This window comes from Macaca nemestrina, chromosome 1 (genome assembly GCF_043159975.1).
Source record: "Macaca nemestrina isolate mMacNem1 chromosome 1, mMacNem.hap1, whole genome shotgun sequence".
In the NCBI taxonomy this organism is placed as follows: domain Eukaryota; kingdom Metazoa; phylum Chordata; class Mammalia; order Primates; family Cercopithecidae; genus Macaca; species Macaca nemestrina.
Genome location: NC_092125.1, coordinates 209,839,448 through 209,900,395, shown reverse-complemented (window position 1 = coordinate 209,900,395; position 60,948 = coordinate 209,839,448). Strand labels below are relative to the sequence as shown.

General features: G+C 48.0%; 1 protein-coding gene and 1 long non-coding RNA gene across 4 annotated transcripts; one reads left to right on the top strand and one right to left on the bottom strand.

Moving 5' to 3' along the window:
• Positions 1–813: 813 nt before the first annotated feature.
• On the top strand, positions 814–8,299 carry LOC139363803 (uncharacterized). The gene is made up of 4 exons (XR_011624803.1): positions 814–1,290; positions 1,402–1,503; positions 5,922–6,085; positions 8,163–8,299. It is a non-coding gene; the product is annotated as an uncharacterized lncRNA (long non-coding RNA).
• On the bottom strand, positions 4,799–38,223 carry LOC105494444 (interferon lambda receptor 1). Of its 3 annotated transcripts, XM_011762856.3 has the most exons (7): positions 38,125–38,223; positions 31,784–31,907; positions 20,392–20,576; positions 12,475–12,617; positions 10,400–10,559; positions 9,978–10,108; positions 4,799–8,813 (listed from the first exon to the last, which is right to left on the bottom strand). In XM_011762856.3, exons 1-7 carry the CDS (start codon positions 38,180–38,182, stop codon positions 8,028–8,030), a joined length of 1,587 nt encoding a protein of 528 aa, XP_011761158.2. In that variant the 5' UTR covers positions 38,183–38,223; the 3' UTR covers positions 4,799–8,027. The 3 variants fall into 3 exon arrangements, with proteins under 3 accessions (XP_011761158.2, XP_070954719.1, XP_070954721.1); XM_071098618.1 differs by lacking the exons at positions 31,784–31,907; positions 38,125–38,223 and adding an exon at positions 21,021–31,317 and having other exon boundaries at positions 4,800–8,813; XM_071098620.1 differs by lacking the exon at positions 9,978–10,108 and having other exon boundaries at positions 8,556–8,813.
• Positions 38,224–60,948: the final 22,725 nt, after the last annotated feature.

Sequence of the window (60,948 nt, the reverse complement as noted above, 5' to 3'; positions counted from 1 at the left end):
GCCTGGCGACAGAGGGAGACTGTGCCAAAAAAAAAGAAAAAAAAAAAGGAAGAAAGAAAGAAAGAAAGAAGGAAAAAAAGAAAAAAAACTTTTGCAGAAACCTAGACTGCTGGTGTGCAGGTGTGGCGATGGAGGGCGGTGGGCATGAGGGGAATGATAACATTCCCTTAGAAGTTTGAGGCTGGGTGTAGTGGCTCACGCCTGTAATCCCAGCACTTTGGGAGGCCAAGATGGGCGGATCACCTGAGGTCAGGAGTTCGAGACCAGTCTGGCCAACATGGCAAAAACTCATCGTACTAAAAATACAAAAATTAGCCGGGCGTGGTGGCAGGCACCTGTAATCCCAGCTACTCAGGCAGCTGAAGCAGGAGAATCATTTGAACCAGGAGGCAGAGGTTGCAGAGAGCCAAGATTGCACCACTGCACTCCAGCCTGGATGACAGAGCAAGACTCCATCTCGGGGAATAAAAAGAAGTTTGAGTTGGCTATCATTTCTGAGGCCCAATTCCAGGGCTGGAGAAAGTAATGGCATTGCATCCTGCAGGTTGCCCCTTAGAAGAAGGGGCCTAGAGCTCAGAGATGGGTGTGTGGAGGCTCCAGGCTCCTACTGGACTCTGGCTTCCCAGATGGTCCGCTGAGCACCTGGAGAAACAGACTCAGAATGGGGCGGGATATGTCTCACCCTGGAGTCACCACTCTCCTAGAGAGGGGCCTCCCGCCACATGCTGATGGTTTTGTCCACCAGGGCAGGGCACTCCTCGCGACCTTCTCCTCTTCATCCACTTAAAGAAGCAGTTAGGGGGAAATAAAAAGACTCAGCCTATATAAAGCCATCACACCTCCGTGTCACGTAGCGTCACACGCCAAGGGTGGGGCTCCCGGGGCTGGAACCGGTTCTGGTGTCAATCAGTATCTCTTGAGGAACTGACTCGTGGAGCTGACTCACGCATTTAGATATAACTTCTAGTCTGTTTTTCTAGAAAAAAAAAACAAAACCCCAACCCTCATTACTTCAGCCCCGCTTTAGGCACGCAGGAATGAGCTCAGCAGCCGTTGATCAAACCCTAAATAACATGGGAAACAATCAATTACAGAATAATGAATTCCAGCCCAAGTGTTAAGGTCCTGTTCTGTCTCCCACGTGCTCCCTCCAACATCGCTATGCTCGCTGAGCAGCACCAGTGCCCTCTCACAGCAGATGCTGGGTGAGGGAGGACGGACACCCACGGGCAACAGGAATTTGGGATCAGGATGGTATCATCGCATGCGAGAGCTCCTGAAACCTTATACGTAAGTCAGCCACAGCCGTCCACTTACTGACTCCAATTCATATGCCAATTCACTCTCTTATTCTTATTCTTTCATTCACCTACTCAATCCCAAGCTTCCACTCTGTGCCAGGTGCTGGTGCCAAGAGGAAAAGTAACCCCTTTCCTAAAGGAAGTTTTCAGGACGTCTATTACCCCAGCCCTCCCCTCTCCAGGCTCCCTGAGCCCGGTTCAGGTAAGACCGCGCCCTGACATACCACTAATGTCCAGGAGGTGGCAGCAGACAGGCCCGGAGAAGCTCAAGGGTGGCGACCGTGCTGGGTGGAGGGGAGAGAGGAGGAGGAGGAGGAGGAGGCGGAGAAGGAGGCGGAGGCGGAGGCGCAGGCGGAGGGGGAGGAGGAGGGCGGGTCACCTGGAGAGGACGTCCTTTCCTGTTTCCTGGAAAGGACCAGATACCCGAAGCTGGCCAGAGCGGGCGTGGTGGCAGGTGCCTGTGATCCCAGCTACTTGGGAGGCTGAGGCAGGAGAATCGTTTGAACCCGGGAGGTGGATTCACTGTCTCCTTGTCTTTGTGAATTAGCAAGGACATTTGGTTACACGTAATAGAAAGCCCTGGCTTAAATACTGGGGCAGGAGAGGAAATATAATTTCAAAACCTCAAGTGTTCATAGTAGGGACAGATCCCCCTGTAACAAAAGACAGATTAACAAGAGGAAAACAAGTCTGTAATATGTGCGGCACACATCACGAGGGAGTAACCTCAAACAAAGGTGATGGTGCAGTGGCTTGTGACTCTGGCTTAGAGAGCATCTTCAGTAAAGAACAATAAATTTCATCCTGACAAAACAGCGCCGGGAATAACGCTCAAAATCCCGAGGAAATTGAACACTCGAACAAAGGATTCTTAGCAAAGTAATTTTACTTCTGCGCAGAGGGGTGCCTCCTTGGCCAGTCACCACGAGAGCACACCTGAACAAAGGGCACGAGAGCCTTTATTTCTGACGCAAGTCCTGTACTCTTTCCCCATTGGTCGGGGTCGGGTTGTACAATCTAAACGAATCCCGGTTGGCTAAACATTTGAACTTTTTTACATAAGGTGGGCACGTAAAAGAAAGTGGAGAGGAAGGGGAAGGGTGCCTGTAATGAGCTAGAAAGTTAGTCTTCTTTCCAAATAAGGAAAGGAATGTGAGCTGGTACTGACAACGCCTGGTGCTGTGGTGTGCCTGGGCATCGAACAAAGGCAAAAAAGAAAAAAAGGAGAAAAAGGAAAGTGGAGTGGGGGTACTATGAATTAAAGAATAAAAGATGGATCAGATTATTTGAAGAGAAACCTCAACATATCCCACAAGGGGAACCGGGGGGGGAAAAAAAAACACAATACATTTTAGAGAAGTGGCAAGACAAACGAAAGTAGATTTAGGCTCCTGGAACCTCTGAGAAGGTAAGTGAATGGGAGTAAACTGATGGCATAAGGTTTGTAAAAGTTGTCTCCAGTAAAGAATTTTATAACCTGGCTTTAGGTGGAAAGAGGGGAGCTCTTCCACTGTTTGCTGCTTCTTAACTACCTTAGCTAAAAAATACTCAAAAATACCGTGTCAAAGAGGCATATTTGGGGGTAACATATTCTGGTTTCTTTCATGGACTTGTACATAGGATGCGGGGGGCCAGGCGTGGTGGCGCATGTTTGTAATCCCAGCACTTTGGGAGGGGAGTGACCAGCCTGGCCAACATGGCGAAACCCCGTCTCTACTAAAAATACAAAAACTAGCTGGGCACAGTGGCTCACTCCTGTAATCCTAGCACTTTCAGAGGCCGAGGTAGGCAGATCACTTGAGACCAGGAGTTCAGGACCAGCCTGGGCAACATGGCAAAACCCTGTCTCTACTAAAAAAAAAAAATACATATATATATATACATACACCAACATGGCAAAACTCCGTCTCTACTAAAAATACAAAAATTAGCTGGGCATGGTGGCGAGCGCCTGTAATCCCAGCTACTTGGGAGGCTGAGGCAGGAGAATTGCTTGAACCTGGGAGGAGGAGGTTGCAGTGAGCCAACAGAGTGAGACTCCATCTCAAACAAAACAAAACAAAAAACAACAACAAAAAAACACAACAAAACAAAACAAAACACCCAAAATTGGCAGAACGTGGTGGCGCACACCGGTAATCCCAGCTTCTTGGGTGGCTGAGGCACAAGAATCACTTGAACCTGGTGGGTGGAGGTTGCAGTGAGCTGAGATGCTGAGATCATGTACTCTAACCCGGGTAAGAGAGAGAGACCCTGTCTCGAAAAAAAGATTTTTAAAGGTGGGATGAAGCCGAGGCTGGGGGTGCAGCTGCACCTGGGGAAGGGACCAGAAGCAGGGGTTACTGTTTCTTGTCTTGGCAGCCCACATGGTAGTGGCTGCTTTCTTGTCTTGTCTGCAGACTGTTCCTTAGACTGGGAAATGCAGCCGTGGCAGGTTGGAAGGTACCTGCTCCAGGCCCAGCCAGCCAGGGAGACTATTGAATTCCAGGGAGACGGACTTGTAGGATCAGCTAGGCTTGGGTCTAGCACATACCCTGGCACCAATAAGTGGTGACAACTGTGGGCACAGTGCTAGACAGTCACCAGGTGGTCTTATGAGAGTCGCTGGAAACTGGGAGACCCTCGCTAATGGAGAGCCGCTGGAATGAGTTTGGGAGTGCAAGGTTAGTCACACAGGTGCTGTTCCATATCCTTTCATGGACCATAGTTGCAGTTGGGTGAGCCGTCAGCTCCAGCCTCACTGCAACAAGGGATACTGGCTGGGGACCCTGCCCTCAGCCCCATGGCACTCCCCTCTCTTGTGCACTCAGCTTGGTGGATTCCAAATGCAAGTACCTGCAACTCTGCCTCAGGGAACGGCCTCCACACTGGACTGATGGGAGGGAGTAGCTAGATTCCCTGGCTCCTGCCCCTGGCAGGAGGACCAAATCTGAAGTGCATCCCACATTGACTTCCAGAGCTTTCCAGGGGCATTGAGGTTCAGCTGCCCACAGCAGGGACCTGTTGATGACACACTTTGCCTGGCCGCCCTCCTCCCCCACCACCCCATCTTGCCTCCACACTCCCCTCCTGGCGTTACCTGGATCACTGCACTGCTTTCTACCTTTCTACCTTTTCTCTGGGTTTGCTTCTGGGGACCCAACTCAAGACCTTGTAGTGTTTTTTGTTTTTTTGTTTTTTTGTTTTTGAGATGGAGTCTCGCTCTGTCACCCAGGCTGGAGTGCAGTGGTGTGATCTTGGCTCACTGCAAGCTCCGCCTCCCGGGTTCACGCCATTCTCCTGCCTCAGCCTCCTGAGTAGCTGGGACTACAGGCGCCGACCACCAGGCTCGGCTAATTGTTTGCATTTTTAGTAGAGATGGGGTTTCACCGTGTTAACCAGGACAGTCGTGATCTCCTGACCTTGTGATCCGCCTGCCTCGGCCTCCCAAAGTGCTGGCATTACAGGTATGAGCCACCCTGCTTGGCCGGCCCTTGTAGTCTTAACAGCTAGGTTTCCCAGAGGAGAGGTGAGGAGCCTTTGAAAAGTAAGAGAATAGGCCAGGCACAGTCACTCACACCAGTAATCCCAACCAACACTTTGGGAGGCCAAGGAGGGAAGGATTGCTTGAGCCCAGGAGTTTGAGACCAGCCTGGGCAACACAGGGAGATTCCATCTCTACAAAAACAAAAAAATCAATCAGGCCTGGTGGTGCATGCATACGCGACAGAGTGAGATCCTGTCTCACAAAAGGATAAGAGCATACACTTTTCCATTCAATTGTACGTTTTTTTCCTTAAAAATAGAGCTCTTTATTTAAACAGTTTAGGGTATACCAACAAGCAGTTGGATATCATTTAAATATGACATAAACATAGCAAAAATAGAAATAAATACCAATACGTAAGAACAACATATACTGTTAGTACTCTAAAGTGATACATGTTGCTTCACCTAAGGCACGAACACTTTTCACAGGATGTGCTTCCAGTGCAGGCCCAGCCCACACCACACAGTTCCCACCCGCTGTGCATGTGAAAGGGCTTTGTAAACAGTTAAGTGCTGACCACACAAGGCAAATTATCATACTGATTATCATGCACTTTCCTAAGCTTCTCCTGGCTTTTTGTCAATGACTTAATGACGATAAAGGAGATGGAGTTTAGAGTTACTAGAAAACTCAAGCTATGTCAGAAATTAAACTCTGGAAAAATTCTTTAAAAAAAATAGTAAGGTTTGGCTGGGCGCGGTGGCTCATGCCTGTAATCCCAGCACTTTGGGAGGCCAAAGCAGGCGGTTCACCTGAGGTCAGGAGTTTGAGACCAGCCTGGCCAGCATGATGAAACCCCGTCTCTACTAAAAATACAAAAAAATTAGCCAGGTGTGGTGGTGGGCACCTGTAATCCCAGCTACTTGGGAGGCTGAGGCAGGAGAATCACTTGAACCCGGGAGGCGGAGGATGCAGTGAGCCGAGATCGCACCACTGCACTCCAGCCGAGGCAACAAGAACAAAACTCCGACTCAAAAAAACAAAACAAAAATAGTAAGGTTTAAGAATAGAAACGGAGTGGTTATTTCATACAAGCCTAAGATGATGCTGATGATAGCTTTTACTTTTTTGAAATTACCTCCACGAAGCAGCTCGGCTGGTTCCAGAGAGAACATTGGTCCAGGTCTGGGAATTTCCCTGGGAGCTGGCCCCGAGCCACAGCCCTCCCCAGCTCTGTGGTTTGTTTGTTCTTCCTCTTCTGAGCTCAATCTTGTGGACAAGCCTCACTGCAGGGAAAATCCCTGGGGAGACACAGGTGTGTGTTGTATGTGTGTGTGTATACGTGTGTGTGTGTGTGTGCCCCAGCAGTGGTGAAGGCCTCCTGACCCTTAGAAATCCTGGCTGTGACCTTCATCTTTTACTGACATGGACAAGGGGTCAGAGGTTGGCCCGGCTGTGCAGAGATCGAAGCTCTAACCCTTGGGGATGTGCACAATAAGTCTTCAGAGCAGCACTGCTGGGTGACCTGGGGCAAGTGCCTTTACCACCCTGGACATCAGCTCCTTTGCAACAAAAGGAGTGGTTTGCTAACTTTTTCTTGAGTAGTGGAAGCCCTCTAAACAAAACCTTACGTGGAAAGCCACAGTATGTAAATCAGGACACAGTGAGGCTGCTCTGGTGAAAATGGGAGGCTCCCATAGCCCCATGGCACTCCCTGCAATGCGATCCAAGGCCTTTGGGGGACATGGTTTGAGAAGCCCTGGATGAGATGCCCTAAGAAGCTTTTCCAGTTCTGTCATTTAATGTTGTACCCTTGTGGCGGCTTTAAAACAACACAGCTCTCTGGGTTCAATGGCTTTGAACATCCCTTCTTCACAAATCCAGAAACGTTAGTCCTGGCAGGTTGAATGGCCACAGAGCCAAGGTTGTTCAGATCCTCCACCACAAAACACTTTGGTCCTCCGGGTGAAAACTCAGCTGTGCTCATCTATATTCTGCTGGGTGTAGGTTAGCTGAGGATACATGAGCAGCCCCACGTAAGGATGGTCACCTGAATCTAGAAGGCACTGGTTTCTTATAACCAGAAGGGAGAATGGGACTTCTCTGGAACACAGTAGTCAACCAAGGGCCTAACGTGCTGTCCAAACAGGGATCACGGGCCCAGAAGTCCGATTCCTGTCACGTTACTGTCCTACTCCAACAAACTGGGTCCCTAGAAGATGGAGCACTTGGTTCCTCCCCTGGGAAGCAGGGTTCCCATTGCTGGGTGAAGGCGGAGAGACCAGGGTCCCCTTGGGTGGGACTCTGGTTTCTGAGAGCTCACTCACCTGACTGGGAGGCAGTGAGGGTAGAAGGAAGGAGGTAGACTGGGGATGAGACAAGCTGAATGGTAAGTGCTCTCAGTCACTCGGGGTTTAGGGGCCACAGGTGGGAGATGCCCAGGGGTCTCCTGGAGCCTGGATAGATGGAGAATTCTACCAGCCACCATGTAGAGAGCACCAAGAACACAGCGGGCTCCATGCTACACACGTCTGAGATCCCCTAGAACCCTCACCACACCCAGGCGAAGCTGCAGATGAGGAAGTGAGGCAGAGAAGGAAGGTGTCTTCCCCAAGATCACGAAACCAGTGACCAGCAGAGGTGGGATTTGAACCCCGGTCTGTCTGACACTAAAACTATACAATGCCATGACTCCAAAGACCAGGATTTGAGGACAGCCACCCTTCCCTTCCCATCCAAAACCCTCAGCCAACTGGAGTTTTATCTGGGCCTCACCTAGAGGACCCATGAATCAGGAGGCTGAGCCCTGGGATGGGGGAGCTCAGTGGCTGCTGGGAAAGGCATGAGGTATAGCAGGTGTGCCTCCAGTGGTCTCAAGTTCCAGAGGGCCCCTTGGTGGTGTCCACCTTTGATGTCCGCAGTGACCTGAGCTCACCTGTTTTATGTTGTCCAGGGATAATGTTTCCCCCTGGCCTGTCACCCCAGGGACAATGGGGGTGATGACACCCCACAAACCTACGACCTCAGCCACCCTGTGTCCACTCCTCTTGTAGCTCAGCCTAAAGCGGGTGGGTCACAGGAGGGAGCGGCATCTTATTGCTCAGCCCAACGGGCAAACAGCCGCTAGGCGGGGTTCCCGGAAGTGCAATGCCCCTTCGCCACCTAGGAAAGGTACGGAGGCTTTTGAGTTTCTTGGGAAGCCCAGTAGTCCTCGCAAAGGCAGCAGCATCAGATTCGGTGGGAAGCCATGGGACAGCTCACCTGGCCATGTAATACCCCCGTGTCCGGCCCCTCTCCTCGGTCCTCTGGGTGCTTTCAGCCCCCCAGCTGCCCGCATCGCTGTCCTCAGTTTCTGATTCCCTCGCCTCCTCTTCCTCCTCTTCCTCCTCAAGGCTGCTTTCCCAGCAGAAGGTCAGTGTCCGAAGAGAAACTGGGGGCCCCCCAGGGACCAGATTTGACTCTGGTGGTAAGGTGCCCCAGGTGGCCCAGGAGGAGAGGTCATCTTTTGGGAGCTCTTCCAGGAAACCCGAGTCCGTGGAGAATTCAGGTGGTGGGAGAGGTTCTTGGTGCCCGTCCCCACCCGGCCCTTGGCCTGGCCCCTTCTCAGCCAAATAGCCAGAGGATCCAGCCCTGTCCCAGGAGGAGTCCACAGTGCTGGCCCAGCTTCTGTCTGAAGAATCCCAAGCAGAGGAGCCTTCGCCCGGGAGCAGAGGAGCCCTGGGCCTCCCTGAGTCCACCCCACCAACCTCCGAGTGCCCTGGAACCTGGTGCTCTTGCCCCAGGAAAGAAGGTGGCTCAATGTAGGGCTGGAAGCTGACGCCATCTTCTGTGTCCTCCTCCTCCTCCTCCTCCTCCTCCTCCTCGTCCTCGTCCTCTGCAAGGTCCTTCTTCCATCCTGCCTGTTGAGTGGCTGGGGCCCTGACTCTAGGCGTCGGCCTGACCCCTCTGGTCAGTTCCTTTTGGGGACAGAGGAGTAAGTCGTTCAGGGACTCTGGTCTGCTGGGCTGAAAGGTTGCCACAGGGTATGTGTGTCCAGAAAAGTCCTGATTTGGGTAGGGGAGAGAAGAGCAGAAAATTTAGGCTTTCCTGAAGCACAATTATCTTCATCTGAATTCCCCTAGAAACAGACCTGAGACAAGGCTTCAAGTGTAAGCAGTTTCTTTGGGAGGTGATCCCAGGACACACCAGATGGGACTGGGGGAGCAGCCAGGAAGTGGGGTGTTATCAAGCAACTGACCACTAAGGCTACTGGCACTTAATCCTGCTGGGAACTCAGGGAGCCACTGGGGCACACGCACCTCGGAGCGATCCCAGGAGGGGGATGCTCCTGGGCTCTTTACCCACAGTCATGGTTGAGGAATGGAATTGCTGGTGGCTCTGACACTTGCAGGCTGCCACATGCAGGGGCAGTGTGGGCTCCAGAGGCCAGAGAAAGCCCACTGGGTGCAGGCACTGGGAGTTGCAAGACCAGCTGGTGTGCTCTTAACAGGAAGGCTGAGGGCACGGGGCAGCACACAGACATGTCTACCCGAGGTTGTCACTCTGACAGTTAGTGGGATTCTCCTATAGATCCTGGAGCCAGGAAATTTGGAAATGCTCCCTTTGCCACCCTGCCATGATGCAGGGACACTCAGAACCCATCCTCAAAGCCCCCATGCCCATCAGAGCCTTGCCTATGCCCAAGCTGCCCCTGCCAGCCCTCATCTGAACGGGGCCAACCCATATCACCTCCTGGGCTTCCCCTGCCCAAGCTGTCCCCTAGATTCTAAGGGAGAGACCCAGCAGACCAGGGAAGAAACTCCAAGGTCAGCCAGGGCACAGCTCATCCTGGGTTAAAGTGTGAACTAAAAATTGGGACTCTTTTAAGATATCCCCTTTGGTGGCTCCTCTCCTCCTCCCCTTCTGGGTATCTCTCCTGAGGTCCAAGGCCAGGGGCTCTGCTCCCAGCAGCTGACACATCCTTAGCAGAGGTGAAGTTATTTATCTCACAGGAACTTAAGGCACTCCTCCCTCCCCGGCCTATTTGCCATTTTATTCAGGACTAAGTGAATGCATTACTAATGGTGGAAATTCAGACACAAAGATAGATGTTTTGGTCCAGGAGTCTGGACCATCTTGATATTCTATCTGAACAACTCGTAGCTCCAGCCCCACTCCCTTACTCTCAACCCCTCCCCACCTGCCGCACACCCCCAGATTTGCTATACCAGGGCCCGTGGCATCTTTGCCCGCTGAAACCAGGGGTTCCCCATGAGGCTCTTCCAGATCACACCCCCTGCAGCAATTACTAACAGCAGTATCAGAAGTGATGGCAGCACCAGGAAAGCCCAGCTGGCTTCTAAGGAAGGAAAAATAACAATGAGAGAAACAACAATGGCTCTTGTCTACAACTGCACCTGTGCTGAGTGCTTCACATACATTACCCTATTTAATCCTCACAAGAATAAACCTATCCTGCAGACTGTGCAAACCAAGGTTTGGGGCATTATGTAAGCTGCCCAAAGACACACAATGAGTGTGGTTTTAATCCCGGCGAGTCTGTCTCTAGGTCCATGCTCTTAACCACTGTGTCACAAAGCTCCCAAGGCCCAGAGGGAAAGTTCCCCCTTCTGCACCACTTGGTACCCACCTGGAACCTCCAGCAAGAAGCACGTGGGCTTAGAGAACTCGCTGTATTTCGGGACACTGAAGGTGTAGATAGTTCTGGCACTGAGGCAGTGGCGTTCGCTGGCAGCTGGCTGGAGGGTGATCCGGACTGGCTGGCCATGGGGAGTGACTGGAAATAGGGTCTGTTTGGAAAAGAAGCAGAGAGTGGCAGAGCTGCTGTGGGGACTGGTTTCACACAACCAGGACAGAGTGGGGTTGGCAGACATGGTAGGGTGTGTGTGTTTTTTTTTTTTTTTTTTCCTGTAGGGGATAGGGTCTGGCTCTGTCACCCAGGCCAAAGTGCAGTGGTGTGATCACAGCTCACTGTGGCCTCAAACTCCTGGGCTCAAGCAATCCTCCTACCTCAGCTCTCCAAGTAGCTAGGGACTGCAGATTCACAACCACCATACCTGGGTAATTTTTTAAAATTATTTTTTGTACAGACAAAGTCTTGCTGTTGCCCAGGCTGGTCTCGAACTCCCAGCCTCAAGTGATCCTCCCTCCTTGCCTGAACCTTCTATTCTTTTCCTGCATTAAAGTGTAAGCATTGAGGAAGCACTTCCCAACACCGCCTGAGTTCTTTTCATCTGAGTCTCTGGGTAGGGATAGCCACGGTTCAAAAGCAGCCTGCCACTTTGGGGCGCCCTGGTGTGCACCCCCATTAAGGTCCCTACTTTGAGGAGCAGATTCTTCAGGCTTTCCATCTTGGGGTCTCCCAGTCTATCAGCAGTGGAGGAAACCTCTGCAGATGTCTGTCTGGTATGGAAGGCACAGGCCACGTGTGACTACTGAGTATGTGAAATGCATCTGGTCCACACTGACAGGTGTTCCAAGTACAAAACACACATCAGATTTTAAAGAAGTAGAGAAAAAGAATGTAAAAGATCTCAATCACTTTTATCAGAATTGCTCACTGAAATGATACCATTCAATTGGATGAAGTAAAATCTGTTATTAAAATTCAATGTACCTGTCTCTTTTTACCTAACATGGATCTCTTAAAACTGCACATATGGCTTGCATTATATTTCTTTCTATTGGGCAGTGCTGGTCTGGAATATTTGTGAGGTTCTTCAAGGCAGAAACCACGCTGGATTCAGATCTATAATCCCTGGAACCCGGAGTATGCAAAAGATCGGGAGTGTAAATGTTGCTTTAGTGGAAGCAAGAGCAATCAAGAACAGGGGTCCAGGGACCAAGTCTGGCTGGCCACTTGTTTATGTAAAAAGTTTTATTTTTTTGTTTTTTTGAGACAAGGTCTCACTCTGTTGCCCAGACTGAAGTGCAGTGGCGCGATTACGGCTCACTGTAGCCTCGCTTCCTTAGCTCAAGCGATCCTCCTGCCTCAGCATCCCAAGTAGCTGGGACCACAAGCATGCGTCACCATAGCCAGCTTTTTTTTTTTTTTTTTTTTTTTTTTTTTTGTAGAGACAGTGTTTCACCATGTTCCCCAGGCTGGTCTTGAACTCCTAGGCTAAGGTAATCCTCCCACCTGGGCCTCCCAAAGTACTGAGATTACAGGCCTAAGCCACCACACCTAGCCTGTAAACAGTCTTACTGGAACCCAGCGATGCCCATTCATTTACATACAGGCTGTAGCTCCTTTTGTGCTGCAACTGCAGTGTTGAGGAGTCCTAAGCGAACATAAGGCCCACGAAGCCAAACATATCCACTATCTGGCTTTCTTCAGGAAAGTTTGCCAGCCCTTGCCATAAATAAATGCAGCTGTACACACATGCATACACAGAAAACAAATCTGAAATTGGATATACACCAGAGTGATGTGTGGTCATCTCCGGGTACTTTTGGTTTGCTTCTTAGAGCTTATCTGTATTTTTCAGTTTTTCTGTACTGAATCTGTTGACTTGGCAAGCAGGCCTCTTGTAGGTCATCATACTTTGACCAGATTTTATTAGGGCTGACTGCCAGAAGCCAGGGGTGTTCAGGGAAGGCTTCCTGGAGGAGGTGTGCAGGAGCAGGCTGGGAGGGTGAGAAGAACCTGAGTAAGAAGGGGTGGAGGAGTGGGCCTAGCCTGGGGGCAGGAAAGGAGTTTCCTACCTTGTTTCCGGCCCCCTCCTTCCAGAATGCCACCTCATACTTCAGATCCAGTGGAGGCATGCAGGGGGGCAGCTGGTATGTGGCATTGGCACTTAGGATCTCCTCCGTCTGGGTGAGCACCAGGACAGGTGGGGCCGGTTCCACTGCAGAAACAGAGCAGGACCTGTCAGTAATCCCGAGGGGCCGCACTGCCTCCATCCCACAAGACCAGAGAGCTGTCTTGGAAATGGAAAAGCAACTAGCATGTTTCAAACACTTCTTGCGCACCCAGAACCTTATAATCTGTTATTTCAGCCTTGCAGTGACCCTGGGAGGGAGATACCACTATTCTCATTTCATAGAGGGGAAAACAGGATTAGAGATGAGAGGTGACCCAGGCAAGCTCACTGCTGACCTGCCTTCTCTCATGCCATCCCGTCCGTCTGGGTGCCCTCCACATGTCACTGGCCTGGCAGATCCTGCCCATCTGGATTCATTTCCTATCGCTGCCATAACAAATTACCACACACATATTGGCTTAAAAATGATACAAACTTATTATCTCACAGTTATCTAGGTCAGAAGTCCAGGTGGGCTCAGCTGGTTCCTCTGCTCTGGGTCTCACATCTGGAACCATTGGGGTGAAGACACTTCCAAGGCCCCTTGGGTTGTCAGCAAAACTTAGTTCTTTGTGGCTGTAGGGCTGTGGTCCCTGTTTCCTGGCTGGTTGTTAGTGGGAGCCTCTCGCTCTGGAGGGCACCCACATTTTTCATCACGTTACCACTCCATCGTCAAACCAGAAACAGCACCGTGGAATCCTGTTTATGCTTCAGATCTCTCTGACTTCCCCTTCTGCCGCTTCTCTTCTGCCTCCAGCTGGAGAAAGTTTTAAAGGCTCATGGGATTAGATTGGGCCCATCTGGATTATCCAGGATAACCTCCCTATTTGAAGATCTATGTCTCAGTCCATTCTGTGTTGTTATTTCAGAATATCACAGGCTGGGTAATTTATAATGAACAGAAATGTATTTGGCTCGTGTTTCTGGAGACTTGGAAGTCAAAGAGCATGGCACTGGCATCTGGCAAGGGCCTTTGTGCTGTGTTATCCCATGGTGGAAGGTGGAAAGGCAAGAGAGGGTGAGAGTGAGCCAGCAAGAGAGGGCAGAACTCACTTTTCTTTTTTTTTTCTTTTCTTCTTCTTCTTCTTCTTTTTTTTTTTTTTTTGAGACAGAGTCTTGCTCTGTCATCCAGACTACTGGAGTACAATGGGGTGATCTCAGCTCACTGCAACCTCTGCCTCCTGGATTCATGCAATCCTCCTGCCTCAGCCTCCTGAGCAGCAGCTGGGATTACAGGCGCCTGCCACCACTCCCGGATACGTTTTTTTTTTTTTTTGAGACGGAGTCTCGCTCTGTTGCCCAGGCTGGAGCGCAGTGGCCGGATCTCAGCTCACTGCAAGCTCCGCCTCCCGGGTTTACGCCATTCTCCTGCCTCAGCCTCCCGAGTAGCTGGGACTACAGGCGCCCGCCACCTCGCCCGGCTAGTTTTTTGTATTTTTTTAGTAGAGACGGGGTTTCACCGTGTTCGCCAGGATGGTCTCGATCTCCTGACCTCGTGATCTGCCCGTCTCAGCCTCCCAAAGTGCTGGGATTACAGGCTTGAGCCACCGTGCCCGGCCCTGGATACGTTTTTGTATTTTTTAGTAGAGACAGAGTTTCACCATGTTGGCCAGGCTGGTCTCAAACAACTGACTTCAAGTGACCCACCAGCCTTGGCCCCCCAAAGTGCTGAGTGGCATAAGCCACTGCCCCTGGCCAGAACTCACTTTTTAACAATCCATTCTTGATAAACACACTCCCGAAAGACTGACATTAATCTATTCATGGGGGCAGAGTTATTAAGGACTAAATCACCTTTTAACAGGGCCACTTCTTAATGCAATCACAATGATGATTAAATGTCAACAGAAGTTTTAGAGGGGACATTCAAACCATAGCAGTCTATAACCTTAATTAAGATTCCTACAGCTGGCCGGGCGTGGTGGCTCACGCCTGTAATCCCAGCACTTTGGGAGGCTGAGGTGGATAGATCACAAGGTCAGGAGATCGAGACCATCCTGGCTAACATGGTGAAAGCCCATCTCTACTAAAAATACAAAACAATTAGCCGGGTGTGGTGGCGGGCACCTGTAGTCCCAGCTACTCGGGAGGCTGAGGCAGGAGAATGGCGTGAACCCGGGAGGCGGAGCTTGCAGTGAGCTGAGATGGCACCGCTGCACTCCAGTCTGGGCGACAGAGCAAGATTCTGTCTCAAAAAAAAAAAAAAAAAAAAAAAGATTCTTACTGCCATGCAATACTGACATCTAACATATTCTCAGCTTCTGGGGATTAGGGCAGAGCACCTTTAGAGGATCATTCTACCTACCATGGTCTTCCCTCTGTCCCCCACCTAAAACCCACATCTCTTTCTTTCTTTTCTTTTCTTTTTTTTTTTTGAGATGGAGTTTCACTCTTGTTGCCCAGACTGGAGTGCAATGGCGTGAACGCAGCTCACCGCAACTTCCACCTCCCGGGTTCAAGCAATTCTCCTGCCTCAGCCTCCCGAGTAGCTGGGATTATAGGCATGTGACACCACGCCCAGCTAATTTTGTATTTTTAGTAGCGATGGGGTTTCTCCATGTTGGTCAGGCTGGTTTTGAACTCCCAACCTCAGCTGATCTGCCCGCCTCAGCCTCCCAAAGTGCTGGGATTACAGGCGTGAGCCACTATACCTGGCCCACATCTCTTTCAAATGCAAAATCCATTCACTCCATCCCAATGTCCCCCAATGTCTCATCTCATTACAGCATCAACTCAAATTCCCAAATCAACAGTATCTAAATCAGAGTCAAATAGACTCTGGGCATAGTCCAGTCAGTACAACTCCCGGGACACAGTTTCTCTTCATCTGTGGGCCAGAAAGACTAAAGTTATCTGTTCCCAACATAAAACGTGGGACAGGCACAGGATAACAGTTGCAGACAATCTGGTTAAGTATGGGGAAATGGAAGGGACAATGGGGTCATGGTCCAACACAGTTTGAAAATCCAGCCAAGAAAACTCCATTAGGTTTCAAGGCTTGGGAAGAATTCTCTTTCGCTCTTAGCACTGCCCTTTGAGCTTCTGGTTTCACCATCTGAGTCATCCTTCCTTTTCACTAAAGGTAGCAGGTGTTTGCAGCTAAGTAGTTTTACCAGTCTGCATCTCACCAGTAGAAACTGGAGAGTCCAACAGCCTTCTTTGATTTCATATGCTCTGTGTTCCATTTAGCCCAAGATAACAGTGTTTCTGTGGATGTAAAGTTCTCAGGAACTTTATGGATCTCCTATGGATGTCACGGGGGAATCCACTGCATTATTAGATAAAAGCCAGGTGCATAAATCTTTTTTTCAGATAAGCCCTTCTCTACTTTTGGCTCCAGCTGAGATGGCTGAGGGACAATGCTCTTCAGCTTCCTAGAAGTCCCCTGGTTTGATTGAAGGGGACTGTGAGTTATAATCTTAATCTCCTCAAAAAGCCTTTTGAGTGACTCAGTACTTTGATCTTTTATCTTCCTGAAGTTTGGTACAATAATGTACTTGTCTGTTTCTCTATGTCACACTTTTCAGAGCAATCTCTTTCTTTTTTCTTTTTTTTTTTTTTTCTTTTTTTTGAGATGGAGTCTTGCTCTGTCACCCAGGCTGGAGTACAGTGGCCTGATCTTGGCTCACTGCAACCTCCACCTCTTGGGTTCAAGTGATCCTCCCACCTCAGCCTCCTGAGTAGTTGGGATTACAGGTGCCCACCACCACACCCAGCTAATTTTTGTATTTTTAGTAGAGATGGGGTTTCCCCACATTGGCTAGGCTGGTCTCAAACTCCTGACCTCAGGTGATCTGCTCACCTCGGACTGATTATAGGCATGAGCCACTGCGCCCAGCCACAATCTCTTAATTTTATTGTTTTTTGCATAGGTTGAGAACTTCCCAAATCATCAAGTCCTGGTTCCTTTCTGTTTAAGTTCTTCCTTCATTTTCTCTCTTTCCTCTTGCATGTTACTATAAGTGGCAGGAAGAAACCAGGACGTGCCTTCCACATTTTATTTGGAAACCTCCTCCGATAAGCATTCAAATTCATCATTTACAAGATCTGCTTCCCACAAGACTGCAGGACACAATTCTGCTAAGCTTTCTGCCAGTATGGAACAAGGCTCTTCCCTCTCGAGTTTTCAATAACGCATTCCTTACCTTGTGAAGCAGTGCCTTGAGTGTCAGTGTGTCTACTAACAGGCTGTTCATGATGATTGAGGGATTCTTGGAGGGGATTTAGCTTTTCTCTAAAATGCAGCTTGTTTCTTTCTGCACTCTGATTCTTTAACTTCCACATTCCTACTGACAGTCTGTTGAGGGCCGTCTAGCCTTGCCCAATGGCTTGAAGATGGAGAGGGCAATGTGACAAGGAATATGTCAGCCAGAGAAAACTAAATACACCACCTTTCAAGTTCTAACTAAAATGCCATTTCTTCCATGTAGCCTTCCCTGATAACCAGCCAGCAGGGATCTCTGACCACACTAGTCACCTTTGCCCTGTGTTTGTGGTCAAGGTAAACACGTGGCTTCTTCATGATGCCATTACTTACATGTTTAGGAAACATCCATTGGATACTGACTAGGTATCAAGCTTTGGGAAGGGAGCTGAGGGGAATGGGGAGACGAGGCCTCCTTGTATCCTGACCTCCAGGAGCTGAAAGCTTGGGGTAAATGAAATATGCAAACTACCAAAAGAAAGTGATCAGGGCCACAGATAAGAGCAGGAAAACTGTGGAGGCAGTGTAAAGGCAGGAAGGGTCACCCTGGCTTGGGATGTGGGGCTGTAGAATCAGGAGAAATTCAGGGAGGACATGAAAACTAATGAAAACATTTTAAATGTCTTTGCGTCTTTCCCTTTATTCTTCTAATGTCTTATTCCTACCCTTCCAGTGATTACTGTGGTTTGTCTATCATTCTTCTAGCCAGACAGCCTTCCCATCTGCCTTGTTATCCTTCCTTTCCTTCTCATCCATCCATCCATCCATCCTTCCCAACCACCCTTCCTTTCTTCTCAATCATCCTTTCTAACCAATATTTTTTCCTTCCTATGCCTCTTTTCTTATTATTCATTTATACTTCCCACCTTTTATCTCACCAGTCAGCCTTCTAACCTACTCATCCATTCTCACCCATCCATTCATCTTTTCTTTTCTACCTTTCTACACATCCTTCCTTCTTGTCTCTCCTTCCTTCCTTCCTCACTTCTCCTTCGCCCCAGCCCTTCCTTCCCTGCTTGGATGTCCCGCTTTTCTTCTATACTATCTACCCACCCATCTCATCCACCCGTCTGCCTTTTCTTCTGCCTTCTGTGATGGTTAAATTTTTTCTTTCTTTAAGACAGGGTGTTGCTCTGTCACCCAGACTGAAGTGCAATGGAACAATCATGGCTCACTGCAGCCCTGACCTCCTGGGCTCAAGTCATCCTCCCACCTTGGCCTCCCAAATATCTGGGACCACAGGTGCACACCACCATACCCAGCGAATTTAAATATTTATTTATTTATTTTGTAGAGATGAGGTCTCCCTATGTTACCTAGGCTGGTCTTGAGCTCCTGGGCTCAAGGGATCTGCCTACCTCATCCTCAAGGGATCTTCCCACCTTGGCCTCCCAAAGTGATGGGATTACAGGTGTGAGCCACAGTGCTTGGCCTGTGATGGTTAATTTTATGTGTCAATTTAACTGCACTAAGGGATATCCAGGTAGATAGTAAAACATTATTTCTGGGCCCATCTGTGAGGATTTTTCCAGAAGAGATTAGCATTTTAATCAGTAGATTTGGTGAAGATCTCTCCTCACCAGTGTGGGCGGGCATCATCCAATCCCCTGATGGCCCAAAGAGAACAAAAAACAGAGGAGGAATGGCACATTCACGCGCTCTCTTCCTGAGCTAGCACATCAGCTTCTCCTGTCCTTGGACATCGGAGCTTCCTGTCCTCAGGCATTTGGACTCTGGGACTTATACCAGTGGCCCCTCTGATTGTCGGGCCTGTGGCCTTGGACTAGGGGTTACACCAGTGCTCCCCTGGTCTTGGGTCTTCAGACTCAGATGGAATCACACCACAAGCTTTCTTGGTTGTCCAGCACATGACCACATATTGGGGGATGTTTTTTGTGTCTGTAATTGCATGAGCCAATTCCCATAATAAATCTCCTCTTATTATAAATTTTTTTTTTTTTTTTTTTTTGAGACGGAGTCTCGCTCTGTCACCCAGGCTGGAGTACAGTGGCATGATCTCAGCTCACTGCAACCTCTGCCTCCCAGGTTCAAGTGATTCTCCTGCCTCAGCCTCCTGAGTAGCTGGGACTACAGGTGTGTGCCACCACACCTGGGTAATTTTTGTATTTTTAGTAGAGACGGGGTTTTACCATGTTGGCCAGGCTGGTCTTGAACTCCTGACCTCAAAGGATCCATCCGCCTCAGCCTCCCAAAGTGCTCTGATTACAGGTGTGAGCCACCATGGCTGGCCTCCTCTTATTGCATCTATATATATCCTATTGGTTCGGTTTCTCTGGAGAACCTTGACTAACATACTTCCTATCCTCCATCTCTCCATCCACCCATATTTTCTTCCTAATAGGCATCCATCCTTCCATCCAACCTCCTTCCTTCCCATTTTTCCATCGCTTCCTCCTCCATCCTCTCCATCCTCCCTTTCTTCTTATCCATCTATCCTTCCCTCCTTTTATCCATCCACCGAGTCAGCTTCTTTCCACATGAATCATCTCTTCTTCCTTCTCTACCATATTTTCCTGCTGCCCTGTAGTCAGTCCGTCCCTCTTCTCTCTTGAAGCCTTATTTTGTCCTTGAACATTGTAAGAAGCCTGGGCAGCAAGTTACAGCTCTCAGCTCTCTGAGGACACTGTCAGGGCATTTATCCTCCGCTTGTTACCCGGCCCTGCCCAAGGTCAGAAAGCTCCAGCTCATATCTATGTCCACCGGTTACTAGCGGTGTCAAGTTTCTTAGCGTCTGTGAGTCTTGGGTTGATGGAAATGAACCTCACAAGTTTGCTGTGAAGATTAAAAATAGACTGAAAAAAAAAGGGTGCTCTCCTCACCCAATGTCAATTGGTGATTTCTGCCAGTAAGCATGAGACCTTTTTTTTCCATCATCTTTACCGCCCCCCAACCCCCCACTTTCTGCAGTGTATAAAAAATACTTTTGCAAACAGAATTTGTTTTTTTGTTTGTTTGTTTATTTTTTTCTTTTGAGATGCTCCGTCGCCCAAGCTGGAGTGCAGTGGCGTGATCTTGACTCACTGCAACTTCCGCCGCCTCCTGGGTTCAAGCAATTCTCCTGCCCCAGCCTCCCGAGTAGCTGGGATTACAGGCACCCACCACCAAGTCCGGCTAATTTTTATATATTTAGTAGAGATGGGGTTTTGCCATGTCGGCCAGGGTGGTCTCAAACTCCTGACCTCAGGTGATCCACCTGCCTCAGCCTCCCAAAGTGCTGGGATTACAGGCATGGACCACCACGCCCGGCCCAGAATTTGTTTTAAACATTGTTTTTAAGGAGAGAGGTTGAACATAAAAAATAGGAATAAGCATATAAAGTGCCTTGTGTAGTCCATGACCGAAATGGTGCTCAACTGAAGATAATGAACATTGTTAGCAGAGGGTGCACGCTGGAGCTCCCCTAACTCCCTGACAGGCTACCAGACATGGCCCCGGGCGGTTGCTGGTCCCATGCCCCATCTCAAAGGGGCTGGCCCCAGGGAGCTGCCCTCTGCTTTGGGGAAGTGGGAGACAGATGGTCAGAACAGTACCACTGAGCACAGCTCCTGGATGGGATGGAGAGTCTCCCACTCAGTCCCTTACCCAGAGACCTACCTTCAAAAAGGTAATCTACATATTCGGACTCCACCCAGGGGGACTTGGAGCTGGGAGAAACCGTCTGCACGCGCCCCTTGAACTTGTTGTACAGGTCCTGTTTCTTTAGGCACATCATAGAACACAGCAGCTCCTTGGTTCCTGCACACTCTTCCACTTTGCGCCACCGTCTGGGGGTAGGAGAGCTGGGGGAGGAGACAGGAGAGCTTGGGCCATGGATTCAGCCTCTCAGGGTCAGGGAACTTAGAGAACAGGTGATTACGCGTTCCTCCGTTTGGCTGGACTGACTTTAGGTCCATCCGTCCAGACAGGCAACCACCGGCTGAGACAGGATAAGAACAGCCTGGTCAAGAGCTCAGGCTCTGGAGCCAGATGGATGGGAGTGGGAATCCCAGCCCTGTCTCTCCCTAGCTTTGGGACCATGGGCAGGTCCCTGCTCCTAAGCCTCAGTTTCCTCATCTGTAATGCCTCCCTCACAGGGCTGTTGCGGTGGCTGCTATTCCCAGTACTAGCGGCCATTACTATATGTTTGTTCATTCAGGTGTTTATGGGCCACCTACTGCATGCCAAAGACCATGATGGGTACTCTGTGGATGTCAGAGGGGAACATGCAAGTTCATGACTCCAACCTGGAGGCTTCAGAGAGCTGCCTGGCCCTTCTATCTCTTTTGTCACGTGAGGACACAGCGTTTGCCCTTCCACCATGTGAAGATGCAGTGAGAAGGCACCGTCTTGGAAGCAGAGAGCAGCCCTGACCAGAACGGAGTCAGGTGCCACCTTGATCCTGAACTTCCCAGCCTCTAGAACTGTGAGAAGTAAATTGCTATTATTTATTAATAGTAATTATTAGAATTACCCCATTCTAAGGTATTTTGTTAAAGCAGTACAAATGGACTAAGCCAGACACCCAGGGAGCCTAACATTTTATTTTTATGTTATTTTATCTTTTAGTTTTTGAGATGCAGTCTTGCTTTGCTGCCCAGGCTTGCGTGCAGTGGCATGATCTTGGCTGACTGCAACCTCCGTCTCCTGGGTTCAAGTGATTCTCCTGCCTCAACCTCCCGAGTAGCTGGGATTACAGGCCAGCGTCACCACACCTGGCTAATTTTGTATTTTTAGTAGAGACAGGGTTTCGCCATGTTGACTAGGCTGGTCTCCAACTCCTGACCTCAGGTGACCCACCCGCCTTGGCCTCCCAAAGTGTTAGGATTACAGGCATGAACCACCGTGCCTGGCCTAACATGTTTTTACAAGATCACTCTGGTCAACCAGCAAGGAGGCCACAGCAGGAGTGTGAGACAGGATGACAGTTGAGACAGTGAGAAAGGGCTGGATTCAGGATCTATTTTGGAGGTGATAATAGAACTAATAGAATTTGCTAATGGATTGGATGTAGACTGTGAGGAAAAGGAGAATCAAGGACTGCTCCTGGGTTTGGAGAGTGACCGAGGGTGAATGGAGAAGGCTGAGATGGGGGCTGGCATGAAGAACAGATTTTGAGAAAGAACCAATTCCTCTGTTTTGTTTCTTCATGGAAAATGTTATACTATGCAAATATTCACACCAAAGGAACCAGTGTAGTTGTGTTAACAGCAGAGAGAATACAGACTTTGAAGTCCAAAGCAATGCTAAAGATGAAAAGAATCATTAGATAATGATAAACGATTCCATTCACCAGGAAGACAGAAAAATTCTAGCTTATGTGTGCCTACTAAACAGCTTCACCCTCTATAAAGCACACATAGACAAACGACAGGTAGAAAGTGAACAGCCACACTTACAACAAGAAATTTTAATACCTCTCACCCAGTAATTGATGAATAGACAAAGAAAAATAAATACATAAATAAATAAAGAACAACACAGTTATCGAGTTCATCTAATGAACATATACAGAACTAACAAACAAATTGGTTGAACCACATGTGAACTATTAACAAAATATTAACACAAAGCAATTCTTAAAGAAATTTTAAAGGATAGGTATCTCATAAAGCATTTCCTCTGACTGCAAAGAATACAGTTAAAAGTTAATAACAAAAAGAGAACTAAGGGAAGTTTGGAAATTTAAAAATATATATATATTTTGAGACAGGGTCTTCCTCTGTTACACAGGCTGGAGTGCAGTGGCACAAACATAGCTCACTGCAGCCTCTACTCCTGGGCTCAGGTGATCCTCCTGCCTCAGCCTCTGAGTCAATGGGACCACAGGTACATGCCATTACACCCGGCTAATTTTCTTTTCTTTTCTTTTTTGAGACAGAGTCTCACTATGTCACCCAGGCTGGAGTGCAGTGGTGCAATCTCGGCTCACTGCAAACTCCTCCTCCTGGGTTCAAGGAATTCTCCTGCCTCAGTCTCCCAAGTAGCTGGGATTATAGGCAGCTATCACCACACCTGGCTAATTTTTGTGTTTTAGTAGAGATGGGGTTTTACCATGTTGCCTAGGCGGGTCTTGAACTCCTGACCTCAGGTGATCCATCTGCCTCGGCCTCCCAAAGTGCTGGTATTACCGGTGCTGGGATGAGTCACCACGCCTGGCCCAGCTAATATTTAAAAATGTTCTGTAGAGATGGGGTCTCACTTTGTTGTCTCAAACGAAGTGAGGCTAGTCTCAAACTTCTGACCTCAAGCAATCCTCCCACCTCACCCTCCCTAAGTGCTGGGATTACAGATGTGAGTCACCACACTTGGCCTTAAAAATATTTTTTAAAACAACTCATAGAAGAAAGAAAGAATTATAATGGAAATTAATAAATAGCTGAAAGTGAATGATCACCAAATAATACAAATAAAAACATATAATACAGCTAAGTAATACTTAGAGGAAAACCTATAGTTTTAAATACTTATAATAGAAAATAAGAAAGAATAGAAATTAATAAGCTAAGCAATAAATGATAAGAAGCCAGAAGAAACATGTCACAAAAACATATCCATGAACAGATCAAAACTGGAACCCTGACACTTCAAAATGGGCTAAAAGACAGTAAAAAGTGATACAGGACATGAAAGAACAATGTAAAACCTAATTAGGAAAACTCAGACACAGAAAAGAATTATATATGTTTCACAAAAGCAACACTCATTTCAGAAGTGAAGAATAAATCAGAAAGAATACAAGAACAAATTAACACAATAGATGATGTCTTAAAAGAAACAGAAGGCAAGAAGAAGGAAAGTTAAAAACATATATAAAAGCTGAAATTATAAAACTTCCAGAAGAAAGCATAGAAGAAAAATCTTCTTTACCCTGGGTCAGGTGAATATTCCTTAGGCCACCAAAAGCGTTAACTGTTGAAGGAAAAAAATCTAATATATTAGCCTGCGAGGGCTGCCATGGTAAAACACCAGAGGCAGGGTGCCTTCAGCAACAGAAATCTGGAGGCTGGAAGTCCAAGATCAAGGCATCAGCAGGTTTGGTTTCCACTGAGGCCCCTCTCCTTGGCTTGCAGATGGCTGTCTTCTGGCTCTGTCCTCACATGGCCATCTCCTTGCTCTGTTCTCACATGGCCGTTCTTCTGTGTATGTGCACTCCTGGTGTCTTCCTCTTCTTATAAAGACACCAGTCCTATTAGATTAGGGCCCACCCTTAAGATCTCATTTTACTTTAATTACCTCCTTAAAGACTCATCTCCAAATAGTCACTTAGAGGTTAGGGCTTCAACATATGAATTTGTGGGGTAGGGTATAATTCTGTCTATATCACCTGATAAACTGGATTTTATCAAATTGAAATATTTTTCTCTTCCAAAAAGAAAAAAAAAAACCACCAAAAAAGCCTAAAGAAAATGAAAAGGCCAGTCACTGGGGGAAAAAAATCACAATACATATACCGATAAAGGATTTATATTAATAGATAACTCAATAATAAGAAAACAAGTGACCTAATAAAAAGTGGACAAAATATTTGAATAGTCACTTCACAAAACATATATAAATGGCCAATAAGCACATGAAAAGATGTTCAACATCATTCATCATTAGGGAGTTATAAATTAAAGCCATAATAAAGTACTACTACATACTCACTAGAATGGTTAAAATGAAAAAGACTGATAATACTAAGTGTTAACAAGCACATGGAGTAACTAGAACTCTCATGTATTGTTGGTGGCAATGAACGATGGTACAGTCACTTTGGAAACAGCTCGACAGATCCCTGTAATAGTACACATTCATTACCTAATCTCCTAAATCCTACTCCTAGATCCATTTTCCTTCTCCCTCCCTCCCTCTCTTTCTTCTTTCCTCCTCTCTCTCTCTTTCTTTAGAGACAGAGTCTCACTCTGTCACCAGGCTGGGGTGCAGTGGCACAATCATAGCTCACTGCAGCCTAAAACTCCTGGGCTCAAAGGATCCACCCACCTCAGCCTCCTGAGATGCCAGGGCTACACGTGTACACCACCATGCCTGGCTAATTTTGAAAATTTTTTGTAAAGATGAGGTCTCACTTTGTTGCCCAGGTTGATCCTCCTAGATCTTTATCTAAATGAAATGAAAACATATCCACACACAGACTTGTACATGAATGTTCACAGCAGCTTAATTCATGATAGCCCTATTATGGACGAATTGAATTCCCCCAAAATTCATATGTTGAAGCCCTCATCTCCAATGGTACTGTATTTTGAGATAAGATCTTTAAAGAGGTAATTATGGTTAAATGAAGTAGTAAGGCTGGGTCCCTAATCCAGTAGGACTGGTGTCCTTATAGGAAGAGGAAGAGACACCAGAGTGAACACACAGAGAGAAAAAGCCATGTGAGGACACAGCAAAAAGGCAGCCATCTGCTAGCCAAGGAGAGAGGCTTCAGGAGAAACTAAACCTAGCAATGCCTTGACCTTGGACTTCCAAACTCCAGAATTTTGAGAATATAAAAATCTGTCGTTTACCCAGACCGCAGTACTTTGTTATGGCAACCCTAGCAAACCAATGCAGATTTGGGCACCAGAAATGAGGTGTTGATGTAACAAATACCTAAAAATGTGGAAGTGGCTTTGGAATTGCATAATGGGTAGAATCTAGAAGAAGTTTGAAGTGCGTGTTAGAGAAAGCCTATATTGCCTTAAAAAGACTATCGGTAGGAATATAGACATTAAAGGTGATTCTGGTGAGGTCTCAGGTGGAAAAGAGGAATGTGTTATTGGAAACTGGAGGAAAGGTGATCCTTGTTATAAAGTGGAAAAGAACTGCTTGAATTGTCTTCTAGTGTTTTGCAGAAATTAGAAGTTAAAAGATCATTGGCTAGCCATCTCAAAAATTATAATATAAAATAAACAGCAAAAAGAGAATTTAAAAGACATAAACTTGGATGCTTAGCTGAAAAGGTTTCTAAACAAAATGCTGAAGGTACAACCTGGTTTATTCTTACTGCTTATAGTAAAATGTGAGAGAAGAGATATATGAAAGGAATTGGTAAGCAAAAAGGAACTAGAACTTGAAGCTTTGGAAAATTTTCAGCCTATCCACATTCCAAAAAAAAAAAAAAAAAAGAGAGAGAGAAAGCATGTTCTGGGGAGGACACTAAGGTTGTGGCTAGAACAACCTTTTGACAGAGATCAGAGGTGCAACTCATAGACTTAATCAGCCATTTAAGCAGAAATTAGAAATCCTGATGGGATTATACCAGCAGAGGCACTGCCAGCTTTGACTAAAGGGGACGGAGATGGGACAGAATGAAGGAAGGCTGTCGGACTTCTAGGATTCTACAGGAAGGGACAAGAACTGGAGCTATTTGGCTGTGAACACACAATATCCTTCAAGAATAGGGAAAAATTACCTGGAAGATGATTCAGAGATCAGCAGGGTTGTCACTACCACCAAAGACCTGGAGGCAACACTGTCCCCTCCGTAGTTTCAGCAGGCTAGGCTGCTGCTAGCCAGTGACTCGAGGGTAGGGTTACCACCCAGGGCAAAGGGGATGGGGCTGCCACCCCAGTGGGCTCAGAGGGCAGAGCACTGAGCCAAAGAGGGCTGTTCTTGAAACTTAAAATCTAATGGAATTTGCCCTGCGAGGTTTTAGACTTGCTTGGGACCTGTCACTCTTTCCTTCTTTCCTATTTTTCTCTTTTGGAATGGGGAAGTCTACCCCATGCCTGTCCCATCACTTTACTTTCAAAGCACATAACTTGTCTAGTTTCACAGGTCCATAGGTGGAGAGGAATTTGGCCTCAGGATGAGTAACACCTCCAGTCACACCCATATCTGATTTAGATGAGGCTTTGGACTTCGAGTAGATGCTGAAATGGGTCAAGAGTCTTGGGGCTAGCCAGTTGCGGTGGCTCACGCCTGTAATACCAGCACTTTGGGAGGCCAAGGCAGGTGGATCACCTGAGGTCAGGAGTTCGAGACCAGCCTGGCTAACACGGTGAAACCCCATTTCTACTAAAAATATAAAAAATTAGCCGGGTGTGGTGGTGCACGCCTGTAATCCCAGCTACTCAGGAAGCTAAGGGAGGAGAATCTCTTGAACCAGGGAGGCGGAGGTTGCAGTGAGCCGAGATCACACCATTGCACTCCAGCTTGGGCAACAAGAGCAAAACTCTGTCTCAAAAAAAAAACAAAAAAAACAAAAAACAAAAATAAAAAACAGTTTTGGGGCTGTTGGAATGGGGTGAATGTATTTTGCATATGAGAAGGACACATATTTTGGGATTCTAGAGGGCAAGCATATAGCAGCCCTAGCAAATGAATACCTGCCCAGAACTGGAAGCAATCCAAATATCCACTGACGGGAAAATGGATTAACAAATGTCATACGTAGTCATACAATAGCATTACTACTCAGCAATAAAAAGGAATTAACTACGAATACATGTAGCAATATGGGTGAATTTCAGAAACATTATGCTGAGGGAAAGGAGCCAGACACAAAAGGGTACATACTATACGCATCCATTTATATGAAATTCTGGAACATGCAAAGTTTAATCCACAGTGGCAGAAAGCAGAAAGCAGGTTACCTAGATCTAGAGGAGGCCTGAATGCAAAGTGGATGAGGGAACTTTCTGGGGTGATAGAGATGTCTTACATCTTGATTGTGGTGGTTGGGTATGTGGGTGCATACTTTTGTCAAAACTCATCAAATTGTATACTCTAAAATGGGAACATTTTATTCTATATACATTTTAACTCAATAATGTTGGTTTTAAAAGAAAATTGGAATTAATTCAGCAAGGCAGGCTATAATAAGAAATGTGTATTCTTAATTACAAACATGTCAGCTAAAGGCAGACTAGAGTTTCAGGAAAAAATAAACGTAACCAAGAGGAAGGTTACAAATGAGATGTTGAATAATCTCACACATGAAAGCACACACTTTTTTAAAAAATCAAGAGTGAAACCTATTTCATTTAGAGAGCAGAATAGTAGATAGATAGACAGATAAAAGGCATGTGAAAGAAAAAGACAAATATTCTCTCCTTTTTCTTTAATTTGAGACGGGGTCTCACCATGTTGCCCAGGCTGGTCTCCAACTCCTGGGCTCAAGCGATCTTCCTACCTATGCCTCACGAAGTCTTGGAGTTACAGGTGTGAGTCACTGTGCCCAAAAGACAAATACTGAACACAGAAAAACAAGATTTAACATACAAATGATATGAGTCCCTAAAGACGAAAATAAAAGAAGAGAATAGAACAAATACTAAAACTATAATTTAAGAAAATTTTCCTAAAATAAAAATGACTTGGAACTATGTATTAAGCGAGAATATTGAGTACCTAAAAATATCAACTCGGAATGAATAAGCAATACCAACACACAGTCAAATAAAATTACTAGATTTTAAAGAAGAAGCAACAACCCTTTATTAGTCAGGGTTCTCCAGAGGAACAGAACTAATAGGTTATATGTGTATATGAAAGGGAGTTTATTAAGGAGAATTGGCTCACCCGATCACAAGGCGAAGTCCCACGATAGACCATCAGCAAGGTGGGAAAGAAAGAAGCCATAGTGACTCAGTCTGAATCTGAAACCCTCAAAACCAGGAAAGCCGACAGTGCAGCCTTCAGTCTGTGACCAAATGCCCAAGAACTCCCAGCAAACCACTAACTTAAGTCCAAGAGTCTAAAGGCCAAAGAACCTGGAGTGTGATGGTCAAGGGCAGGAGGAGCAGAAGGAAGCACCCCACATGGGAGAAGGAAGGAAATTGAAAGACCCAGCAAGCGAAGCTATCCCACCACCTTCCACCTGCTTTCCAGCCAGCCTGGCAGCCAGTTGGGTTGTGCCCACACTGAGCGAGGGTGGGTCTTCCATTCCCAGTCCACTGACTCAAATGTCAGTCTCCTCCGGCAACACCCTCACAGACACACCCAGAAACAAAACTTTAACAGCCATCTAGGCATCCTTCAATCCAATTGAGTTGACACCTAATATTAACCATCACAAATCCTTTGGGCAAAAAGAGCAAGAAACTATTAAGAGGCAAGTATATGTGTTTTGGGATAAAGAAAATGAGTAATTATAGGTCATTCTAGTCCTATCATCTCCCCTGTCCTTGAGAAACAGGATTCTCAATGTGAAAGAAAGAAAATACAGATGTAACATAGAAGTCAGGAAAAAATCCTAAGGAACTAAATTCAGATGGGAAACACCATTATAAACTCATTAGGCATTTTATCTTAAAAATTATGTACATGTAGGCCGGGTGCGATGGCTCATGCCTGTAATCCCAGCATTTTGGGAGGCCGAGGAGGGCAGATCACTTGAGGTCAGGAGTTCGAGATGAGCCTGGCCAACATGGTTAAACCCCGTCTCTACTAAAAATACAAAAATTAGCCGAGCGTGGTGCTGGGCGCCTGTAATCCCAACTACTTAGTAGGCTGAGGCAGGATAATCTCTTAAACCCAGGAGGCGGAGGTTGCAGTGAGCCGAGATCATGCCATTGCACTCTAGCCTAGGCGACAGTGAAGCTCTATCTCAAAAAAAAAAAAAAAAAGTATGTCTATGTGTGTGTCTATGTGGTATGCACACATCACCCTGTTCGCTGAAAAGACCAACGGCAATAGCTAAGTGGTGATCAGCATAGCTAGCATGCAGATTACAGTCTTCATAACCATTTCTTACTAAATGGAGAAATGGCCGACTGCAGGTTTTAGGTCAGGAGTTGTACCAGAGGGACCTGGAACATCTTGTCATAACAGACACCTGGGAAGATATTTGTTAAATCTGGAAAGATTTAACTTGACCGCTAGGGTCAAGTTAAAAGGACTCAGGAGCAAGCTTGATGAGACTCCCACTGGGCAAAGATGGGGCACTTCAAGCTTCAGTGACCACAGTACGTCGCAATAGACCGAAACCACCAAATATATTTAAATGCTTGAGTTCATAACAATAATAATAAACTAGCGATCACCTTTGGGAGATAAGGAACCAATTCATTATCTTGAAAATTGATAAAGGAAAAAAACCAAGCATTTATCTTCTCTTGCCTATTCGAATAGTATGATTGATATCAAATACCAGATGAGACGATACATCTCTTTATAAAATAATTCCAACTAACAAATGAAAAAAATTATATAATTAGAATATCACTATTTTACAACCCTCACAGTTGTTTAAAAAGTATGAAAGAGATGAAAAATATCATAGAAGTCCAGAGGATAGATTTTCTTTCTTTTTAGGATCGTGCTCTGTTGCCCAGGTTGGAGTGCAGTGGTGTGATCTCAGCTCACTGCAACCTCCATCTCCTGGGCTCAAGTGATCCTTCCCACCTCAGTCTCCCAAGTAGCTGGGAACACAGGCACACACCACTATACCTCACTAATTTTTTACATTTTTTCTGTAGAGACAGGGTTTCACCATATTACCCAGGCTGGTCTCGAACTCTTAGACTCAAGCAATCTGCCCACCCACCTTGGCCTCCCAAAGTGCTGGGATTACAAGCGTAAGCCACCATGCTTGGTCCTAGAGGATAGACTTTCAACTCCTTAATAAATTTATTCCAGCCATACTACACCCAGCTGTGTGACTTTGAGCAAAATACACCCTTGGCGCTTCAGTCTCCTCCTCTGTAAAGCGACGTACTGAACTTGTCCTCACAGAGCTGTTGTGAGATTAAATTCATTACATGTGTGACACAGTGCCAGCCACACAGTAAATATCAGCTGTTTTCTGCCACCTGATAGTGCTCTAGCTTTTGAAAGCTCTCTTGCAGTCTGTCCCCGCCCAAGCCAGGCCCCCATCACTCACATGTGGATTCCACACATGGAGGGACAACGTGATGAAACAGGAAGGGCACAAGTGTTGGAGTCAGACCTGAGTTCCCCTTCTGGCTCCATGACGTCCTTCCTCAGACAAGACACAGCACCCTCTGAGCTCAATCCTCTCACCTCTAGAATGAGGAAAACACAGAGCCTGCCTGGTCACATTGGGAGAAGGAAGTGAAATATTCACCTAGGGCCCTTAGCCCTTGGCCTGGCACAGGATGGGTCCTGAGGACACGGTGTTCTCCTCCCCTTCCTGCTTTCCCCTCCTCACCAACTCCAGGAGAGTCCTCCCGAGCTTCTGCTTCTATCATCTCACTGTCCTGCTAAAGAACTTCGAACGATTCCCATCTATGTTCGAAGATGGTGGATCTGCTTCCATTGTCAGATTTCTCTGGATTCGCCGTGGCCACCTGGGCTTCCAAATTGAGAATGATCCCATCGGGAAAAGTGTGACCATTCAGCCAGGCGCGGTGGCTCACACCTGTAATCCCAGCACTTCGGGAGGCTGAGGCAGGTGGATCGCCTGAGCTCAGGAGTTCGAGACGAGCCTGGCCAACATGGTGAAACCTCGTCTCTACTAAAATTACAAAAATTAGCCAGGTGTGGTGGCGCATGTCTGTAATCCCAGCTACTCTGGAGGCTGAGGCAGGAGAATCACTTGAACCCAGGAGGCGGAGGTTGCAGTGAGCCGAGATCAAGCCACTGCACTACAGCCTGGGTGACAGAGCAAGACTCTGTCTCAAAAAAAAAAAAAAAAAAAGAGAGAAAAAAAGTATGATCATTCAGGGATGCCTAATTGCCCAGGTAACAGCTCCTCTGCCGTGTATCTAGTTGCCTCACTGATCAGCTGGGACAGCTCCAAGCACCTCATCCAGCCACTTGAGAATTTCATCTTCTGGCCCCCACAGCTCCATCCATGCCCTACACCAACTTTCCTCCAAGACTTACCCCCGCCCCGGCAGACTGGTCACGTGTATGCTGCTCTTCATTCAACATCTTCCCCACCACCAGACCTTTATCAAAAGCCTCTCTCCAAATGCCGGCCACATGCCATCTCCCGTGGGGCCCAGAGAGCTAGCCAATGCTGCCTACACTGGGTGCAGCTGCCCCAGGGAAGCCCCTCCAGCCCCCACCCGCCCCCTCAGTCTTCCCATCCACCAGCCGAGAGAGTCCTCTCTACCTCTGATAGGCCACAAAATAGGTCACATCCTGGGGGTTGCCAAGCCCTGGGAGCCACGTCAGGTACACGCTGAAGTTCCGGGAGAGCAGCGTCACATTCTGAGGAGGGGCCAGACGGGGCCTCCCTGGGGGAAAGAAAGGGGTCATGAAGCCTGTAGCTCCTGGCTGGTCTTGACTCAGGCCATCCCAAGCTGAGGGGCAGCACAAAGGGCAGGCAGATGCTCACTGAGTTTGAGGAACCAGGAGCCACTGACTGGCTGTACTGCAGCCCTTGGGCCATGAGAGAAGACCCTGCACCAGGAGGGGAGGCTCTTGTACACTCTGGGACCTGTGGGTTCCAGCAGAATACCACGGAACAGGAACCTAATGGCCTCCAGGAGGGAGCAGCCTTGAGGCTATCAGGGACCAGGGGCTCTGTCCTGTTCTCAGCCACATCTCCAGAGCCTGCCTGCCATGGCCACAGCACATAGTAGGTGCACAATAAATATCTGCTGAGTAAATAACATGGATTGCACCAAAGGCTTCCTGACCGGTCTCCCTGCTTCCAACCTTGTGTAAGGCAGATGACACAGCAAAGGTTGCTGCCTGGGCATTAGAAGTAGATGCCACGTTCAGATGGCCCAAGCCAGTGGCCAGAGATAAGAACTTAGAGGCATCTCTCCCTCCCGGCAAACTGGGCTCCCCATTTCCCACCCATTCCTTTAAAGGGACCATTCAAATATTTGCCCTCAAACTTAACCTGACCCACACTCTAGTCCCTTATATAATATACTTCCCATTGCCACAAGCTCTCACTTTCTTTCTGCCTGACTCTTCATTACTGCTTCATGTAGCCCAGCATGGAGGATGACCCCCCCCCCCCTACTCATTGCGCCCTCCCTGCTCAGGATCTGTAAGTAATAAGCCTTTGAACTTGTTTCCCATTGAGGTGGTGTACTGAATTTGCACCTTCTGTCTCAGGAACCCGGGCCCAGCCCAGGCCTGGTTTTCCCTGGGTTGCCGGGAACACAGGCTGGCTCCCAGTGCCAGAGCAATGGTCAGACAGGCATAAACTTGGACATGGATGAGACAAGAGTCACAGGGACGTCTGCCAGTATAAACAAGTGTGAAGGACCCCCAGCCATGGGTTAGACAGCTAGGCCATTAGGCTGTCCGCCAGGTAAGAACTATTTCATGGGCCTGGCGCAGCGGCTCACACCTGTAATCCCAGTACTTTGGGAGGTCGAGGCAGGCAGAACACCTGAGGTCAGGAGTTCAAGACCAGTCTTGGCCAATGTGGTGAAACCTCATCTCTACTAAAAATGCAAAAATTAGCAGAACGTGATGGCACAGGGCTGTAATCTCAGTTGCTTGGGAGGCAGAGGCACAAGAATTGCTTGAACCCAGGAGGCCGAGGTTGCAGTGAGCTGAGATCATGCCATGCCACTGCACTCCAGCCTGGGCAACAGAGCAAGACTCCGTCTCAAAAAAAAAAAAAAAAAAAAAAAAAAAGAAAGTATTCCATGAAGGGCACACTGTGAGTACCCACGCCCAGCTCGCCAGCATTGTTCATTAGGGCAGGCTTGCCAGCCAGTCTGCTACTGGAACCCTAATTTAGCTGGAGGCTCTCAAAAGCCCTTGTCCCAGGGTAGAAGATCACTAAATCCACATTTGCAGGCATGTTACTATGGAAGTTTAGATGACACCTGTATTATTTATTTCACAATTTCATTTTTGTACTCACATTTCAGATTTGTGAATACAGTTTTTTTTCCCTGAAAATTCATTTTAACTTAAAAGTATGTTTTTAATTCCCCTGATGTAATTAATGGACTATGTGCATATTTATACCTAGATGTGCTTACATGTTAACAATGTATTTGCCTAGTTATGAGAATTTCACATTGGACTCCATAGTAGTAAAAAAAATAAATACAGGCCGGGCGTGGTGGCTCACGCCTGTAATCCCAGCACTTTGGGAGGCTGAGGTGGGCAGACCCCGAGGTCAGGAGTTCGAGACCAGCCTGACCAACATGGTGAAACCCTGTCTTTACTAAAAATACAAAAATTAGCCAGGCGTGTTGGTGCATGCCTGTAATCCCAGCTACTCAGGAGGCTGAGGCAGGAGAATCGCTTGAACCTGGCAGGTGGAGGTTGCAGTGAGCAGGGATCGCACCACTACACTCCAGACTGATGACAGAGCGAGACTCTGGCTTAAATAAATAAATAAATACAACATCTGTCATATACATTTTTTTCTGTTGGTTTAAGAAAGTATCTGACAGCTTTACCTACTTCTGCAGGTTCATCCAAGCCCAGATATTACTAGAAGAACATATTGACGTAGGGTATGTGTTGTTTTGTTTTCAGTTCTGCTCTAGATCATAACTGTGTAAGAAACACTGTCATAATCAGTTATACTAAAATTCACGAGTCCAAATGTAAGATGAAAAGTCTGCACCGTAGTCTAAGATCACTGCCCTATCTATAATTACGTTCTCATTTTGATTTACAAAAGAGCTTTATGGTAGAAACACCAGAAAACATCTCATACTATTAAAAGGCTTTTTCCCCTTTTTTAAAAAACAAACAGGTCGGGCATGGTGGCTGATACCTGTAATCCCAGCACTTTGGGAGATAGAGGCAGGAGAATCATTTGAGACCAGGAATTTAAGACTTGCCTGGCCAACATAGTGAGACCCCATCTCTACAAAATAAATTTTTTAAAAAAATTAGCAGGGTACAATGGTGAGAGTCGAGGTGGGAGTTTTGCCTGAGCCCAGGAGTTCAAGGCTGCCGTGATTGTGCCACTGCGCTTCGGTCTGGCCAACAGAGCAAAACTCTGCCTCTAAAAAACAGACAAATATATAAAACATCTTGCCTTCAGCCCATTCTCTACATAGCAGGAAGGATTAAAAATGAACATCAGATCATGTTCCTCTTCTGCTTCAGCCCTCTAAAGGCTTCCATCTCACTCCAGGTAAACTCCAAAGTCTTTATTATTTTTGTTTTATTTCAAGACAGAGTCTCACTCTGCCACCCAGGCTGGAGTGCAGTGGCACAATCTCAGCTCACTGCAACCTCCACCTCCCGGGTTCAAGTGATTCTCCTGCCTCAGCCTCCAGAGTAGCTGGGATTACAGGCATGTGCCACCACACCTGGCTAATTTTTGTATTTTTAGTAGAGACTGGATTTCACCACGTTGGCCAGGCTCGTCTCGAACTCCTGACCTCAGGTGATCCGCCCACCTTGGCCTCCCAAAGTGCTAGGATTACAGACCTGAGCCACTGCGCCTGGTCTAAACTCCAAAGTCTTTACAATCACCACCAAGGCCCTACCCAATCTGACCCACCACCCCTCCCTTGCTCCCATATCTCCATCCACACAGGACTTTTTGCCTTTCCTGGAGCACCCCAGCCATACTCCCAACTCCAGGCCTTTGCACATGCTGTTCCCTCATGCTGTTCTCTCTGCCTTAACAGTTCTACCCCTGGATATCCACCTGGCTCACTCCTTTGCTGTTTTCACACTCCTTTGATGTCACTGTCTCGAGGACACTTTCCCTGACCACCTTTAACTGACTTCTATTCCCCTCCATGGCACATTTTCCTTCTCTGTTAATCCTCATCTTCTGAAATACGCATCTGATTACACCACTCCCCAGTTTCATGCCCTTTCCTTGGCCTCAGAATAAAGTCCACACTCCTTATTGAGGTGTGTGAGGCCCTGCCTGACGTGGCTTGGCCTGGCCAGGCCATCTTGCTGCTCTCTCCCCAACAGCTACCCTACAGGCTCACCAGGTAATCTTCCTTCTCTATGTTGCCAAACCACTGCATTCTTCTGGATGTTTTTAAACCCAGTTGTCTTTGCCTGGTATTCACCATCTAGTCTTTGAAATATTTGATTCAAATGTCCCTTCCTCCAGGGAATCTTCCTTGACATATCTACAAGGAGATGATGATGATGATGATAATGATGATGATAATAATAGCAGCTAAGGCTGGGCATGGTGACTCACGCCTGTAATCCCAGCACTTTGGGAGGCAGAAGTAGGCAGACCACCTGAGGTCAGGAGTTTGAGACCAGCCCGGCCAACATGGTGAAACCATGTCTCTTCTAAAAATACAAAAATTAGTTGAGCATGGTGGTGCATGCCTGTCATCTCAGCTACTTGGGAGGCTGAGACATGAGAACTGCTTGAACCCGAGAGGTAGAGGTTGCTGGGAGCCGAGATTGCGCCACTGCACTCCAGCCTGGGTGACAAAGTGAGACTCTATCTCAAAATATATAAATAAATAAAAGAATAATAATAATAGCAGCTAATGTGTGCTGTGTTCTATGAGCCAGGTTCTGTGCTAAACAGTTTACCTGCACTTTCTCTTTTAATCCTCACCACATCCCCAGGAGGCAGGTATTCATTATAATAATTATAATCATTACAGGTGGGAAAACCAAGGCCCTCTCAGCTATTAAGTTGTAGAATCAGATTCAGGCCTAGTCAACTCCAAAGTCCGAGCTCTTGACCGTACTTTGTCCTCCAGGTTCTCATGGGGTCTATTCAGCTTTATGATTCCAACTATTCCATCTGTTGACTACTAGTCAAACAAGATCTGTTGACCACGGTATGCCAGGGATTTCAAAGAACACAGCTTCATTCCTGCCCTATAGGAGTTCATGGTCCCATGGAGAATTCAGGGCCCTGAAATGTCCCATGGGCCATGATGGAAATCCATACAGGTTGTAGAACGGCATCAGGGAGGGAGGACCCAGTTCTCCGGATGGCTGTCCCCAGCCTGGGATGCCTACCCATGACCTTTTAGACCCAAAAGTGGGTGCCTGCTTCTACCTTATCCTGTGTCCTCTAGCTGGGACTGTATCACTACGAGGCTAGTGCTATTACTACTCCCAGCTTCTGGACTTCCTAACAGGTGACCAACAGGAGACCAGGATGTTTGCAAGATATCCTATCGGCAGGACAGTCCCCATATTCGAGCTAGGTCACAGGAGAAAAACAGCAGCTAGAGTAACTTTCCTCTGTGAAGCCTTCAAAGGATGCCAGGCACTAGTTTGGCTCTTTACATGCAAAACCTCAGTGATCCTTGGGACAGACCACCCTATGGGGTGGTGTCATTCATTCTGCTTCCATGGAAAGGGCACTAGACTTAGAGACAAATGCTAACTAACTTGCCTGAGGCTACACAGGAGCCAGTATTTGAACGTAGATCTGGCTGTACTTACTCCTAAATCATCGCACCACAGTCAGTGTTGTGTATATTAAATATTTATCAGATGAAAGTACAAGAAGGTCTGGGCTTGACAGTGAAAGGGGAACAGAAGACCCCACCCTCCCTCCACACACAGGTACACTGCTCCTCATCAGCCACAGAGAACGCTGCTGTGGGCACTGTGGCCTGGGGCATCCCTGGCTGGCCTGGTGACCAAGTGGATGGACAGCCTATCCCAGGTGCCTACCCCAGAGGCCAGACCTAGCCAGGCTTGCTTCAGCCCATCTTCTGTCTTCTGTGTGCCTCACCTCTGCCGTCCTTCTTAAGCAATTCCCTGAATTGCTCAGAGCCTCAGTTTCCCCATCGGAAAAGTGACAATAATATCTACCTCCTAGGATGGCTGGACTGTGAGGCTTCTAGAATAATGTGGCGCCTGGCACAAAGAAGTTGCTCAATAAATATTGACTTTTATGATGATTGGATTACGCCCAGGGACCTTACCAACTCTTCAAACTGTGAGTCCAAGACTAGGAAAATATCTGGGGGCAATTTCTGGACCTTCTCCTCCCTGCTTTGGTTGGAGTGGTGGGCGGTGAGGTTTGGTGGTTGGGTCCTAAGGCAAGGAATTTTGTACCGACACCTTACTTAACAGTAGAGGTGGGGGGAAAAAGGTGTCTTGTTAGGAAGCAGGGCACAGCCGAAACCAGAGCTCTGTCCCACCGGAGGCCTGGCAGGAATGGGAAGGGACATCAATCGGTCCCACCTTCCCTACTGCCTACACTTTAGGGTCGAGTGTGGTTTTCACACAGGGATCAGTGCTTTCTTTAGGAAACATTAAAAAGCACTTTATTAAAAAAGAAGATGCAGTATAAAACTGTCGCTGTCTTTTTTCCTGTTCTCCTGAAGCTGGAAGCATTAGGAAACTGGATTAGTTTCCTGCGGGAGAGGAATTTCAAAGACCCGGTTCTGTTCCGTCCTGGGAAGAAGCTAACTGGGGGCGCGTAGGCAGGGCAGATTCTCACCTGGCTCGGGTGGCTGCGGACCCCTTGCCTGTCCCAGGAGCTCCGGGTCCGAGGGTGGGCGCGGCCCGGCCCGGGGAGCCCTCTTCCCCCGCCCTCCCGCGGCCCCGCGCCCTTACCTGGAGCGGCCTGCAGTAGGCACAGGAGCAGGGGGCCCCAGCGCTCGGGCCCCGCCATGGCCTCCCCGCCGCGGCGTCCCCGCCCGGGCCCAGGTCCCCGCCTCCCGCCTCCCTCCTTCTACCCCACCGCGGGCAGGTGACGCAGTCGGCAGCCAATGGCCCGCAGAGCAGCGGGCCCGTCCCTGCCGCCCGGGATTCACTGGGCGGTCCCCGGGGACAGCCCCGCCGTGGGGAGGGAGCGCGCCGGCCCCCGCGCTCGAAACCCGCCCGTACCTCCGCTTCATCTGCGCTTAGTTTTGTTTTACTCAATTTCCGGGGAAAAAAATATCAGTAAATCCGTGCACGTGGGAAGGGCAGGGGAGGGGAGGAAACCGGCTGATGATCAATAACCCACGGTCAATCCAGTGCTCCAGGATGTGCCATTTGGGCAGGACTAGGGAGAGTTCAAGGCCGGTTTGGCTACGCGGCCTCAGATGCCATTGGTGGGATCCGAGCACGTTTCCGAGCGCGTTTAGCGTTACACACGCGATTACCTTGAATGCCCCCTGGGATCCCTGGGGGTGCGTGCTGCCGTCCTCCACGTACTTCTCTCCCGGAGAGCGGCAGGCCCCAGAGCTTCAGGTGCTTGTTCTGGGGAAAGCTGTCTTCTGACCCCGAAGCCTGTGGTGTCCAACTGGACAGTAGCTAGTAGCTTCCCCGTAAGGCACACGCCACGACGCGCAATATTCTGCGGCCCTTTAGGAGGACGTTGCCGAATGGTGTGTATCGACACCGAGGTGTTTGCAACACACTGAGAAAAAGAAAAGCGAGTGCTAAAATATATGCCCATTACAAAAGTGTGTGTGTAGCAGGGCGCGGTGACTCACGCCTGTAATCCCAGCACTCTAGGAGGTTGAAGCGGGTGGATCGCCTGAGATCAGGAGTTTGAGACCAGCCTGGCCAACATGGTGAAACCCCATCTCTACTAAAAATACAAAAAATCAGCCGGGCGTGGTGGCGCATGCCTGTAATCCCAGCTATCAGGGAGGCTGAGGCAGGAGAATCGCTTGAACCCAGGAGGCTGAGGTTGCAGTGAGCCTAGATCGCCCCACTGCACTCCAGCCTGGGCCACAGAGTGAAACTCAGTCTCAAAAAAACAAAACAAAACAAAACAACTATGTGTGTGCGTGTGTCTGTCTATCTGTATGCGTAGAAACGGATTTGGAATAGTAACCACCAAAATATTAATGGTGGTTGTCTTTGGGTGATGAGGATTTTTTCAACTTTCTTTTCTGATCATATTTCGTTTCCAATTTTTTGATAATTATTTGAAACTGGGATCAGCTTTGATCCCATCATTTTTGGAAGAGAAAATGATTTTCACAGAGCTTGGTGGATCCAAAAGTTTCTCTGAGTTTGACCGCGGGGAAAATTTCTTTTGGAAATTTCAGGATGCTTCTGGGACTAGAATCTAAGGCTTCTGCTTAATCAGGACCACTTTTTTTTTTTTTTTTTGAGATGGAAGCTCTGTCACCCAGGCTGGAATGCAATGGTGTGATCTCCGCTCACTGCAACCCTGCCTCCCAGGTTCAAGCTATTTTCCCACTTCAGCCTCCCAAGTAGCTGGGATTACAGGCACCTGCCATCATGCCCAGCTAATTTTTGTATTTTTGTAGAGACGGGGCTTCACCATGTTGGGCAGGCTGGTTTTGAACTCCTGACTTCAGGTGATTTGCTGGCCTCGGCCTACCAAAGTGCTGGGATTACAGGCATGAGCCACTGGGCCTGGCCTTAATTAGGACCTCTTAACAAAGCCCTGCTTACAGAAGACGCGATCCCACCTCAAAGGTGCAGGGTGGAGGAGGATGGAAGAGCAGCAGGCACGGTCAGTGTTGGTATCTTGGGGTCTCTGAAATGTTGACTGTTGACTTTCTTTTCTCCTTCATTCTTCCGTCCCTCCTTCCCTCCCTCCCTCCCTCCCTCCCTTCTTTCCTTCCTTTCTTCTCTCTTTCTCTCTCTCTCCTGCTTTTTTTTTTTTTACTTTCTTACTTTCTTGCTTTTTTTTTTTTCTTTTTGACAGAGACTCTGTCACCCAGGCTGGAGCGCAGTATCGTGATCATGGCTCACTGCAACCTCTACCTATTGGTTCAAGTGATTCTCATGCGTGTGAGCCACCACGCCCAGCCAATTTTTGTATTTTTAGTAGAGACGGGATTTCGCCATGTTGGCCAGGCTAATCTCGAACTCCTGGCCTCAAGTGATCTGCCCACCTCGGCCTTCCAAAGTGCTGGGATTATAGGCATGAACCACCGCACCCGGCCCTAAAATGTTGACTTTCATCTCCACCCAGCAACTGCAACTCTTTCAGACCCAGAATCCCACTGCACTTGGAGCGGTTCAGCAGCGGAGGCAGAAATATCTTAATTTGCCAGCTGCTCCACCCATGGGTTCCCGTGCCATGCGTCTGAAACTGGCACCTGCTCTTTTTTGACAATTTGTTTGTCACATGTTTGTTCTCTCGTTCCTCTTCCCCCACCTCCCCCACCGCCCATAGTTTCGAGTTAGGAAATTGTGTGTTCAGATGCCTTGATCCTTCAAGAGACATTTTGTGACTACGCGCTTGGCCAAGTTGGATCTTTCAAAACCTTAAAAAAATATGTCATCTATAGATGCTGATCAGAAAATCTCAGCCAGTTGCCATGACCTTGCCTCTACTTAGGTCCTCAATATATTGCTTCAGTTTCTTTCAGGTATCTCAAATACTGACAATTCATCCATTCTGGAATAAAATGAATATATCTCTATTGATATCTCTTTATCCCAAACATCCGGTTGCATGAATCTTTATTGAGTCTTTGTTATATAGTGGCACTGCAGTTTACATATAGTATTTAATCTTCACAACAACCCTATGTGGATATTATTATTAATATCCCCTTTTAACAGATGAAACTGGGAGAGGTTATATTCCTTGCTTAGGTCACACAGCTAATTATAGTGACAGGGCTGCGATCTGGAACTCAGTCTGTCTGTCCTCAAAGCTTGTGGTTTTAAAACTTCTGCTACCCAGGCTCTTGCTTTCTTAAGGGCAAACAAGAGCAAACCTCCCCAGTCTTAATCACTTCCTGATTTGCAAAGGTCATGGCGCTAACCTCTCAACGCCCCTGAGCGAAACAGCGGGCGCGCTGGAGAGCCAGCTTCCTCTTTGAGTTGGAATATTAGGTACGAAGCAGTGGTGCTGATAAATGTTTCACAACTGGTTGGGGGTTTAGGGGATGGGGTAAAAGTCCTGCTTTCTTGTGTTTGCCAACCTTCGTGGTGTGAATATCCCCACTGTGGCTGACTTGCAGCTAGCAAATGTGAGGTCACTGAACACGGAGATAAGAAGAAATGTGGCCAGGCGCGGTGGCTCAAGCCTGTAATCCCAGCACTTTAGGAGGCTGAGGCGGGCAGATCACGAGGTCGGGAGATCGAGACCAACCTAGCTAACATGGTGAAACCCCGTTTCTACTAAAAATACAAAAAAATTAGCCGGGCGTGGTGGGGGGCGCCCGTAGTCCCAGCTACTCGGGAGGCTGAGGCAGGAGAAAGGTGTGAGCCCAGGAGGTAGAGCTTGTAGTGAGTCGAGATCGTGCCACTGTGCTCCAGTCTGGGCGACAGAGAGAGACTCTATCTCAAAACAAACACAAACACAAAAACAAAAACAAAAAACACAAAGGAAGAAATGTGCACAACTGGCTCCTGAGCCTGTACGAGCCAACTCCAGCACACCACTGGGTGGAAGAAGCCGATTTCCTTCACTGTTGGAGGACCCAACATCTGTCGCACCACAACTGAGCTTTTCTATGTTTAGAACAAACCATATCACAACCCCTAAGGGCCTGTGGGGCTCATGTTAAAAGTCTCTGGTCCTCGGCTTGAGGCTCAAAATCTCTTACGCAGCTGTTAAATGTTTTCACAATGCAGCCTCCATCCACCTTTTGAAGTTCCCCACCAGTTCTCTGTGTTCCGCCACAGAGACTTCCAGTTCCCTTCTTTCTCTTGCCCCCTGGCCTTTTCAAACACTGGTCCCCGTGGCAGGAATTTCCTTCCCAGGCTTATCTGCCGCTAGTCTTCCAGCAGGCCCCTATTCTCGCTTCCAGTCTCAGCTCACGTGCCACTTCCTCAGGGAGCCTTTCTTAACCACTGTCTTTGATTTGTACCCAATCTCCATGTATGTCTCTGACTTATTCCATTTTGTGCTGCTGTAACAAAATACTGCAGAGTGAGTTATTTACAAAGAACAGAAATTTATTTCTCACAGCTCTGGAGGCTGGGAAGTTCAAGCTCAGGATGCCTTCAGGTTACGACCCAGTCTCTCTGCTTCCATGACAGCACCCTGAATGTTTCATCGCCTGAAGGGGAGGAACACCATGTCCTCACATGGCAGAAGAGGAGAAAGAGAGAGAGAGAGAACCCATTCTCACAAGCCCTTTTTGTGGACGCATTAATCCATTCACGATGGCAGAGCCCTCATGACCTAAACACTTCCCACCAGGCCCTACTTCCCAACACTGTTGCACTGGGGATTGAGTTTCCAGCACATGAATTTTGAAGGCCACATTCAAACCATAGCAGTCTCTTTGATACAAATTAATCACAATATCATCATTTTTGTGCACTGAATATCTTACTTCTTGGATACATCTCTAATGACTCGCTCAGGGCCTGGCACATAGTAGATGCTCAATGAAATGTGAGTAAGCAAACCTTTGCTGAATGGGGCTCAGTCAAACACAATTTCATATGCCCTACACAACTCAGTCCCACTCCTGGTTCTTATCTGCCACACCTTAGCCACTCACTAAGTGTTTACTGACTTGAACTTGGCATATGACTCATAGTTAGAAGACCTCAGTGTCTCTTTTGAAAGTATGACTCTGCTGTCATACTCCCCTCCATAGCTGGGATTTTACAGTCTTCTGTTGTCTCCAAGAATAACGTTTAAAAAATAATGTGGCTGGGCGTAGTGGCTCACACCTGTCATCCCAACACTTTGGGAGGCCGAGGTGGGTGGATCCCCTAAGGTCAAAAGTTTGAGACCAGACTGGCCAATGTGGTGAAACTCTATCTTTACTAAAAACACAAAAATTAGCCGGGCGTGGTGGCGCGTGCCTGTAATCCCAGCTACTTGGGAGGCTGAGGCAGGAGAATCGCTTGAACCTGGGAAGTGGAGGTTGCAGTGAGCCGAGATTGTGCCACTGGCCTCCAGCCTGGGCAATGACAGCAAAACTCTGTCTCAAAAATAATAAAATAAAATAAAATAATAATAATAATATGCAACAGGGTAAACACAACCACATTACCGTGTGTGTGTGTGGGTGTGTGAGAGAGAGAGAGAGAGTTCACAGCTTCTCCCTCTCCTGTCTACTAAGATAATTATGCACGGGCTGGCAAAGTATCCCATAGGATTGGGTTAATGGACATGGGAAAAGGCAGGAGAGGAGGCAAAATGTAAGAGCCAACTGGGGCTGGGTTTTAACAGACAGTTTTGGGGGACACGTGGAGAGAAAAGGAGCAAGTGCAGGGACCAGCTGCTCTAAGAGCTGAATGTGAGCGTGAATATGAGATGTATAAAAAGAGAGGTGGAGAAAATGGATTTCCAAATTTTTGACTGTCAGGACTGAAATCTCTTTTGGCATTTTCCCCAAGATTTCAATCCAAAGATTTTGAAGAAATCTTTGATTTCTAAAGATTTTAAACCATTGTTGTTTTGACTATTATTCTTCTTGCTGTTGTTTTGATTTAATGCTGGAAGGAGGCAGAGTCCAGTACAAGAACAAGGAGACCCATTTGTACGTGGGAGTGGAATTTAAGACTTTACCAACTGCAAGAACACAAACTCCAAACTGACATAAGGGCAAAAGGAATTCTGCAAGGTCCCCAGATTGAGAAGTTCAAGGACGGATGTGGCTCTGGGATGGCACTAGCGGAAACAGATTCCGATTGGCCTGGCTTGGGTCACATGACATTCCCTGAGCCAACTGGTGTGGTCAGAAGAATGGGCTACTGTCATTGGCCTCTCTGGGTAGAATGCCCACCCTGGGGGAGAGGGGAAAGGGAGTACTCTGATTGACAGCTCCTCCAACTACAGGGAATGGAGGAAGATTGGTTCTCCAAAGGAATGGATGCTGCAGAGACAAAGAGCATACACCCACTGCCGGGTTGCAGAGGAGGAGTCCTTAGAGATCATCCACACCAACTTCCTACCCTGAAAGTCTACACTCTTCAGCATCCTGGAGAGACCAGCTGGATGCTGCTGCTTGGACTCATCGGGCGGGGGACGAGATTCCCCTATCTTTTGGGGCTGACAATTTTTGAACAGTTCTAGTTAGGAACATCGTCCTTACTTTGACCTGCCTCCTTGTAATTTACCCCAGTCATCTAATTCTTCCTTTTGGGGTCTCACAGAAGAAAACAAATCCCTTCTCCCCATGCCAGCCTTTCAGATGTTAAGTCTCAAGATCCTTCTTGTAGATGGTGCACAGATGACAGCCAGTTTCCTGGTGTCAGAGCACCAGCCTGGGAACCAGGAGACCTCAGTTCCAGCCCTCACACTGGCTTTAATGCGGCGAAGTGGCCTTGCTTGGAGGGAGGTATACACTGTTCCCATTTCACAGGTAAGGATACTAAAGTAAAGGGAGGTTAAGGGTCATGCCCGAGGTCACACAGGTGGAAATGGGGAAGCTGGAACTCACATCCAGGACCACACAATTCCAAAGCTTCCTTTCTTTATCACTTTGTGGTCTTGAGAAAGTTACATCTTTTCTCTGGGCCTCAGTTTTCTCATCTGTAATTTGGGAACTTTTATGTGCATTAGAATCCTCTGGCTGGAGTGCAGTGGCGTGATCATGGCTCATGGCAGCCTCAATCTCCGGGGCTCAAACGATCCTCCTGCCTCAGCCTCCTGAAGAGCTGGGACTACAGGCACATACAACCACACCCAGCTAATTTTGTTTATTTTTTGTAGAGACTCGGTTTTGCTGTGTTGCCCAGGCTGGTCTTGAACTCCTGGGTTCAAGTGATCCACATGTTTGGGCCTCCCAAAGTGGTGCGATTGCAGGCGTGAGCCACAGCTGGAGGGCTTGTTAAGACACAGGTTGCTGGGGTTCATCTCCAGAGTCCTTGGTTCCATTTTTTTTCTGAGGTACAGCTTAAGGATTTGCATTTTAACCGGTTTCCAGGTGATGAGGGTGATGATGGTGCAGCTAGTCAGAAACACTGTAGTATTTGATTCTAGCTCTAACATACCATGATGTGGGGTGGTGGATATATTTTACCTTTCTATTTAGTTTGGGCTTAGACCCCTATTTTTATTATTTATTTATTTATTTATTTATTGAGACAGAGTCTTGCTCTGTTGCCCAGCCTGGAGTGCGGTGGCGCAATCTCAGCTGATTGCAACATCCACCTCCTGGGTTCAAGCAATTCTCATGTCTCAGCCTCCCAAGTAGCTGGGATTATAGCTGTGCGCCACCATGCCTGGCTAATTTTTTTGTATTTTTAGTAGAGACGGGATTTCACCCTTTTGGCCAGGCTGGTCTTGAACTCCTGACCTCAGGTGATCCACCCACCTCAGCCTCCCTAAGTGCTGAGATTACAGGCGTGAGCCACTGCGCCCGGTCAATTTGGGCTTAGACCCATTTTAAATGGGGGGGGGGTGTGTGTGTGTGAAAGAGAGAGAGAGAGAGATACAGAGAGAGAGAGAGAGACAGAGAGCAGGCAGCCAACATTTTGCTCTGCAGTAAACTTAATTCCAACAATTGTCGAAGGAAATTCAAATAGGTAAAGAAGTGAAGAGAACAGTTTGAAAATTTGAGTGTAAGCTTTGACTCCCTCAAAACTTAACTACTAATAGCCTACTGTTGATCGGAAGCCTTATTGATTACATAAACGACATATATTTTGTATGTCATATATATATACTGTACTACTATATATATTATATACTGTACTCTAGTAAACTAGAGAAATGAAAATGTTATTAAGGAAACCATAAGAAAGAGAAAATACATTTACTATTCATTGAGTGGAAGTGGCTCATCATCAAAGTCTTCATCCTCATTTTCTTCTTAATGAGTAGGTGGCGGAGGAGGAGGGTTTAGTCTTGCTGTCTCAGGGGTGGAGGAAGCAGAAGAAAATTAATATGTAAATGGACCCTCACAGTTCAGAGCCATGTTCAATGGTCAGTTGTATATCAGTGGCTGCCTGGGGCTGGGGAAGGGGAGAAAATGGGGAATGGCTGCTAGTGGGTAGGGTTTATTTTTCAGGTGATGAAAACATTCTCAGATGAGAGAGTAGAAATGGTTGCATGGCGTTTTGAATATATTAAAAACTGTGCATTTTTAAAGGTGGATTTTATAGTATGTGAATTATATCTCAGTTGGGGGGTGGTTTCTAGGGGCGCACAGTTTGAGGGTGGCAGAACTGGGATTTGAACCCAAGGCCATGTGGCAGCCTGGGAAGGAGCCTGTGATTTCAGATCTTGGCTCAGCCCCGATCTTGGACCAGCCTTTTCTGTCTCAGCGGGCAGTGAGGCATGGTGGGGGTTGGACATTCCCTCCAGGCCCTGGCATGGAGGACTCCAAGTGTGGCCCTGCTCAAAGGATCCGAGGGAGCAAAGGTGCAGGAGTGGGAGAGGAGGGGAGGGCCATTCTTTTTTTTTTTTTTTTTTTTTTTTGAGACGGAGTCTCGCTCTGTCGCCCAGGCTGGAGTGCAGTGGCCGGATCTCAGCTCACTGCAAGCTCCGGGGAGGGCCATTCTTATTCAAGAACCCCCTCTCCCTTTCCTGTAAGAACAGCCAGGCTCTTTCCAGCCCCACCTTTATCTGCCGCTTCCAGGCCTGGGAAGGCCGCTGGCGCTTGACAGCTGTTCCCAGGCTGCAGGACTTGCAGCGGCAGACACGGTGCGCGCCCAGACTTTTCTGGGAACGCGTGCGCGAACCTGCTGCCCGGCAGCTGCATGGCTCAGAGCCCAGCCCTAGCTCACAAATGGGGCTCTTCTACACCGCGGTGGGGCCTCTGGTCCTACCCGCTGGACGTTGTGGGCCTCCTACTTGCGCTACATCCTCCTGTGGTTCTCCTCCCTTTGGAAAATTATTTCTGGCTCATGCCTGTAATCCTAGTACTTTGGGAAGCCGAGGCAGAAGGATTGCTTAAGCCCTTGAATTTGAAGCCAGCCTGGGCAACAAGGTGAGACCCCTGTCTCTACAAAAAAATTAAAAATTAGCCAGGCGTGGTGGCATGCAGCTGTTGTCCCAGCTACTTGAGAGGCTGAGGTGGGAGGATCTGTTGAGCCAGGGAGGTCGAGGCTGCAGTGAGCTAGGATTGCACCACTGCTCTCTAGCCTGGGCTAAAGTGTGAGACCCAGTCTCAAAAAAAAAAAAAAAAAAAGTTTATTTTTCTTCTTATCTCTCTTTCTAATAATACATTTTGAATTACACAGGCAATAGATGAATACATTTTCCTTTCAACACATTAAAATAACACTGACTCATCATTCCCCTATCCTTTCTCCCCTCCCTCTCAAAAGTAACCATTATTATTATCAATTTGGGAGCAATATTTTCAAATATTTTTTCTATGGGCCCATAGAAAATACATGATACTGTGCATCCCTGTGTGTGTGTGTGTTTTTGTTTTGTTTGTTTGTTTGATACTGAGTCTCACCCTGTCACCCAGGCTGGAGTGCAGCGGCATGATCTCAGCTCACTGCAACCTCCGCCTCCCAGGTTCAAGCGATTCTCCTGCCTCGGCCTCTTGAGTAGCTGGGATTACAGGTGCCCACCATCACACCCAGCTAATTTTTGCATTTTTAGTAGAGACAGGGTTTCACCATCTTGGCCCGGCTTGTCTCAAACTCCTCACCTCGTGATCCACCTGCCTTGGCCTCCCAAAGTGCTGGGATTACAGGTGTGAGCCACCTCGCCCCGGCCCTGTGGGTGGTTTTTATATGAATTGTGTCATACTCGGTTATTCTGCTGCCTGCTTCCAGTATTTTATTCAACAGAACTTCCTGGAGAGCTTCCCACAAGAGTACGTGGATACCGCTTGCTTCACTGCTCAAGGTACCTTCCACGGTTCATATGTGCCTTATTTTATAAACTGTTTCTCAATGGATGTGTGGATGTTTAGACTATTTCCAGCTTTTCGCCATAAAACACCCCAATGATTACCTTTGTAATTGGCCCCATGTGCACTTGAGCGTTTGTTTTTCCGAGATGGATAATAAGGAAATGTGAGTCTGCTGGGCCATAGGGTGTGTGCATTTTGTTTTATTAATTTATTTTATTTATTTATTTATTTGAGACAGAGTCTTGCTCTATCACCCAGGATGGAGTACAGTGGTGCAATTTCGGCTCACTGCAACCTCCGCTTCCTAGGTTCAAGTGATTCTCCTGCCTCAGCCTCCCGAGTAGCTAGAACTACAGGCATGTGCGCCACCACACCCAGCTAATTTTTATATTTTTAGTAGAGATGGGGTTTCACCATGTTGGCCAGGCTGGTCTCAAACTCTTGACCTCAGGTGATCCACCCGCCTCGGCCTCCCAAAGTGGTGGGATTACAGGCCTGAGCCACTGCTCCTGGCTTGGTGTGTGCATTTTAAAATTTAACAGATACTGCAAGTTGCTCTCCATGGTGGCTGAACCAACTTCCCACCAGTAGGATATATGAGAATATCCTTTTCCTAACATTCTTGTCAGTCTTAGATCTCAGCCAACTTATAATGTTTTGCCAAGAGAGGTTCCTCACTGTTGTGTTCATTTGTGTATTCATGGGCTTTTTCTAGAAGTTCCAGGTTACTGGTGTAGGGGAAGAACTCAGGAATTGGGGTCAGGCAACCTGACTATCCGCTGTGTGATCAACTGTAGACCCAACCTTGTCTCCATCTGCTGTGTGACCAACACTAGACCCAACCCTGTCTCCATCTGCCTATGAATCTTGGTCATGAGCTTCCTTTTGGTCCTCTGTTTCTTTATTTTTGAGGTCAAAGTTTCTTCCTCCTGTAGACCCAGCCTTGTCTCCATCTGCTGTGTGACCAACTCTAGACCCAGCCCTGTCTCCATCTGCCTAAGAATCTTGGTCATGAGCTTCCTTGTGGTCCTCTTTTTCTTTATTTTTGAGGTCAAAGTTTCTTCCTCCTCTAAGAGTCTGTTCTTCTTCCTCCTCCCCCTGCTGGAACTCTGAAATCCCGGAGTGAAGCAAGGCGTTCAGAAGCTCCCCCACTGCAATGCACACGTGTTCCCACTGGTGGGCAAATCTTTAACTCTCCTGTTGCTCACTTAACGAATAGCGCTCCAGAGACGTTCTGAGCAGCATACAGCAGATGACAGGGACAGGAAACCAGATGGAAAGGGATTTATTATTAATTTTTCCTTCACAAAACTATACTTTAGAAAAGTGAAATGTGCTCAATGCCGAAAATTGGGAAAGTATAGAAAATTATAATGAATAAAAATAAAATATAATCTCACTCCACAGAAAAACTCATTGCTACCATTTGTGAGTTCAGTACATAGATAGTATTTTATGTATATATTTAGTAGTTCACATTATATCATGAGTATGTCATTTAAAATATTTTTAAAAGTTTTAACTAAAAAAATTTGTTTTAGAGAGAGGGTCTTGCTCTGTCACCCAGGCTGAGTGCAGCAGCACCATCACGGCTGCCTGAAGCCTTGAATTGAGCTCAGGTGATCCTTCTGCCTCAGCCTCCCAAGTAGCTGGGACTGCAGGCGTGCACCTCCACGCCCGGCTAAGTATTTTAATTTTTCAAGAGATGGGGTCTTGCAATGTTGTCCAGACTAGTCTTAAACTCCAGGTGTCAAGCGATCCTCCCACCTTGGCCTCCCAAGTTGATTTTTTTAAAAAGATATGATCTCACTCTGTCATCTGGGCTGCAGTACAGTGACGCAGTCTTAGCTTACTGCAGTCTCGACCTCCCAGGCTCAAGAAGCCCTCCCACCTCAGCCTCCTGAGTAGCTGGGACCACAGGTGTGCACTGCCACTGGCCAGTTTTTTGTATTTTTTGTAGAGATAGGGTTTCACCATGTTTCCCAGGCTGATCTCGAACTCCTGAGCTCAAGCGATCCACCCACCTCAGCCTTCCAAAATGCTGGGATTGCAGGCATAAGCCACCATGCCCAGCTATTTTATTTTATTATTATTATTATTTTAAATGATTGTTTTCAAAAAGGCTGTACCAATTTGGGTTCCCACGAGAAGACGTAGATAGGTGAATTTTTAAACGAGCACTGTGGCCCTCATCAACCTGGACGCACACTCTGGTCTCTAAGGGATGAAACAGCTGTGCTGGGAGGGAGCTCCTCTGAGAGGGTGTCAGAAGAGCCCCCAGGCACCACCTCCACCACGAAAGGCACCCCTCTCCCCTACAGCTTATATAACCAGCTGCATTTCCTAAGAGTGAGCACCAGGGGGCACCACATACCAAAGGAAAGTGGTCCAGACCGTGAGACCGCGCATTAGACCTCTTAAGAGAGAACGTTTTTTTTTCCTTAGCCTAGGGTCCTCCAAGGCAGAGAGAAGCCCAACTCTCCTGGCTTCCTTGACATTCTCCTTACCTGACGTCCTGCAGCCTCTTGGGAGACTCTCGGAGGTACCCATAGGAGGCTGTGGGAGACAGAGGGTCATGTCCAGAAGGGAAATGGCAGTGTATGGCGTCACAGTAAGAGCTGGGGCAGCTTCCCCGTTGTGTCTTTGATGTCTTTCCATCACCATTCCAAGCCTCAGTTTTTCTCATGTGTCAAATGGGAGTGACAATTTCCTGCCTCGCTTTACTCTGTGTGTGTGTGTGTGTGTGTGTGTGCATGCACGTGCGCTTGTGTGTGTAACTTATGCTTTGAAAGTGCTTTGAAAAAGCAAAGTGTCTTGAGAAGTCCTAAGGATGTCTGCTGAGTTGAGACTAGGGTGTAGGGGGTGATGTGTTTGGCTGTGTGGCCACCCAAATCTCATCTTGAATTGAAGCTCCCATAATTTCCACGTGTTGTAGGAGGGACCTGGTGGGAGATAGTTGAATCATGGGAGCAGTTTCCCCCATACTGTTCTCATGGTGGTGAATAAGTCTTATAAGATCTGATGCCTTTTGCCTTCTGCCATGATTGTGAGGCCTCCCCAGCCACGCAGAACTGTGAGTCCACTAAACTTCTTTTTCTTTGTAAATTACCTAGTCTGTGGTCTTTATTAGCAGCATGAAAACGGACTAATACGGGGGTAAGGGCACATGGAACAAGACTGGTTACTACGTTAGTCCAGGGAAGACAATGGTGATGGCAGCTGTGAAGGTGGTGAGTCGTGGCTGGATTCTGGATATATTTCAAGGGGAGAACCAGTGAGATGTATTGAAAGATTTGATGTCGGCGGTGAGAGAAAAAGGGGATCAAGGGTAATACTAAGGCTTTTTGTCTTGAGCCAACAAAGACTAGAGATGCCTTTTACCTAGTGGGGAAGATGGTGGAGGGATGGTTTGGAGGTGCATATCAAGAATTCCATGTTTGGACATGATACATTTGAGATGCCTTTTAAGTCACCAAGTGATTGAGCAAAGACAGAGGTCAGAAAACTGAGCCTTAGCCTGGGCTCAGTGGCTCACGTCTGTAATCCTAACACTTTAGGAGACCGAAGTGGGAGGATCACCCAGGAGTTTGAGACCAGCCTGGGCAACATAGGGAGACCCCATCTCTACAAACAATTTACAAAAATGTTAGTGAGGTGTGGTGGCACACATCTGTGTTCCCAGCTACTTGGGAAGCTGAGGTAGGAGAATCACTTGGGCCTGGGAGGTTGAGGCTGCAGTGAGCTGTGATCATACCACTGCACTCCACCCTGGGCAACAGGGCAAGACCCTGTCTCAAAAAAAAGATTTAGCCTTGATTCCTTTTCTCAGGGTCCTATAAGGATCACAGTATACAATCGATTGGACTAGATCGGAGATGAAAACATAACACACACATGCAGCCACATCCTTCCAGTGCCGCCGGCAGACGCCACAAATTCATCACAGCACTCAGGAATCCTCTCAACCCAGAGCTCTAGGCAGCCTCTACCAACCAGGTGGAGATGATACAAAAATGAAAACTCTCCATCATCCTGCACTGGGCGAGAGACCCAGGAATGCGGTTAAAACCATGCGCTTTTGTGCTAGAGACACCTGGGCTGGATAGCTAATGTAGCTACCAGCTAACTTGAAACCTCAGAAAAAAACTGTTTCTCAGTTTCTTCATCTGAAAAATTGGATTAATAGTAGTTCCTATCTCATAGGGCTATTGTGAACATTGAATGAGATCATCCAATAAAATTATTTAGCATAGTGCCTGGGACACAGTCACCTCTTCATCAGTAAAAGCGGCAGCAGCAGCAGTAATAGTTCTTGTTGCATGGTGTTACTCCAGCTTGAACATTCCAGATACATCCGTCTTACGTTCTGTTTCTGACATTGGACAAATAGTGTAATGTTGGGACTGTCCAGCAGGAGGCACTGCTGACATGTACTTCTCTATTGCCCACAGAGGTCCAGGAAGTGGGAGGCAGTTTTCCCTGGAGCAGTGTCCTCTGATGATTGCCCTGGCAGAGGCCTCGGCTTTTCCTCCTGGTACAGTAAACCAAGCTCTTGGCTCCTCCCAGACAGCAGTGTCTCAGCTTTCTTCCTGGGTCTGGTCCTCTCTTCTCAGATCCTGTTCCTGGCCTTCTCCTGCTTATAGGCTCCAGCCAAGCCGCTGAATCTGGCAACCCAGGCCCTGGCCAACCTTTCCTTCTTGTCCAGTCCCTCAGTGGCCGCCAAGTGCCCCAAAGCCAGCAGGCACGTGGCACATGCAGGACGTGCCTGCTTGGAATCTGTGTCCTGCGTCCTCTCTCTTCCCCTTCAACTCTGTAAAATCCCTTTTTCCGACTCTTCCTCTTCAGAGATGGAGCCGAGCAGGACTAACCCTGCTGTGCAGATGGAACAAAAAGCAGGGAGCCGAGCAGGACTAACTCTGCTGTGCAGATGGAACAAAAGGCAGGGACCTGTTCCACGATGCTCCCAAGCTCAGATCACATCGAGCTAAAGGGGAACCTGGGAGGTGGGTCTCCTGAGCTTCAGGCACAGGTGAGTCACTCACCACTCAGATCGCACTCATCTTCAGACTCAGGTGTTTACTGGGTGCTCACTGGGCATCTTCTGTCTCTCGGCCCTGTCAGGGCTTGACCGAGATGAAGGGAGACTGTGCTGAGCTTCTGGAGGCTGAGACTGTGCTGGGCCTTGGGAGGCTGAGATGGGGGCTGGGCCTCGAGAGTGGAAGACGGGGACTGAGCCTCAGGAGGCTGAGATGGGACTCGGCTGGGGGATGGCTGCTGTGGATCGTAGGAGATAGACAGTTCTACCTACCCTGCGATAGGGGATGGGCAGCCAGGGTGCTGTCAGAGGACAGATTTCTGGATGCTCGTGGAGACCCATGAAACCACAGGCTCCCTAAAAGCACGTGTCTTTTTTAAAGGGTCCATCTTGGATCCATCTTTCCCCATGCTCACCGTTGAACATGATTCCCCAGCCCTCTACAGCCTCAATATCCCTTTCTTGGCCAAACAGAATCTCTTTCCTGATTCCCCCACCAGCCCCAGGGCATACATCCCACCTCCCACACACCCCTGCTGCACACACCCCCCTGCAGCTCAGCATCAGGTGAACTCCTGGGAAGGCCCTGGAAAGGACCCATCAGGTGGGGGAGCAGCCTCTGAACCACCTCCCTTTCTTCCCCGTGCCCTCCTGCCTCAGCCACCTTCTCCTTCCATGTACCCCTCCCTTCATTCTTCCTCTTGGCGTGGCACCCACAGCCTACAGAATATCTGTCCCCAACCCTTATCACTGTCCACTCCCAGCCTGAGTTTTATATAAGGAAGATGCCAAGACTTATCGCTTGATAAACTCCAGTGTGCCTCTGCCTCCCTCCCTCCCTCCTGCATACGAAATCTGCAATCTTTGGCATGTGTTTGTTATACAGAATGCCACCAGTGGGTCATCAGCTGTCGCTGTGAACAAACAAGAAAAAGAAAATGCAAAGCAGGCCGCTGCTCGGTGCGCCGGTGCCCCAAACCACAGTGGCACACCTGGTGGTTTTCCATGGAAGGCGGCCTGGGTTCAGCCCACGTGTTGGCCTGGGGACATCGCATGAGTCAGCTGAGGTGGATAGTCGATCTTATTTATGGTGATAAAAATGCCTCTCTTTTTCCTTTACATAAAAGCAATACACATTAGCTGTAGAGTAATTAGAACTAGAAACTTTAGCTACAACAAGCAAAAACCAAAGGCATACCTATAACGCCTCCCCTCCCCCCCCAACTCACGCTCCTAGAAATGATCACTGTGGGCTGCCTGGGAGGTGCGTGCAGACCACACGCCTTTTTTTTTTTTTTTCCACTTATACAAAATGAGCTCATACTGTACATATTGTTTTATAACCTGCCTTTTTTGTAACAATATATTTTGAGTAAAAATTGCTAACATTTCTTTAGACTTACTGTGGGCCAGCCCTGTGCCAAGAGCTTTGCTTGTACATCAAGGATGTCATTTAGTCAACCCTAAGAGGTCAACTGTTTACTGCCCCCATTTTACAGAGAGGACATCAGAGGGTCGAGTATTCTGTCTAGCCCAAGAGGCAGTAAGAGGTGGAAATCCTTGGTCCGGGAGGCAGAAGGCTCCAGCGCCTCAGTGACTGACAAGTCCCTCAATGGTTCAGGGCCTCGGGCTTCTCATTTGTAAAGTAAGGGGGTCTGGGGCTGGGCCAGAGCAGCCTTCTCCACTGGGGAGGGGGCAGCAGACCCCACTCCCACTTACAGAGGCCACCCCCTCTGAGGCCTGCCTTCCTCCTCATTCTGAGTCTGACGCCCACTAAACCTCATGCCAAGCACTGTTCTAAGTACTAATGAGGTACGTATTCTTTCTTTCTTTTTTATTTGTTTTTTTAGAGACTGGGTCTTTCTCTGTTGCCCAGGCTAGAGTGCAGTGGTGTAGTCACAGCTCTCTGCAGCCTCAGCTTCCTGGGCTCAAGTAATCCTTCCACCTCGGCCTCCCAAGTAGCTCAAACTACATGCATGCTTCGCCATGCCCAACTGATTTTTTTTTGAGACGGAGCCTTGCTCTGTCACCCGGGCTGGAGTGTGGTGGCATGATCTCTGCTCACTGCAACCTCCACCTCCCAGTTCAAGGGATTCTCCCTCCTCTGGAGTAGCTAGGATTACAGGCAGGCACCACCACACCTGGCTACTTTTTGTATTTTTAGTAGAGGCGGGGTTTCACCATGTTGGCCAGGCTGGTCTTGAACTCCTGACCTCAAATGATCTGCCTGCCTTGGCCTCCCAAATTGCTGGGATTACAGATGTGAGCCACCATGCCCAGTCCCAGCTAAGTTTTTTTTTTTTTTTTTAGAAACACGGTCTTGCTATGTTGCCCAGGTTGGTCTTGAACTCCTGGCCTCAAGCGGGTCTCTCACCTTGGCCTCCCAAAACACTGGGATTACAGGCATGAGCCACTGCACCTGGCCGGTAGGTGTTATTTCTGTCCCCTTTGTACACAAGAGGAAACTGAGGCACAGAGAGCTAAAGTAACTTGCCCAGCGTCATTCCATTAATAGGGGCAGAGTGAGGACCCAAACTCAAACTCTTCTGACCGCAGAGATTGTGTTCTTAACCATTACCAGTTGCTTTGCAGCATTACTCTCCCCGCAGGAAGAAACACATTTTGATATATGTGTTCCTATGACTTAGGAAACATATATATCGATATTTAACTGAAAGAAAAATTTCCCAAAGTAAAAACATATCCTTACTATGCAAGATGCCCTCTAATCAATTAAAAGAAAAATCTCACAACAGCCACTGCATGTCTTGCAAGACTCATAATGGGTCGTGAACTGTAGTTTGAAAATCAGTGCTAACCCTATCCCTCTCTGCCCTAGGGGAACCCTCTTTATTGGGTCCAAAGGCTTTCGCTTGATCCTAGGAAGCAGCTGGCATAGAGACTGTGACCCCATTTCAGAGGAGAGGGAAGTGAGGACCAGAGAAGGGTAGGGCAGGTCCTGCCGAGGTCACGCAGAGAGGACTGGAATTAAGATCTAGAAACAGGCAGACGGCAAACCTGGGCAAAGCCGGCCTTCCGCGCAGGGAGCTTTCTTCAACACAGCCCCTGTCATGTTGGTAATTACCCCTTGTTGAGCACCTACCCTTTGCAGGGTGTCACATACAAGGCTTAGCTCAGTTAATCTTCAAAGCAACCCAGGCAACAGAGAGTTAGGAGCCCCATGGTATAGAGGTGGCAGCTAAAGCTCAGAGAGGTGGAGTGACCAGGCTGAGGCCACACAGGGTGCAGGAAGCTGTGTCTGGTTTTGGCCCCACTGTGTTTCTAGAATCAAGCTCAGGGTCTGAAACATGACAGGGCTCAGGAAACATGTGTGTCTGTCTGACTCCAAAGGCTTCTCTTTCTGCCATTGCTCTGCGGTTCCCACTAGCCCCCTTTCTGGGAGGCATGGCCCTGGGGCGGGGCAGGCGCCAGGGTGCTCGGAGGCTTGCTGGGCGAGGGTCCCTGGAGTGACACTCTTCGCTGAGTTTCGGTTCCAGGTCCCTGCATGCTTGCCTGGCCCTGCCCTGTCAGCTGAGAGGGAGGGCGGGAGGGATCTAGACCGCTCCCCTGGGCTGGGGTGGAGGAACCCGCCTGGCGCCTGGGCTCACACGGCCTCTCCCACCCCCCCGCCGCTCCTGGCTCACCTCTCTCTCCCAGACTGGCGCTGGGTCTCCCAGGGGGGCCAGAGAAAGGCCGGTCCTACCTCCAGCCTGAGTTTGATTCCCATCCCTGGGGCTCCCTCTCACTTCCCCAGCCCCAGGCACAGGCAGTTCCTACCCCTTCCCCATAAGAGAAGTGGTTGTGGGTGAGAGGGTTGAGTCTCAGGGTTAACCCCAGGGCTGAGCAAACAGACTTGGTCTTGCACTCTGTTCCTTTTGGGCTGTGCACTGTCGGTGAATCTCCAGTCCGCACCCGAAGGTACAGTCCCTCAGGTAGCCCTACCTTCCCTGAGCAGGAAGGGGTCTGAGCTCCTAGCAGGAAGCCCAGTGCTGACTCAGGAGATGGTTCTAGACCTGGGAGGGGAGGAGGGGAAGGAAGGAGGAGAGCTAGAGGCCAGGGCAGAAAGCCAACAGCTGGCTTGGACAGGGCATTGTGTGGTTTGGAAGGTGCCATGTGTCCCAGGGGAGTGGCATTTTCACCTCCACCCTCCTCTCTGCCCATCTGGACCCCACCCCTCCACTTTAGCTGGCTCCACACTCCCTCCCTGCAGGAAGCCTTCTCAGGTGGACACCACCCCACACTGCTTGGCATCACTTTGCATCCCCTGGGAGGGAGGGAGGTGAGGCTGAGACGAAGCCCAGTGATATCTCACAGGTGTGAGCCTCCGCATCGAAGACGCCCTCTTCCAACCCAGGCGCAAAATGCTGGATCCCTCTTTGGAAATGGCCTCAATTTGCAGGTGAAATACCCACACACACATACACACACGCACGCACACACACATGCACACACGCCCCTATCATTACTGGGGAATCCTATCTTGGTTTTGGCTAGGAACAGATGTTTCCAAATTAAATTCTGGAGGATGTCCATCCATTTTTACCCACCCACCTAACCATCCTACCTCAGATAGATTTGGGATCACACGATTTAAGGATTAAATGATACAAATTCGATTTATCGAATGCAGACTTTCTCAGATCCTTTATAGTTAATGCACATTGTGAATCTCTGAGCATCTGTAGTTTCCCAAATTTGCTTGACCTCAGAATTTTTTTTTTTTTTTGAGACGGAATTTCGCTCTTGTTGCCCAGGCTGGAGTGCAATGGTACGATCCCGGCTCACCACAACCTCCGCCTCCCGGGTTCAAGTGATTCCCCTGCTTCAGACTCCTGAGTAGCTGGGATTACAGGCATGTGACACCACACCCGGCTAACTTTGTATTTTTAGTAGAGACGAGGTTTCTCCATGTTAGTCAGGCTGATCTCGAACTCCCGACCTCAGGTGATCTGCCCACCTTGGTCTCCCAAAGTGCTGGAATTACAGACATGAGCCACTGCGCCTGGCCTTGTTTTTTTTTTTTTTTTTTTTTTTTTAAATATAGTAGAGCATCTCTTGGGTCTAGAATGCTATTGAGCACCTATTGAGAAATGCTAGGGTACAGAATATTCTAGAAAGTGCAGACCCACCTTAGCAATGAGTTGTAATTATAATAACACAACGTACTTCCATGGACTGGGGGCTTACTCTATGTCAGACTTTTATGTGCTAGATATTAGCCCATTCTCAAAACAGATGGTGAGACAAGCATTATTCTGGAAGGAGGGAAGAATATCTAGGTCATTTGGGTGAGGTAATTTACCATAAGCTGCCAAGCTATGGATCTTGCATTACCTGAGTGATATTTCAAATATTTATTGCCCTAGATAGCACAGGCACTGACGCATGTACTGGAGATGGGAATGTGCCAAGATCCCCCGGTGGGCTGGGCATTAGCCCTTCAGTCGATTGTGGAGAGGTCTGGAAGGCTTGAGGGTAGGGGATAGTACCCCTGGAGAATCAAGAAGGTTGAGAGACCCTTGGGGGACTCAGGACAGCAGCTGCTTACGAACCAGTTTGGAAGCATTTCAATATTTTGCCAACTTTGTGGATGTCCCGGTGCTGACTGTAGGCCTGGACCAGACCACCGTAAGCACCCTTCCTGCCCGCTGGGAGGAAGCAGAATGCTGGGTTCTGTCCAGCAGCACATTTTGGTTTCACTTGCAAACTGAGAAACAACCCAGGGTAAAGATTAGGCAGATATGGGTGTGAATCCCAACTCAGATTCTTTCTAGGCACATGGCTTTGCTTTGGACAACTTCTGGCCCTTTCTGAATCTCAGTTTCTTTACCTGTAAAGTGGGGAAATGTATTGCTCGCCTCATTGGGTTTTTGTGAGGATTAAATGAGGTGTTACCTGTGAAGCCCAGCACCTGGCATATGTTGATTGCCCTGCAAGTGAGAGCTCTCACCAATAAGGACTGTTGATGTTAATTGTCAACAAAATTGTGAGCTGTTTCAGCCGTTTGTTGTTGTTTTGTTTTTTCGAGACAGAGCCTCGCTCTGTCGCCCAGTCTGGAGTGCCATGGCCCAATCTCGGCTCACCGCAACTTCTGTCTCCTGGGTTCAAGCAGTTCTCCTGCCTCAGCCTCCCGGGTTGCTGGGATTACAGGTGCCCGCCACCATGCCCAACTAATTTTTTTGTATTTTTAGTAGAGATGGGGTTTCACCATGTTGGCCAGGCTGGTCTTGAACTCTTGACCTCAAGAGATCCGTCCCCCTCAGCCTCCCAAAGGGCTGGGATTCCAGGCATGAGCCACTGCACCCAGCTCAGCCTTTCTTTCAGGAAGAGAGCATAGGTTTGGGACTTTTCATCTGCCAAATCCTTCTTTCTAGACACTGTCAGACTGTAGATTGAGCAATGAAACTGGAAGGTAACATGAGAAATATGACCATGAGCAGCTTCAAGTTGTTGTTAGATTGGCTTCTGCAACATGCCACTTTGCACAGGTGCCTCATGAACTTGGACAGAAGTACATTTAGCCAATCAGAATGTAGCAATGGAGTGTTCCTGTATAGGTCATCCAATTAAAGTACAGCAATGTCCCTGGCTGTTTATCCAGTTAGAACTTGGCCATGTTCTGATCCTGTGCAGGCTGCACAATAAGGACTTGGATCTGTCGTGTGCTGGTCAATCACACATACAGAGCTGCTGGTTTGATCTCTGCCAGAGCTAAGTTATCATCATGAGTTAAGAGAGCTCTTTAAGGCCAGGCTCCGTGGTTTGCACCTGTAATTCCAGCATTTTGGGAGGGCAAAGCAGGAGGATAGCTTGAGGACAGGAGTTCAAAACCAGCCTGGGCAACACAGTGAGACTCCTGTCTCTACAAAAAAATAAAAATAAAAAAAAAATAGCCAACCGGGCATGGTGGCTCACGCCTGTAATCTCAGCACTTCAGGAAGCCGAGGCAGGCAGATCATGAGGTCAGGAGTTTGAGACCAGCCTGACCAATATGGTGAAACCCCGTCTCTCCTAATAATACAAAAAATTAGCCAGGCATGGTGGTGTGTGCCTGTAGTCCCAGCTACTCGGGCGGCTGAGGCAGGAGAATTGCTTGAACCTGGGAGGTGGAGGTTGCTGTGAGCTGAGATTGCGCCACTGCACTCCAGCCTGGGTGACAGAGTTAGACTCCATCTCAAAAAAATAAAAAATAAAAATAAAAAATTAGCCGAGGGTGGTGGGACACACCTGTAGTACCAGCTACTCAGAAGGCTGAGGTGGGAGGATCTCTTGAGCCTGGAGTTCGAGGCTGCAGTGAGCTGTGATTGCATCACTGCACTCAGCCTGGGCAACAGAGTGAGACCCTGTCTTAAAAAAAAAAGCAAATTAATATTAATACTTAATAATAAAATTACTTGTGTTGTTTATAACAAATATTATTTGTTTTATTATTTCCTTGACAAAAACACTTTTTAAAATGACCTATGCCCTTTGTGAGAAGGTCTCTGGAAAGGACACGCACTGGTTAGAAAATTGGGAACGGTTTATTTCAAACAACAAAAGCAGCCCACAGTCCTCATGTGGACCTCTGCAGAGGGCCTCACAGCCAGGAACTTCCTCTGACCCCTGGGTGGCCTCGACCAGGCCCTTCTCAGTGGGAGCGGCCGTGGCTGTTTGTGAGTGAGCTGCCTGCCCATTGCCCATGGGTCAGTCCATGGG

Coding starts and splice junctions, on each gene's coding strand:
- LOC105494444 (XM_011762856.3), bottom strand. CDS start 38,182: ATGGCGGGGCCCGAGCGCTGGGGCCCCCTGCTCCTGTGCCTACTGCAG. Junction 20,577..31,783: donor TATTTTGTGGCCTATCAGAG/GTAGAGAGGACT, acceptor CTCCTCCCCCAG/CTCTCCTACCCCCAGACGGT. Junction 10,560..12,474: donor AGGAGGGGGCCGGAAACAAG/GTAGGAAACTCC, acceptor TTTTCCAAACAG/ACCCTATTTCCAGTCACTCC.